The 60,948-nt window shown below is 41.5% G+C and overlaps 5 protein-coding genes and 1 pseudogene across 6 annotated transcripts; 4 read left to right on the top strand and 2 right to left on the bottom strand.

Moving 5' to 3' along the window:
• Window positions 1-314: 314 nt before the first annotated feature.
• On the top strand, window positions 315-1,409 carry LOC149084618 (speckle-type POZ protein B-like). Its single transcript, XM_089235352.1, has one exon. It carries the CDS (start codon window positions 315-317, stop codon window positions 1,407-1,409), a length of 1,095 nt encoding a protein of 364 aa, XP_089091478.1.
• An 8,230-nt stretch (window positions 1,410-9,639) lies between these two features.
• On the top strand, window positions 9,640-10,674 carry LOC149084619 (speckle-type POZ protein-like). Its single transcript, XM_089235353.1, has one exon. The coding sequence runs from the start codon at window positions 9,640-9,642 to the stop codon at window positions 10,672-10,674; it is 1,035 nt and encodes a 344-aa protein (XP_089091479.1).
• A 2,693-nt stretch (window positions 10,675-13,367) lies between these two features.
• LOC149084620 (ubiquitin-conjugating enzyme E2 Z pseudogene) lies at window positions 13,368-14,045 on the bottom strand (annotated as a pseudogene).
• A 5,580-nt stretch (window positions 14,046-19,625) lies between these two features.
• LOC149084621 (speckle-type POZ protein-like) lies at window positions 19,626-20,960 on the top strand. The gene has a single exon (XM_089235013.1). The coding sequence runs from the start codon at window positions 19,739-19,741 to the stop codon at window positions 20,741-20,743; it is 1,005 nt and encodes a 334-aa protein (XP_089091139.1). The 5' UTR covers window positions 19,626-19,738; the 3' UTR covers window positions 20,744-20,960.
• Window positions 20,961-26,080: 5,120 nt separating this feature from the next.
• LOC149084622 (uncharacterized) lies at window positions 26,081-60,687 on the top strand. The gene is made up of 7 exons (XM_089235015.1): window positions 26,081-26,963; window positions 52,885-53,740; window positions 54,758-55,335; window positions 56,233-56,374; window positions 57,328-57,516; window positions 58,259-58,388; window positions 60,333-60,687. Exons 1-7 carry the CDS (start codon window positions 26,181-26,183, stop codon window positions 60,616-60,618), a joined length of 2,964 nt encoding a protein of 987 aa, XP_089091141.1. The 5' UTR covers window positions 26,081-26,180; the 3' UTR covers window positions 60,619-60,687.
• On the bottom strand, window positions 33,624-46,845 carry LOC149084623 (uncharacterized). 2 transcript variants are annotated; one of them, XM_089235515.1, is made up of 6 exons: window positions 46,511-46,845; window positions 43,758-43,819; window positions 38,898-38,996; window positions 36,840-36,878; window positions 34,000-34,047; window positions 33,624-33,877 (listed from the first exon to the last, which is right to left on the bottom strand). In XM_089235515.1, exons 1-6 carry the CDS (start codon window positions 46,722-46,724, stop codon window positions 33,728-33,730), a joined length of 612 nt encoding a protein of 203 aa, XP_089091641.1. In that variant the 5' UTR covers window positions 46,725-46,845; the 3' UTR covers window positions 33,624-33,727. The 2 variants fall into 2 exon arrangements, with proteins under 2 accessions (XP_089091641.1, XP_089091642.1); XM_089235516.1 differs by lacking the exon at window positions 38,898-38,996.
• Window positions 60,688-60,948: the final 261 nt, after the last annotated feature.

Here is a 60,948-nt window from a genome sequence, read left to right on the forward strand (position 1 = left end):
TGACAAATCGTACCCCAATTTTTTTACACCCTTTTATAAAACTGCTTTTTTTTTTCTTGGACATAAACCAGCCGATGTATAGTAATTGTGCCGTGAAACTTCGTCATGATCCTCCCGTGCAAAAATAACAAACATTTGCGCATTCTAAACTGGAAGGAAATCAATGTGAGTAGGTATATAATATACTCCTGATTATATTCTAAAAAATCCTACCAGAGAGTGACCGTTCTGAAAAGGAAGGATAAAGATTCGACGACTACATGTTTGCCTGAGACGACGAAATCGATTTTTGGTACTTGCTGGCTGTTTGCTGAATGGCTGAATTACGTATTGAAAAATTACTAGTGTGCGGAAGCTCCCACGGCCGTTTCATATGCGAGTGGACCGTCAAAGGTTTCAGCTCCCTTGATACGCAGGTCGGAAAACATCACATCAGTCCGAAGTTTCAACTCTATAAGAAAGGCGTATTTTGGTATTTAGTGCTATGGCCCAAAGGTAAAACAGAAAACACCAACGGACGCGTTTCTTGTTGCCTCTTTGTAAAGAGTTCGAATACCATGCCAAATGAAATTAATCTAAAATACAGTGGATCATTTCGCAACACCGATGGTGCGACGTTGTTCGAATGGGATCGAGCCCCGACCGAATCTGGTCCTCCGAAAACGGCAGAAAGAGAAGAATTGATATCTAAATTGGTCGATGACACTTTGGTGGTCGCTGTGGATGCGACCTATTACGTATCCAGTTTCAAAAGCATCGCGGACAATCATCGCTACTCGGATGTTGCTCAGTCGTTGAAGCTTGGCGACGATCTGAGGGATCTGTGGACGAGCAAAGAATGTACCGACGGCGTCATATCGGTGGAAGGAGAAGACATCCCCATCCATTCAGCCGTTCTCGGTGCGCGTTCGAAAGTTTTCGCTGCCATGTTCAAACACGACACGGTGGAGAAAGAAACTCGCCGCGTGGAAGTCACCGACTTCGGGAAAGACGCCATGGACTCCTTCGTGGAATTCATCTACTCCGGGGTCGTGCGGAACATGGATTATGTCCTCGCCATGGAACTTCTACGAGCCAGTGACAAATATGAAGTGGGTGATCTGAAATCGTACTGCAGCAACTATCTGATGTCCCGTTTGAATGTCGAGAACGTTTGCCAAGTCCTCGTGAGCGCAGACATCCATAACGCCGAGAAACTTCGCAGCCAAGCCATTAATTACTTCTGCGGGAATCTCTCATCTGAGGAGGACTTCGAAGCTAAACGCTCGAACTTCGAGGACAGGCCGAACCTGCTCTGCGACATCGTCAGGGCATTCATAGGACGTAACAAAACTCAGAATCAGAACAACAGCGGAAGAGCGATCGCCGCAACGAGTACTCCCAGGTTGATTTTCCTCCCATCGCATTGATCCAAAGAAGTTACGTGGAAATATAATCCACATCCAAGTTTTACTGCATACGCCTTAATAAGGAATAAATTTTCATGTTTCGTTCATAATAATCTGCATTGGTCTACATTGTTGAATATCTTTCTCTCTCTCTCTCAGGGGTTCCTAAATACTTTTGGTCGTGGACCCCCGCCCCGGAAATCTTGGTGTGTGTCTTGACCCCCCTCCCCACAATTATAGAAGTATTAATTACTTACTACAGCCATGTATGAGCGAGAATGTTCTCGAAAAATGGAGGGCATTCAATGCAGTATGAGCAAATTTGGTGCGATAGCAACGTCATCTAAAAGGGGCCTGCGGAACTGAAACATTGGTGCTCAGCCTTCAGAAGAGTGAGTGTTGGCGCCGACTTCATTGATTTCAAAACGTGTCGAAGATCATTCCTGTCATCTGTAAATGTGCCGCGGGTAACATAAATGATGTGGGAGCTGCATGGCCCCCACATCCTGAAGCAGGGCCCCTAGGCTGGGATCTTTTACGGGCCCCCCGACCAGATTTTAAGGGCTCCTTTGTGATGAATTTATAGCGTGAAAAAACAAAAAAAAAAAAAGATTAAAATCACACCGGGCCCCAGGGCTGGAGCCTTGTCAGAACACCCCTTGTGGGAGCCATGGGGAGCTGCACCAAGGACGGCACAAACGCTCTGAAACTGTGCTGCGGGTCACTTAAGTACTCTATAACCGTGTTGCCCTTAAGAGTGACCCGTGAAACATTTAGATCACTTAAGTGGTCTGTAAACGTGCCGCGGAGTTCCTTTCATACCCAGAACAACTAACATCTTCTATAGCAGAAAGACTCCGCGAGAAGCTTTGATGTCACTGAAGTCGTCCATTTAGCCTATAAGCATTGGATATAGCAGGCCGACGTATGCGCAATCTTTACCTTTTTTGCAGTCTATTCAATGACTATAAGGGGTCATTCAAGTATTACGTCAGCATCGAGCGGGCGAGGGGGTTTTGGATTTGCTGACTTTTGATGGCAAGGGGGGATTTGAAGTTTGCTTACGTCTCTCTCATCAACCACCCCTTTTTCAAGATATGAAATATTCTAAGCTGCTGACGAAATTTTGCTGACAGGGGGAAGGGGGGGGGGGTCAGTGTTTTGCTGACTTTTGTTGACAAGTGGGGACGGGGTCAAAAATGGCTAAAAATCTGCTTACGAAATACTTGAATGGCCCCCTAAGTGAAATGGACGACTTCAGTGGAGCCATGAGAGAATCGCGTGGAGGCTTTTTGCTACAGTATAGTATAGAACCGAGCACGCCCAGGCTCTGTCGCGTTTGCGATATAAGCTCATTGATCGTGAGATCGTGGGCGTGCCGGAAAAAAACTCAAGCCGGCCGGGACCAACATCCACACCCCCACACCCAAACCCCCAATCCCAGGGCACATCACCGCTCGACAAGCCAGGACAGCACCGCGGGCGCAATCCCCCCAGCCCCGCCGACGCGGCTTACAACGCCCCAACACGCCCCGCGAAAGGAAACTCCCGACCATCCTGACGAACCTCCACCGCTGACACGAGAGAGAACCCTCCACAGGACGGGGACACCACCCCCATCAAGAAATACACGGACGCCTCGCAACAAGGGCCCCAACCAACGCGCCACTGCCGACCACGCACGAAGCCACCCGACCGCCGACACCCATTCCCGCCCTCCCTGCAACCCACCGCACCCCCGAACGGTCCGCCTCCCCACCCGAGGAGCCACATGCGAGCGCGACAGTCAAAGCCGCAGTTTGCCAAAAAAAAAACATGTGCCACATCATAAAAAAAAAAAAAATACTACAGATATATTAAATTGGTCCTCTGCAGCCATTGCCGAGAGAGGTATTCCGTGAAGTGCTGTGAACTTTGACTCTTACGGGTTCTCCGCATCATCATCTTCGTCGGTGAGATCTGGTTCTGCATATTCCACTCGTCTGTTGACCAGTCTGGCAGATCGCCTGAGTTGGCCCCTGTTTGCTGGTGTCGTCTCTTCATCTGGGCTGTTATCTTCATCCAGTTCGGCTTTTTCTGGGTGATTTTTCAGGAATCTGACCATTTCCACCAGCTTCCTTGTAGATTCAGGTCTGTCAAGGACTGCTTTGATCCAGGCGGTCTCGTATTGTTCATCTGGAGCCCGGAAGTGAAAAATCCTTGTGTGTTCACAGGTTGTAGCGTAATGCCATTTAGAGCCCGTCGACCCACAACTGCACTTGTCATTCGGGATCAGTTTGAACCTCCTCAAATATGCCGAAAATGGCCCGTGCCCTGTGATAAACATTGTCACTTCCCTTTTCCAATTGCTACTTTTCAGACCCACAGTTTTCAGCACCTCGTGAGTGGAGCGACCGTTGGCCTCCGGGTTGTCCCATCTAGTTTGCCACTTCCTGAGGAGGTCCGCCCTTAGCATCGCTTTGGCCGCTGAGTGTGGTAGCTTGACCGTGTTCCATTCAGTTCCGTTTATGGTGGCATCTTTTGCCATTTGGTCAGCTATCTCGTTGCCCCAGGTGCGATCGTGGGCTTTGACCTATGAAAGTTGGATCTCTGGATGTCTAATCAGTACGTTTCTGGCTCGCCTGACCATTTCGTGTTCTGATATAGGGCTCCTGAGGGCCAGTAGGCTGGAAAGGCTGTCCGTCCTAATGTGTGCAGGGACTCCTCTTATTCCTGCGTCCTTGACTGCTTCCAGTATGGCCAGAAGCTCCGCCTGAAAAACTGTGTTCCTGGACTTCAGCTTGGCCTTCCAGGTAGCGATGATCTCCTTGCCTGTCGTGATGACGTAGGCGGCCCCCGTCGCCTCCTTTAATCTAGACCCGTCCGTGTAGTAAATTCTGTTTTGAGTTGTGTGAGCGAGATGTTCCGCGGAGATCGGCTTTCTGCTATAGACGGTGTTGGCACAATTCCGGTATATTGCCACTGGAAATTTTCTACCGGTTGAGTTGTGCCGAAAGTGCGTGTGCACCTAACAACCTGAGTGCGTGTTGTTGTGTGTGCGTGATATAGTGTTGTGCGTGAATTTTTAGTGCTGCCATCTATATTTCAAATTTTGAATGAACTGCAATGATTGAATATTTATGTCATTGTAGGACTGTGACGCAGACTACTCAAGTGATCTGTAAGTATCTCATGGGTGACTCAATTGATGTGGAACGGGGGTCGTGGATCCCTCCAATAACCTGCAAATATGTCACTTGGTTCATTTTCACAAAACTAGGTGTGCGGGGTCGCGGGTCACATTCAGAGGATTCCGAGGGGCATATGGCCATGGGCATGGTCCCCACAAGGGGTGGGCTGACAAGGCTCCATCCCTGGGGCCCGGGACAATTTACACAATTTTTTTGTTTTTTTCACGCTATAAATTCATCATAAAGGGGCCCGTGGAAGTCTGGTCGGGGGGGGGGGGCTGCAAAAGATCCCAGCCTAGGAGCCCTGCTCCAGGATGTGGGGGCCATGGCCATGGATTGAGTATGCATGAACTGAAACAACGTTTCATATTCCCATCGATAGATGTTACCACATGTACAATTTTTTGGCAAATCGTAACAACACTACCACTACTGCAGTCTATCAACGTTGCAGCTGTGCTTTGGCGCGTTAATTCAAATAAAAAAGCAAAATTTATTTGCATTATGTTTTTTAGAACTTTGCATCAATTTTTTTTCGATAATTTTACAATTTGGCTGTGGACCCCCAACAAAAATCGGGGGTGCGTGGACCCCCAGCCGTCCACGACTTCTCCCCCCCCCCCCTATTGGGAATCTGTAATGCATTATGAGCGCTGATGCTAGAAACTGATAAGTAGGGTAAGGATTTGCGGGACTTTGCATATTTTTATACGATTTTGCATATTTCGGTACTTTTACGTGATACAGCATTTTTTTCCCTCATGATTTTAGTGATTGAAGAAGGTTTTCATTCCTCCCCCCCCCCCACCCCACCCCAGCACGTTTCTTGCATATTTCGGCATTTTAAATGTCAATGTGCACTTGCGGGGGGGTATCGTGCTCGACTCTCATCTTGAGGATCTAGGTTCGAACCAAGTTGCCTCACAGTAGTGATCGGCTGAAATTGGTTTTAATGCAGTTTTGTAACTTCGATACGTGGATGTGCGAGCTGGTCTTCTATTAAAAAAAAAAAGTACTACCGCAGAGAGCAAGCAGACCTACAGCACGTTAATAATATAACATGAAAAGTTTCCCACAATTACTTGAAAACATGGAAGACAGATGGCACCATGAACACGAAACAAACACAATTCTGACGACATGAATATGTCAGGGTCACAATACACCCAGAACCCACATTCACAGTCACTACTGTGCAGTTTGACTAACGTCAATATTATTGCTACAGTCAATAACTACCGTGTGCCGGCATGAAATTGTGGCCGTTAGAGGGAGGTTTTACTGTTTAGTTGACAGGTCGCGTGATTTTGTATGAAATGAAGGATTCGGGACGATTAGTTAATTTCTTAAAATAATAATTTATTTACAACACGGAACATGATGAAACAAAACAAAAATCTACGGGAGCGACACGTTACTCGCGTGATGGTCCGGTTGCCAATCTCGCGATTTCTCGCGTGACCAGTATCAAATCCAAACGCAACGTGCTGATTACTCGAGCTACATTGATGTTAAATGTACCGGAAAATATATTTTGGGTATTACTGATGGTTTTGTTTTTTTTTCAATCGAAATGGAAAACAAGTGCGAACGCTAATCGAAAAAGGAACTTTTGCAACGCGGACTCGATGTGATGCATTTCTACAAGGGAAAGATAAGGTGCTAAAATGCGTGTCCGGAAAATTCACCCCGACAACAGTTCAACACGAAGCTACCGAGTCTGTGAGCGAGCTACTGAGTCCCTGAGCGAACGGGTGAGTGATCGAGTGAGCTACTGAGTCCCTGAGCGAGCGGGTGAGTGATCGAGTGAGCTACTGAGTCTGTGAGCGTGTGAGCGAGCTACTAAGTCTGTGAGCGTGTGAGCGAGCTACTGAGTCCCTGAGCGAGCGGGTGAGTGATCGAGCGAGCTACTGAGTCTGTGAGCGTGTGAGCGAGCTACTGAGTCCCTGAGCGAGCGGGTGAGTGATCGAGCGAGCTACTGAGTCTGTGAGCGTGCTACTGAGTCCCTGAGCGAGCTACTGAGTCCCTGAGCGAGCGGGTGAGTGATCGAGCGAGCTACTGAGTCTGTGAGCGTGTGAGCGAGCTACTGAGTCCCTGAGCGAGCGGGTGAGTGATCGAGCGAGCTACTGAGTCTGTGAGCGTGTGAGCGAGCTACTGAGTCCCTGAGCGAGTGGGTGAGTAATCGAGCGAGCTACTGAGTCTGTGAGTGAGCGGCTCTCTCGCTCACGGACTCGATGGCTTCATGACGAACTGTTGTCGGTGAATTGTTGGTCGGTGAATTTTCCGTAAACCGCCAAGATGTCTGTATAATTCATGAGTTTTTTAAGAAGCGAAAAATTCAATTTTTTTTTAAATCATAATTTCACATTTTCTGAAATGATCAGTCAACATGTAATTTATTTTTTTTTGCAATCTCGCACCGCCAAAAATGCTCTCCCGCACCCCCGATTAAGAACCACTGGCATATACGTATAACGCCTACGAGCAGTTTATATTGAAAAACATGTTAAAAAAATATTTCTAGTACAGGGGTAGAACCAGAACTTTTCAACACAGTTAGACTAGCACCTCCTAGAGATAGAAGGCCTCCGCGCTCTGCTTGTGGCGTCAGTAAGTAGTCCATTTTCCCTCAGAATATTCAGGGGAAAAATTCCCCTGCTCGTGCCAGTATCATCGTCGTGCGGAAAAGAAATGATCGGGCTCAGAATTGGCGATTTCTATGCCCCACATCCAATCAGTATGCGGTATTTGTGTGCCAATCAGGAAGATTCCACGCCAAAATAAGAAGGAAACGAAATAGGATGCCGTGTTTGAAAATGTGGCAAACTTGCTAGGTAGTCTGAATGACGTTTCTGGCAAACAGTGCAGAGGCCTTCTATCTCTAGGAGGTGCTGGTTAGGCGCAGAAAATTTCATAGTACAGTAAAACCCGTCTTTAACGGAACCTGTACTAAGCGGAAACCTGTCTTCAGCGAAAAAAAAAAAATCTTGGTCCCGTGATTTTTATGCTAAAATGCAAATTAAGAAGCCTCCATTGAGCGGAACCTGTCTCACGCGGAAACGAAAAGAGAACAATGCTCTTAACGGAAAATTTCATACAAACATTGCGAATGTTTCCCAAACCAAAAGGCTGAGGGCGGTCGGTATTCACCGATATGATTTAAACCAGTGATTCCCAACGTGGACGTTAACGCCCCCCTGGGGGACGATGGAATGTTCCAGGGGGCGGTAGAAAAGTTACGGGTATAACATAGGATCCTATGGGTTCGATTGCGATGGGAGAAAAAATTTCTGAAGAAGGGGACGATGGGACAAAAAAGGTTACGAAACTATGGTTTATATAAAAACTATAGTCACAATTTTTTGATAAGAGATCCACGCGGATTGGTTAAATTCAGGTTTTTAACCAATCTATGTTGATGATCATCTCTTATCCGAAAATTGTGACTTCAGTTTAAACCATTTCGGTGAATACGCGCGGCCCTGAGGGAATCCCACGAAATGTTGGAAGTGCTCTACCGAATTTTTTTTATTCACAATGTCTACTTGCTAATGTGAGTTCAGCTATCTCATCCACCCCTATATTAGCAAAAACTGTTTCCGTGTTTGATGCTGTGATTTTAAGAATCCACGTGTAAGTAAGTCAGTAGTAAGACAGCAGCTTTCTGAAATTGTTACAAAATCTGTCGGAAAAGCAGGCTTTTTTACGGGTGAAATCAGTGCGAAGTTGGAATTTTTGAAATGATAATATGCACGCAAGCTGCTTTCCGTGATCGCAAAGATGAGGATTATATAAACATAGACGACAACGTACAAACTGAACTCCAAAAAAATTTGGAGAAAGTCAAAAAAAAAAAGAAGAGAATGAAGCGGAGATGAATGTCAACATTTTCAGAATAAAAAAATAGTGTAGGTTTTTGAAGATAAAGGATTTATACATGATACTGAGATCATGTAAAAACCTTCAAAGAACTGCAGAAATTTTGCATTAGACTAATAATGACTCGGGCATTTTTTTGTATGTTTTCTTAAATAAAACTCTATACTGAAATTCAGGCAGGAAAGAGTGTGAACTGCATACAGGAAACTCTGTTATTGACCACTGGATAAAAATATTTACAGTATTGTTTTTAGTTGTTTACTCACTATTCGGCGATGCGGATAGTTAATGTATATAATGGACTGTTTATAGTGTAATTGAAGTAAACACAATATGTATGTATTTTTAAGAAATAATGTATCATATCAAGTGGTAAATATTTAATAACTAATTATTACTTACTAATTAATAATTATTTTATATTTTTATCTTTAATATCTACTTTATTTTCAATTAATTTATTTTCACTTTACTTCAATTTTTTCGAGATCGTTGCGTAATTTTGCGCATTATGTCAATCGAACCTCTAAAGCGGAAACGTGTGTTCAACACAAAAAAGAATTTCGGTCCCTTGAGATTCCGTTGAAGACAGGTTTTACTGTATTCTCGAAAATTGAAAAACTTGTATTTTGGAATATTCGCGTGTGTGTGTGTGCACCAAACCGCCCCCGCTTAAACCGCATTTTCTGATGGTACTAACAACACAGATTTAGAAAAGATGCCACAACAGCAGCATAAATTTGATGGCAATGTGACCTCCGGACATAAGGATGATCCCTCTACAACGATATTTTTTTTGGCCAGCAGAATATCGTTATATTGAGATTTCACTGTATTATTAAATGGCTAGCATCAAGATAATTATTCGAACGTTATTTGATATTTCAGCCTCAGATAAACATTGAATGATTGGAGACAGCGATGAGATTAAGCCTCGACCTCAAACTGAATTTAAATGAAAAATCGCCATGGATACCGCTGTCCATCTTATTCTTTTGTCGAGCTGATGTTTAGCCGAAGTGAATTTTCATTTCATCAACCTTTACCGTATTATCATATCCAATTAGATCAAGACCTGGCAACATTAGGTGCTCCTGCAGAACTCAAGCCGTCAGCCGAACATTTGTAGTTAAAGCAGCGTGTGATTCAGCTGAGCCTAGAGTAGTTAATTTGCCTATTTAATTATGAATTGAGCTGAACCAATGGCTTCTAAGGCGGATAAATTTCAAGTGTACGGGGACATCCAAGGAAATTTCAGATGCATGTGGACCATCGAACGTTTCAGCTCTCTCAACTCACAGGTTGGAAAAGATCATCAGAGCGAAAATTTACAGCTACAGGAAAACGGTATTGAATGGTACTTGAAGATATACCCTGGAGGAGCATCAGAAATTGACGGAGGACACGTTTCCTGTTTCGTGTTTTGCCGAAACGCGACCGTGGGCGTCAAATTCAAATACCGTCTGTCTCTACGCAATACCGACGGTGCGGTTCTGTTCGACGGAGTATGCGATGAATGGATCACTCTCACGACTCAGGGATACGGTTACGCAAAAACTATGGAGGCGAAACACTTGAAACCTGAATTGGTTAACGACACCCTGGTGGTCGCTCTGGAAGCGACTTATTGCTCGACGTGCGTCGGAGGCTGTGCGGGAACCTACCGGCGTGCGGAGGTCGCTCCGACGGCGAAGATCATCGACGACCTGCGGTACCTGTGGCAGAGCAAAGAGAACGCAGATAGTGCCCTCTCCGTGGAAACGTGCGACATCCCTGTCCATTCGGCTGTGCTGGCCGCGCGTTCGGAAGTTTTCGCGACCATGTTCAAGCGCGACATGTTGACGAAAGGCAGTCGTTCAGTGAAAGTGACCGGTTTCAAGAAGGAAGTCGTCGACTCCATGGTGGAGTTCATTTACTGCGGGAGCGTGCGCAACCTGGATTGCGATCTCGCCCTGGAACTCCTACAGGCCAGTGAGAAGTATGAGCTGGAGGACTTGAAATCGTACTGCAGCAATTACCTGATATCCGTCCTGAACGTTAAGAACGTTTGCCACATCCTGCTGAGCGCGGACATCTGCAACGCCGAGGAACTTCTCGACCAGGCCATGAAGTACTTCCGCGAGAATCTGTCCGAAGACGATTTCGAAATTCAACGTCCACTTTTCAAGAAACGACCCGAGCTCGTTTATGACATCGTCAAGGGCTTCATGAGAAAAGAGTCTGATCTGACGTGGTAATGTGTTGAGGACGGGCATCGCCGATGGTAACTCGCGCAGTGTCTTTGCGTTCCAAGTTTCCATTGGTAAATGGAAACGTGTCATGCAAAAATGAAAAAGTCATGATCGTTGCCACATTATATGACTTACATGGGTGAATACAGTTTTATTTCACTAATATATGACTCCCCTTTCCTGTGTTTTAAGATCGAGATCTTTTTGGTGAGTGCGTATTATCTGGAAGTAGTTTGGCGATGTCTGGGCAACTTTGGTGAAATCAGTGTGGAAAAATTACCACATTTTTTCCTCAGGTTCTTACTAATACGTAAATACCAATCTTGGTAATTCGAGATGCCTTTTAAGTTTTCTCTCTGGTAATATTGTGACAAGTTATGGAAAGCATTATTCTTCTTTCGGGGACAAAAACATTCTTGATGGCGAAAAACAGGGACGTTTCTCGTGGTTTCGGGGGTTGTCAGTAAGGTGTCATGTCAGTATATTGTACTCTGCCACTGTCAAAGACGGTTGACGAAACTTGGTCCCCCGACATATGAATGACCAAATGTCCTGGTGACATTTCGTCCCGGACGAGGTCAAGTGAGTGGGTGAGTGTGAGAATGCGATTAAACGACCAAGTGAGAGTGCGCGATATAGTGACCAAGTTAGTGCTGTATAGCTGCGAGTATAGCGAGTTAGTGCTGTTTAAGTCAGCCACCTCGTTGGGCAATTTGCCTGTTGTGGCGTTGTATTTGTACTTGTATAGTGACCAAGGGAGTGGGTGAATGACCGAGTATGCGATTGACTGACCGAATTATGCGATCGAGTGAGTGATTGAGTTACTGACTGACAGAGGTCCCATGCCCTAAAAAAGTATGAAAAATTACAGTAAATTCAACTCACACCCAGAAACACATAAAAATAAAATTAGCGGTGTGGAGGGCAATTATTAAAGCCGCTAAACATTATTATTGTTAATGGCAACAGTTGCGTTACCTCTCGCGTTTCATGGCGATATCTTTCAAAAATCTCTTTACACTCCCAAGCTGCTCTGATTTTTCTTTTCCTGTGCTGTACCAACAGCTTCTGTAGCAGAAAGCCTTCGCGCGAAGCTCGTGACGTCACCGGAGTCGCCCATTTCACCTACAGCATCGGATATGCTGCAAAAAAAGGTTTCGCATACGTGTCGGACTGCTATATCCGGTGGCTACAGGTGATATGTACGACTTCAGTGGCGTCAAAGCTTCGCGCTGAGACTTTCTGCTATAGAAGGTGTTGGCTGTAACCCTGTACCTACCTGATCATGTGCTGTTTGAATGACGTCATTCTAGTGTCGCGGGATTTTTTAAATTCATTCCTGGCCTCTATTGATGTTCAAATTACTAATATTGAAAAAAAAATTTTTGAGTGACCCATAATAATAATTCCGTCAGATTTTTTAATATTTCTGTGCACATTTTAAATGAGTAGTATCAATGGTAATTTTTTTTCAAAACTCTTTAAAGACGTCACCTTGGGACCCTGTCTTTGCAAGTGAGTGAGGACATGTATGACTCACCTGCTCACTCACTCACTCAGTCGCATATACGTTCACTTACCCACTCATGCGGTCACTCATATAGTCGCTCACCCACTCATTTGCCCCCCCCCCCCTTCCAGTCTGGGGAGAAATATCGGACGTGAATTTTCCGGATCCCGTCAAAGATAGATGGAGCCACAAAGAGATACATCAATTGAATTGAAAAAAGTGGGGAAAATTCCTACTATTTACACAAATTGCCTCAATATGAATTGACATTCTGAAGAATGTCTTTGCTGTTTCAAAAAATATCAATCCTAGATGCATGTTATGTTATCCGCAGTCGTGTCTTAACAGTTTGAAAAATTAAGGCCCACAAGCTAAATGGGCTCCAAATTAATAAATGTTTTTATAAAAACACTACGATTTTTAATATACAGCTGGAAAGTCCTTTATCCTGTAATAACTCTCGAACCGTTGATCCTAGAAGCATATGGCTCTGTCTTCGATGCTGGGGAGGGTGGTAATGCCCTCCACGCCCCTGCGTATTTCCACCCATGGGTCATGGCCCGAACTTGATTCACAGGGGCTTGCTATATGAGTCTTACTAATCCACTTAATCCTGAAATTGATCTTGTTGCTGATTTTTTGGTCACGGCTGAAAAGGTCAAGAACCCCTGAGCAGTGCCATCTTTAGACCATCATGGGCCCCCGGGCCAAGTGATTTTTCTGAGGCCCTTCCTAACAAATTCTGAAATAATTCAACAACTTTTTATTTTTCGGAGGCCCCTCTTCTCTCGAGGCCCCCGGGCCGTGCCCGGGTGGGCCCATGCATTAAGACGACGCTGCCCCTGAGTGTTAGACACATGTATAGCATAAAAGATCATTTGGTTATTCAATATCACGACTATTTTTTTAGGAGAATCGGTTGGTCCTCGGTTCAACCACAACCAAATTTGTTAGTTTGTTAACTGGACACCAACTCAAATAGCAACACGAATTCACAAATTTTCTGAGAAAGAAAATAAATGATAAATTTAATGCAGATTGGAGCTGAGATTTTGAGCATTTTGAAAGGTTGCAAGTGCAATATATTGGCTGGGAATGGTATGGAATGACGACTATAGGACGGCAAATTGAAGACGTCGATTTGGATCGAGTTCGTCTGTTGAGGCAGTTAAGTATGGCGTCGGCAAAGTCACCCTCGAACCGGGACACCAGTGAGATCTCGCTTCGCTTCCAGATCAGATTTAATCTTCTCTAGTCTCATCTTCAGACCGGAACTCCTGAGAGAAATCTCGCCGTCACATGGATTACTCTGGCGCGTGTTGGCGCATGTATCCATGTAGTATCGGTAATTGCCCAGGAAGGAAATTTCCATGGCGTTCTTCAAGGGTTCGGGCATTCCTCGACAGTCGCTTTCACCCTCCAGCATCTTGCACACGGCAACTTTTATGGTCGACAACCTCAAAGCCCCGTGGTTGGCAATTCCGTGATCCTCTTTCATAAGCGTCTGGATTGAGATCAGGACGCTACCCAGAGTATGGTCGGGTGTCCACGGCATTGCGTTCCTCCGGCTGAGGATGCTCAAACATACGTAGCCGGTGCCATACGTGTGCGGGATGAGGGAGGTTCGGCCACCGTCAGTGGTCCGTAGCTTGACTTCTGGCGGATTGATGGGATAATCACTAGGAAAAGTCAAGACGAAATAGAAGAATCCGCCTTCGTACGGTGTCCCGGACGGTCCTTCCACCAGGGCGTGGATTTTCGTGGCGTCGTTCTCGTCCGGTTCGGCGAAGATGCCTGGGTGAGGATTAATTTTCAATGATTTGATGTCGCGGTTGATTCTTTTAAAGGCTTGATGATGGGAACCCATTTTATATCGAGATGAAGAAAGAAAGAAGATGAAGAAGATGCGTGAAATCCGATTGGTTAATGATTTTGCCGGACGTGTCTATGGCCCGCCTGATCCCAAATTTCCGTTCGATGCAATGACAATGCCGAAACAAAAATTTCACATCGAGACTATCTGGTTATCCCTTTTAAACAGCTGTTCTGTCTGAAAAGCGCTTAATTGTTTGGGAATCAACGTTTTAACAGTTATAATAATCTTCATATCAGTTACTAGCTGTTGCCCGCGTATAACACTTGACAACCCCCTTGGGTGTTGAATTTACAGAAATCCCATATGTTATCCTCTAAAATCCTCTGTTATAAAATATAACACTGACCAAATTTCATATTTATAACTTCAGTGGTTTGAGCTCAGTAATGATTGCCCCATATAGCCTTTGAACCCTCTTTAGGGATGGAATTTCGAAAACCCTTCTTAGGTAGCCTTTACATCATGAAATCATGCAATAAAACTGGTTACCCATATTTATATCTTCGGCGGTTTCGGCTCGGCATGATTCCTCTGCAAATCCCCCCCCCCTCCCCCGCTTAGTGAAAAGTTGACAAAACGAGGCTTTTTGCTCGGAGAGATGGTACAGTTCGGACAAGCTCTCCTTGGTCTCCGTGGGCCCTTCACCACCCCCCTCCCCTTCCCTTGAACTCTTATTGTATATCAAGGAACGGGGTCCCCTTTCCTTATACTCCTCCAATGAAAGATCCTCAGCACTTACGAGAGTGGAATCACTTCACCGATGCTATATCTGTCTTCCTCTGGCCTGCCACTTCCACGGGGCCACCTCATCGCGGCTGTAACTGTCTTCCTCTGGTATGCCGCTTCCACGGCGCCACCTCATCGCTGCAATCCTCTGATCGGCCACCTCATTCTCTGATACTAGGTGATCCTTAGCGGGGTCGTCTCTGGTAGCCGACATCAATTCCTGGTTACTAAGTGAACCCTGACGGATTCCGATCTATCGCCTTCGATCGTGCTCTTCTCCTTGACCCGTAAGTTAATTGACTATTTTCTGACTTTGCCTCGCGTAAATTAACTCTAATCCTCTATTAAAACCTATGTCTCACCAAAGCAATTCCATTTCCCTACCAACCCCAACAGCTACACTTTCTCTCATGTTCGATGTTAAGTAACTGAATGATGTGTTATAAATTTTTGTCTTTATAATTCTATCGGGGGGCCCTAAGATTTCAGCATTATTATTGTGCATTAAAGTTTAATGATTTGAATTTCACATATTACTTGGACTCTTGGTGTCATTCGTTGGTTGAGATTGTGCCATTAACGTGCTATGTCTCTTAGTTCCCATATTGAGTTTTATTGACGTAAACTGAAGAGCCAAAAAAACTGGCCCAGGCATGCGTATGCAAATAAAGAGATATAGAACCAGTCAGAGTACGGCGCTGCGGTCGGCAACGCCTATATAACACAACAAGTGTCTGGTGTAGTTGTTACATCGGTTACTGCTGCTACAATGGCAGGTTATCGAGATTTAAGTGAGTTTGAACGTGGTGTTATAGTCGGCGCACGAGAGATGGGATATAGCATCTCCGAGGTAGCGATGAAATTCAGATTTTCACGTACGACCATTTCACGAATGTACCGTGAAGATCGGGAATCCGGTAAAAAATTAAATCTACGACATCGCTGCGGCCGGAAAAAGATCATGCGAGAACGGGACCAACGACGACTGACGAGAATCATTAAACGTGACAGACGTGCAACCCTTCCGCAAATTGCTGCAGATTTCAATGCTGGGCCATCAACAAGTGTCAGCGTGCGAACCATTCAACGAAACATCATCGATATGGGCTTTCGGAGCTGAAGGCCCGCTCGTGTCTGCACGACACAAAGCTTTACGCCTCGCCTGGCCCCCTCCCCCACGATCAAAAATTTATTTTTTTAATACAAAAAAAAAATTTTTAATTGAAATTTCGGAAGAAAATACCTTTATATGTTATTATAATCAATTTCTGTTAATTTCAATGCCATTTGAAGGCTGTGAACTCGCAAAATTTTTATCTTTAATAAATTCATTGCGACCCACCCTCTAAGCCATATAATGATAATAAAGGCCCTTGGCCTGTGGACCAAATATGGTCCTCTGATGCGGCCTGCCCTCTTCAAACCCAATTTTGTAAAAATGAACTAAGCGGCACATTTACAGATCACTTAAGTGTCCCGTGGTACAATTCCAGGACATTTAAGTGGCCCGTGGCACATATTCAGATCACTTAAGTTCTCTCAGATCACTCAGTTCCAGAACACTTAAGCGATTCGTGATACATTTAGAGATCCCTTGAGTGACATGTGACGTAGTTTTAGAGCACTTAAGTGCCCCCCCCAGTGCGGCTCTACAACACTCAAGTTACCCGCGGCACATTCTCAGATTATTTAAGTGATGCGTGGCACAGTTCCAGAGCACTTAAGCGGCCCGGACACATTTTCAGATCACTTGGATCCGCGAAACATTCAGAGATCACTAAAGCGGCTCTGTAGGGCACTTATCAATAGGGGAGATGTTACTTCAAGTGCCCGCAAACTATCGAAAGGTTTTTCTCGTTTTTGGAGCACTGAGTAAGGGGCCGTTCAAGTATTACGTAAGCAAATTTTTAACCCTTTTTGACCCCCCCCCCCCCCTTGTCAGCAAAATTTCGTCATCATCTCTGCCCCTCTGAATCCTAACTCATATTTTCATAAAGGGTGGTTCATGACGTAAGCATTATCCAAACCCCCCCCCTCCCCTCCTGTCATCAAAAGTCAGCAAATCAGAAACCCTCTACCCCCATCGATGATGACGTGATACTTGAACGGCCCCTAACCACTGCCCCGTTCAACGTTTTTCGTTCTCAACGTTTCCCCTAACACTAGTGGTTGGCATCATCAGGAGAATTGATAAAACTGGATCAAGACGGTGTTCGAACCCGAACAAACAATTTTCATCAAATAATGGCCGCGAAAACCTTATCAACTATTTAGCGTATACTATGTTCGTATCTTGAGACCCGTGTTGGCGAACACTGGCGGGGGAACACGGCTGCATTTTTGGTGGGGAATCGAACAACTAATCTCTCTGGCATGATTAGCGCAGTGGCGTATTTACAAGGGGGGGGGCAGCTTAGCGGGCTATATAGCTCAGGGCGGAAAATTTGAGAAATGAGTAGTCAAATATATTATTATAATTGGAGAAGGACGGCAGAATTTGTATAGCACCCCCACCGGAATCACGGTTGTTGTCGGCTGAAGTTGGTTTTCTGTGGTTCCCAACTTCGAGGCGCGAATGCGAGCTGATCTACCCGTCATTTGAAGTGTCGCTACAGGCAGCAACACCCTTACAAACAGACAGTAATATTCAATCATTACACTTCACTTCTGAAATACAGATGGCATCACTGAAATATCACACAACACTAGATATGCACTCCGACTGTTAGGTACACACACTCACACTTCCGGCACAACTCAGTAGGTAGTAAATTGCCCGTGGCGATAGACCTGAGTTGTGATCGGTTTGAAATAAAGAAATATAGAATGTGTGTAGAGCCACCACACAGATCCGCCTCTGCCGAGAGAGCGTGGGACCACGTCTTTGAGTGGCAAGGGGTCCATTAACATGGGAATGAGATAGACAGCAAAGGGCCAGGTCAGTGATCGATCAATAGAGTGACCTGAAGATTGAGGGACCATCTCAAGGAGTGATCAAAAAAGTAGCCACAAAATGAGCATGGGAGTAACCTGGAAAGTAACGAATCAGGTCAGTGAGCGACCAAAAGAGTGACTTACAATACAATACAATACAGAGGGAGGGACGAGGTCAGAGATTTACCTGTGTGCATAGGTACCAAAATCTAAGGGCTGAGGTCATATGAGCCCCCCCCCCAACCCACAATAAATTTAGTAAGGGGGCTGAGCCCTCCCTCCAATAATTTCTAAAAAAACAAAGTAATGCACCTTATCTCTCCTATATACGTTCTTGAGTCTCGTATACACGGGAAGACCAGCAGCTTTCATTCCCCCCCCCCCTCTTTCAATGCTTTCATGTCAGCGCCTCTACCTGTGCGAGCATGAATGACCAAAATGATGTTCTAGAGCAGTGTTTCTCGACCTTTGGAAGCCCACGGCCCGGGGATTTCTTTCTTGCGAGTGGAAGCCCGGTCATACACACGAGTAATGGGAAATAAACGGGTAGAAAAATGAAACGGTAAACCACTCAAGGCTCGGTATGACTGACGTCAGCGCCCGGTGGTTGAGAAACACTGTTCTAGAGAGTATGTAAGCAGTGCCGTCTTATGGCATGGGCCCGAGGGCCTCAAGTGAAAAGGGCCCTCGCAAAAATGAGATCTGGTAGAGATTTTTGAGAATTTACCTGGTAGGGCCTCATAAAAATCGTTTGGCCCGGGGGCCCATGATGCTCTTAAGACGGCCTTGTATGTAAGCATGGGAGTGACCTATAGATCAAGCATATATGCTCATAAAATAGTTAAAAAGCTTGGCCAAAAGAGCGTGTCAGCATGTGAGTGACCAAAAGAGTGACTTAGAGACACGGGCGTAGTTACGGGGAGGGGGACAAGTGGGTCGTAGCGCAAGGAGGCGAATTCGAGGAATGAGTAGTCAAGAAAATGACTTTACAATGGGAGAAGGGCTACAAAATTCGTGTAGCCCGCAGGCGGGAAAACCAATAAATACGAGAGGTTCATTGTTTCGTTGACCATTTGATGCATTTGTATGCGAAATAAGACCACAGTGGCAGGTTTCGAGCACCACGATGCTCCCTGAAGCATCCAGAGTGCTCAATGCTTGTGTTCGATTTCGTGCTCGCGAGCACTTGATCAACGTTGCAATTGAACCCCCATCATGTACACAATTGCATTCTAGGATTGAAATCATCCTGATTTCATGCAGTCGTATGTCGAAGTTGCCAAAAAGGGTGCTCTTCTTTTGATGGTGGATACAGGCAGTGCTCGCGACTAGAAAAAGTTGAAGACCCGTAAAGTATAGGGGCTGGCTTAAAATTGGATGGGGGGGGGGGGCTATGAGAAAAAAATTCCTGAAGAAAGCAGTGCCGTCTTAACGCATAATAACTTAGGGCCGTGGCCGGGTGGGCCTCAAGTGAAGAGGGGGCCCCACAAAAACTTGATCTGGTTGAAATTTTCTAGAATTAACCAGGTGGAGTCTCAGAAATATCAGTTGACCCGAGTGCCCATTATACTCTTGAGATGTCCCTGGAAGAAAGGGGGCTGGGGGAAAAAAATAGTTTGAAAAACTCTGCTATAGAGCCAGAACCGGGGTCGCAACTAGATGCTTGGTCACTCGGGCCAAGCGCCCATTTTGACGCTCCCAAATTTTTACTTCCTGTGCCTGGCCCTTAAGGACAATCTGCGGGCTTATTTTGTAGTAAGAGAACACCAAAGGAAGGCCTTCTGGTGGAAGCAGGAAAGAGTCTTGGCGGGTTAAGACGTTCACATCCACGTGGCGAAAATAGCGCTCATTTTAGATTTTCTCCGCCAAAAAATTTGTTTTCTTTCCCAATTTCAAACACACAGCAGTAAATGTGTTTCCATCGTGGCTGGGGACATATTTGCCGGTTTGCTTTTACAGTTGCTGGTGAACTTTGATTTTCTGACACCGTTTTTTACCGATCGTGTCGCGTTCGTCTTCCCACGATGAACGACATAAATGATGGATTTTTGTTATCCGGAAGTTTTCAGGGCAATTTCAAGTGCACGTGGACGATCAAAAATTTCAGCTCCCTCGACGAGGAACTTTACGAAACTGCAATTTATCAGCACGACAACGACGAGGGCATAAATTGGAGTTTGTTGTTCTACCCCAGAGGGCGGACGAAAAATTGCGAATTCTGCGTCGTCGTGAAAGGCGCGATAGAAAAGGTGAACTGCAAATTTTACGTTTCACTTCGCAACACGGATGGCGAGATTCTATTCAAATCGGAATCCGATCAATACGACGTATTCGACAATGGGAAAGTCCACGAAGTTGCGAGAGCGGAGAGACAGGCCCTGGAATCGAGATTAACCAACGACGTCCTGGTAGTCAACCTGGAAGTTGCTTACTGCTTGACTCACGTCCAGGATAATTTCAACGTCGAGCGACATGCGAAAATCACGCCGATGGTGAAGGTGGTCGAAGACCTGCGTGGTTTGTGGACCAGCAGGAAGAACGCCGACTGCGTGATCTCCGTGGCAGGGTACGATATTCCAGTCCATTCGGTAATACTGTGCGCGCGTTCGAAAGTGTTCGCGGCGATGTTCAAACACGACACGATCGAGAGGGGCACCCGCCGGGTGGAAGTGACCGACTTCGAAAAAGACGCCATGGACGCCTTCGTGGAGTTCATCTACTCGGGAACTGTGCGCGAAATGGATTTCGATCTCGCCCTGGAACTTCTACGTGCAGGTGACAAATACGAGGTGAGTGGCTTGAAATCGTACTGCACCTACTTTCTGGTAACCAACCTAGACTGCGAGAACGTAAGCCAAGTCCTGGTGGCCGCGGATATCTACAACGCCGAGGAACTGCGTTGGCATTCGCTTGAATTCTTCTGTGATAACGTGTCGGAGGATTTCTTCGAAGTTCAGCGTTCGGCTTTCAAGACGCGACCTGATCTGCTTTGTGACATTATCAGAGAACTAATCGTCATTAGAAAATAATTTTAGAGTTCGGCAACTCAAATACATGTACAGAATAACTCCACGTGGAATTAATTCCTTAGATCAGTGTTTCTCAAAATTTTTGATGTCGCGGACCCCTCTCACATAATGTCAAAAGGGCAATTTAGACGCCACTCTCCCGAAAAATCCAAAAAGTATTGTTTTTTTATAAACTGCAATTTCAAAAAAAATTGGAATAAATTACAATTTAGCAGCACGAAATGCGTCCTTCAGGAAATGATAATAAATTGAATGATTCTGCGGATCCCAGGTTGGGAAACGCGCTGCCTCAGATCAAAGGTGCTCAACCTTTTGGATTGTGCCGGCCGCTGAAGTGATCTGCAGATGTGCCGCGGTCCATTGAGTGGTCTGGAAATGTGCCGCTGGCCATTCAAATAATCTGAAATTACAACGCGGGTCACTTAAGGGGTCTCGTACTTTCTAAGATGGTGAAAAGGTATGCTCTAATAGAAATATCATTAAAAATGCTATATTTAACCATCAATTTATTCCAAACTTTTTACACATGTTCTTGATTGTATTTGCTATTTTAGGCTGGTATAAAGTTTTACATCTCTTAGGCCGGTATTACACTATAAAATTTTTCTAGAAGTCCTTTTATAAAACTTGAAAAATTCAACCAATAAGATTATCGGTTGCATTTGCTCGAATGTAACCTATGAGCTTTATTGGATGAATTTTTTTAGTTTTATAAAAGGGATTTTATCAAACTTTTATAGTGTAATACCGGCCTTAGGGCGGTATTCACCGACATGGTTTAAACTAGTCACAATTTTTTAAGAGATCGACACGGATTGGTAATATTCAGGTTTTTAACCAATCTATGTTTATCTTTTATCCAAAAATTGTGACAACAGTTTAAACCATGTTCGTGAATACGGCCCTTATGTAATTAAAAAAAAATGCATTATCTAAGTATCTAAGATATGTAACCATGGATCGTTTATTTAGAGTCCCGGATTTAATAATATAATGTAAGATAATGCATTTTTTTTTTAGAAATTACATAAGTATCTTGCATTATATTAAATCCGGGACTCTAAACAAACGATCCACGTGGTCGCGGTCACATATCTTAGATACTTAATGCATTTTTTGAAAATTTACAAAAAATTAAAAACAGCTTTCGCGCATGATAAAATACCATGACGTCAATGTAATTTAGTTCCCCAACCCTTTTGTCCTCTCTATCGCCCCCTTCAGAAATATTTTTCCCTCATCGCCCCCCAACCCATAGGATCCTATCTCATACCCGTAGCTTCTACCCCCCCCCCCCCGGAATTTTCCATCGCCCTTGTTGGGAATCACTGATGCAATTGAATAAAAATTGATTAAAAAGAAAGTAAACTGTTCAATTCATGAAATGAAGCAAAAGATTGAGATTCAATAAGAGTCATTCGATTTCTAAATATGTTTATGTATTTAAAAATTGAAAATAGTGAGTTTTGTTGAAGTCATCAAAAGTATTGGTAGGGCTTAGTATAGGGAAGCAGAAAGATTAAAATTATCGTCGGGGGCATATATACCGGGTACTTGATAATACCATCGAGCTTATATTACTATAGGGAGGGACATAGATTGCTAGGAAATCACGTGACTCGGTGAACAACAGTTCGTGCCTAGCAATGAGGCTTTTTGAATCACGTGATATTTCCTTTTTTTTTTGAGGCACATGCAAGATAACCAATATGGCGGCGACTTGTGCGATTCATGAAAGAGACAAATCTAAATTAAAGAAACACAAATGAATCGTTTTTTTCTTTTTAACGGGAGCTAGAAATATCGATTTTTTTTTTTAACTTCAAGTTATCGATATCTGCCTGTTTTTCCTTCAAAAAAGGCTTGATTAAAGCTGTGGTTCTTCGATGTAATTTATATGGGCCCATAATTAATTTAAAAACATCCTAAATTATATGGATTAGTGCAATTGGATAATATAACACAATAAACGGAGATATTTTTCCGCTTGAAGATTTAAATAAATATTCCAAATCAATGTTATTGCATGGATAACCCCCTCAGAAGTGGGTTTGGCTCATTATTTTATATTTAATTTTCTAGGCTTTATATCTCTAAGCCAACTCAATATTTCGAAAGCCAAAGATCCAATTCAATTTTTAAAATTATTGATGTGGGGCGGAAAACCCCCACTAAATTTCCGTATTTCTACGCTAAAATCGGCAATTTTAACATTGATCTCTATGGGGATCATCCAGTGTATGTCCCTCAGGAGTGATGATTATGACGTCTATTCGAAAAGTCTCATTTCTCCCGTAGTTCAGTATCTCCCATAGTGTATAGTTCAGTCTCTGTTGCAACTGTTTTAAAGATGAACTCTTCTAAGGATTAAAAAAAGATTCAATTATTTCCTTCGTTAATTCAGGATTAATTTCATTATTACTGGGACAATTTCTTTCATTGATTCTGGAATTATCACTTTCATTAATTTCGGAATTATCTCATCGATGCTGCAATTATTTCTATTTTTCATTTTTTGTTTTTCCTATGGATGCCGTAAGAAAATAACGGAGATTGCGCTGATATTCAACGAGTCACGTGATCTTCCGACGAATAACGTTCGGAAGATCACGTTCACAGTAGATCCCCTATATACACGCATATGAAGGCGTCTTAGTTCACAGCACCATCAAGGCGGAGACCACTGACGTCATATTGTCTCTATTAATATAAGCTCGATGGAAAATACTCTTGTAGTTGAAAAATATTTTTGAATAAGGGAAGCGCAAGGATGTGTGCACCCTTCATGACCATGGGCGGAGATACGGAAGGTCGTGGGTGGGGGAGCATTTACCCCCCCCCCCCCAGCAGCAGCAGCATCAAAGGTGAAGTCGACTGATCTAATGCATATATGTAATCGACATCATCATCATCTTGCCCGCCCAGACTTCCAAGTCTATCTCCGCCTATGTTCATGACATTTTCATTTTGTGGCACAACCATGAAAATGTCATGAGTATTCAAATAATGTAACAAGTCGACTAAAATTATTCGTCCCACCAAAGGAACCCGAAAATATTCTCACGCTGGGCCCTGAGTGAGTGGTTGCCAATTCTGCACGACACGTATGATAGGCATTCCTTCCTCCTGTGGATCTGTTGATGACGCCCTCCATGGGATTCGAAGCTAAAAAAAACGTGGTTGGTTTGAAATCTCATTATAAAACAGTCTTGCTGAGTATATCAAAAAATTTGATTACGGCAATTAAAGCCAATTCATTAACTTTCACAGCGACAACCCCGAGATATCTCGTCAAACTCAATCTGCTTCATTTCGGTCATCTCACAATATCTCGGGTTCTTTAACACGCTTATTTCCAATGTGGCAGTTATAATGCGGATCAGGAAAATTTTAAAAATCACTTAAAAGGGTTTAAAAAAAAAATCAATGCCCCAGAAAACGGGACATATGGTCAAGGTTGTCTTAAGAGAGCATCATGGAGTGTCCGGGCCAAGTGATTTTTCTGAGGCCCCCATGCTGATGAAAGGACAAAATTTGTCTTTCAGCCGCATCTGGGAGAGGGCAGGACGCTGAGTTTTCTCTTTTTACGTTCAAAATTAATACTGGTCCGGACAACAGATTGTATATTCGTTTCTAGCTGCGGCCCTGGTTGGGTCTCGACAATTTAATCAATTCGGTTACTCTCCGGACCCGTAGTAGGCTGGATTCCGGAGAGCTTCCCCTCTCTTGGAGTTCCCGAACTAGGATGCTTCTTCATCCGGGGCAAGCACGCATTTTTGGTGCCCCAGTGCACCTGTTTAATGTAGGAGCAGCAGTTAAAGAGGGGTGAATTCCACAACCCCTCCAGTCCAACTTACAGGACAACCAGAACCACACACCTGCCCTCCCCCCAGTTGCGGCCCACTTGGGCCTATATACTACATAGCGCCAAATCTCTCGCCCGATGCCTTTTTTTACCCTCATGTTTCGCCTAAAAGGTTCCAATTTTTTTCCCCCGGCCGTCCTCTATGCCTCCCTTCTGCGTGATTTTCATCCGTGGCCCCTCCCCCTAGAATATCCCTGGACCATAAGGATCTCTCCATGTTTAAGAACCACTAATTTTTACCTCGATTTTTAACTGATTTATCGAATGATTTCAACTGATTTTTTATTTATGTACGCCTGCTGCATACATCCTCAACCTATGGCCTGAGCACTAAGCAGTCAGCTGATGTGGCCCGCCACCTCAAACCTAGTTTTTTAAAAATGAACTATTAAGGGCGGTATTCACCGACATGTTTTAAACCTGTAGTTACAATTTTTGGATAAGAGATCAACATAGATTGGTTAAAAACCTGAATTTAACCAATCCGTGCCGATCTCTTGTCAAAAAATTGTGACTATAGCTCAAACCATGTCGGTGAATACCGCCCTTAAGTGGTCCGCAGCACAATTTAACATCCCTTAAGTGACCCACGGTATATTTACAGACCGAGTGAGGAAGGAGCGCGCACGGATCATTCAAGTGGCGCTATTTAAGATCGATTGAGTGGCCCGCGACACGTTTTCAAATCAGCAATGAATTCGCCAGGGACGGATCTAGAGCTCGCTGTTAGGAGGGCTAATTTTACGTCCCGCATTTCGTCCCATATTTTCAAGGACAATTTTTTTTCTTCTCCGTTTCGATTTTTCACGTTTTTTGATCTTTTCTTGAATTTGTTATTTAATCAAAAACGTGTTGTGATACTAGTAATTTATCAACAGATTAATTGAATGCATTGGCGAACGCAGGCGGGGGGGGTTGGTATTCTCACCGTCCGTCCCCCCTTGAGCCAAGATTATAGTGTTATTTTGCACAGAAAAAGTTAACCCCACAGAAGAAAAAAATCTGAAACCCCCCTCGAGAGAAAATTCTGCGTACGCCTATGATTGGATGTAATATTATCATATAGAAGTTACGAAAATTTCACGAATTATCGCATTGGGGACAAAATTGCATATTCTGCTTGGTATTGATTTATGAGTTCACTCCCTCCCCTCGATCCGCGCCTGGAAGCATGGGCGGAGATACGTGCCCCCTCCCCAGCGTCAAAGATGGAGTCGACTGATCTAATGTATAGTATATGAATTGGCATCATCATCATCGTGCCCCCAGACTTCCAAGTCTATCGCCGCCTATGCCTGCAAGTCACCCGCACTCTCCCAAAGGTTGAGTACGCTTGGCCTGTATATATATATATATTTTTTTTTTTTGGACATGGATGGCGAATTTTTCTAAGAATTTGGCTGACTTTTCTTTTTTCCTTCTTATTCCACTTGGCAACCTATTATGACGTTATGTAAATCTAACAAGTTCACTTTGCTGTATGATAGCATTTCATGTTCGCGCTCAGTTTCGTCAAGAACGGTCTACAGACTCCTTTTTCCTTGAGTTTTATTTTTCTCTTCCTTATTCACAATGGTACCCAATTTATCGGTTTCTCGTGTATGCGGAGGCTTCCAGGGCGATTTCCACGGCACTTGGTCCTTCGATGACTTCCAATCCCATTCTTTGCTGGCCGGAAAACATTACGACAGCCCTACATTCAATCTCCAGGAGGAAGGAATAAAATGGTTCTTGAGACTTTATCCAGGAGGCAAACCGAGTCTCTCCGCTGACTTTGTTTCTTGTACTGTCTTCGTGAATAGCGAAAAGAAAGCAATGAAAATCAGGTGCAACATTTCCTTTCGTGACACGGAAGACAAAGTGTTGTTCGCATCGGATAAGGATGATTGGGTCATTCTCACTGCCTCAGGACTTAGTTACGATAACGTTATCCTGGGGGAAGATTTGGCAACCGAATTGTTTCTGGATATTCTGGTGATAGGCGTGCAAGCGACTTATTGTTTCACTTCTATCGTCACCGACGAGCGTGTGAACATTCGCCGTCCTGAAATCACCCCAATGGTGGATTTCATCAATGACCTGCGTGATCTGTGGATAAGCCAAGAAAATACGGACTGCGTCATATCCGTGGGGGGTCAAGATATCGCTGTCCATTCGGTTATACTCGGTGCTCGATCGCGTGTTTTCGAGGCCATGTTCGAAAATGACAAGAAGGAAGAGAATCACCGGTTGGAAGTCACCGACTTCCGTAAAGACACTATGGACTCCTTCATGGAATTCATCTACTCGGGGATGGTGCGAAAGATGGACGTAGATATCGCCGTGGAGCTTCTGCGAGCCGGTGAGAAATACGAGGTGAGTGACTTGAAATCGTATTGCAGTAATTACCTCGTGTCCATTTTCGATCAGTGGAATATTTGCAGGATTCTCGTGGGCGCGGACGTTAGCAACACCGCGGAGCTACGCAACAGCGCCCTCGTGTACTTTTGTGATGAAATGACGAGTGAATTTTTCGAATATGCGATGTTCGAGGAGCGGCCACGACTGCTTCGCGACATCGTGGTCTCATTGCTCGATGCGAAAGAAAAAAATGATGAGGATTAAATGGTATTTCTATTCGAACTATTTTTTCTTCCAACTTTTAGAATCTCAACTCAATAGTATTTATGTCTCGTTTATATGTTAAATATTTTGTTATTTAAATTAAAATTGTGTTTTACTATGAATAAAAATTGTTGATAAAACTTTCTCGCCATGTTTTCATATTTATATATGTACTGGGGGCTCTGCCCCCCCCCACCACCTTTGGCGGCCAACATCCCCCCCTCCCCTTCACAACATAACTTGTTTATGACATAAATGTCGCTTGATGTCAAGTGTCGTGAACTTGTTTATTTCGTCCCACTTCGTCAGCGTGCTATGGAAAGGGACACGTGAAAACATCAACTTACTGAAGACGCTAATTTCGCTATAATAAAATAAGACATGTGATTCATCAAGTTCCCCCAGAAAACTTGCCCATGCGGGTCCCCAGACTCCGATTCGCTGAATTTTAGTGTGGCCCAGACTGGATTTATCTCGGGCTACCGATGTGTTGCAAATTTTACAATGTTAAACAACAAAAATCAATGAGATTCATCAAGGGACAGCCAAAATGAAACCTGCAAACATTTCCATGGGGCTACGACTTGGAGGCTTGTCGGTCATCTCCCCGGTTAGGGGCCACGAAAATTTTAAATTTTTATCAATTTTACAACGAATGAAATCCAGGGCCCCGATTCAGTAGCGCGGACCCAATACTCAGATTGTTAGTGAGGGAGCCAGGCTGGGTTTAGGGGCTCGCCATCTATTCCAGCCTAAGGACCCTGCTGTAGGATGTGGGAGCCTCTCGGTATATGCAAATAACTTGGTCCCGATGAGTCAAATGGGTCCCGCGCAATATATGCTAGAGTTAAATGAAAACTGGACCCAAAATCCGTAACCGATTTCCGTCACTCAAAAAACGTCACCCACTTCCGTCACTAATTTCGTTTTCATAGAAACAGGCCCTTTTCGAGTTTGTGATTTTATATTATAGAGTAGATATGCATATTATTCAGATATATACAGTCCATCCCAAATTCAACGTTTTCCCTCTTAGTACGACTCGTTTTCGTGGTCCCAACTTTAATTCTTGAGATTTCCCGTTTACAACGTTTTTCTCATGACGATTTTTTAAAAAACGTTATAAGCGGGATCCACTGTATGTTTCCGATTCCTTCCCAGTTTATATTGGTTGCGGCAGAGAAATTATGACTAATCGTTTGCCAGGGCTTGATAAGTACCAGGTGGCTATTATGGCAACTAAGAAATTGGTGCAAGTGCTTAAAATTTTCTTTGCTCAATTGATTTAAAACAATTTTGCAGCAAAAGGCAAAAAAGTTATTTAGGATTGTTTTTCTTTTTTTGGGGGGGGGGGAGAAAAAAACATGCTTTGCTCCTAAATTTTTTTCTATTTGTTAAGCCCTGCTATTACAATAATCAGAACTTATGATAACAAGTCGGCATTCCTAACTTGTAGGCCAACTTTGTTCTGAGTTGGATATGGTTGGTTCTAGAAAAAAAAATGAAAAATATAAAGTTAATTTCCAATGTATCAAGGAAGTTTAGGTTTACCAATTGAAATTTTATTGCGAAAAAATGCCAAAGACGCCTAATAAAAATGCAGAAGCATTCGATACTAATGAATTAAAAAAAAAACGAAAATTTAATTGTCTTGGAATATTAATGTCGGAAATGTTTCCGAAACTACTGATATACCAGAACTAATGACGGAAATTTTGTCTAAGATATTGATATTCCAGAATTAGCACTTTATTTGGCAATGTTCCTCTCAAGCAACATGTATGGTTTTCTCTCATAATTTTCAAGAAAACGCATTTTATATTTTCAGCTAGTTCATGAAGTTTCTATAATAACTAGGGCTAGGATTTTTATGCCCTAAAAAGATTTTTCATTATCTCAGATTTACCAAACACACACACACACAAAAGTTTATGAAAAAAAACCCGATTTTTTTCTAGTCATTGAAGACCTCGTTTATTTTTTCTCGGTGTTGATGTGTGCACTGCAACACAGTGGATTTTCTTTCTGCAGCAACTTCATTGTCGCACATTAGCAAAACAATATTATTTCGTCTGTACAGAACACTTTCTCACCATATACAGAAGCGAATTGCTTCAGTTTGAAAATATTGAGGATCTATGGCTTTTATATATATATATACTAGGGGGCTTTGGCGGCCAACCCCCTTCCCACTTTTCTCTTTACATTATATTTGTTTATTTCGTCCCACTTCATCAGCGTGCTATGGAAAGGGACCTGTGAAAGCACCAGCTTACTGAAGAAGCGAATTTTACAGTAATAAAGCAACAAAAAACAAATGAGATTCATCAAGTACCCCCAGAAAATTTCCCCATGGGGTCCCCAAATTTAATTTGCTGAATTTTAGAGGGGCCCCAGACTGGATATATCTCGGGCTACCGATGTGTTGCAAATTTTACAATGTTAAACAATAAAAATCAGAGATACATAAAGGGGCCCCCGAATTGGAACCTGTCAACATTTCAAGGGGAACCTGACCTGGAAGCTTGTCGGACACCCCCTGTGAGGGAACACGAAAATTTTTCATTTTTAACAATATTACAACGAATAAAATCCAGGGCCTCACATCCAGTAGCGGGGACACAATACGCAGATTTTTAGTGGGGAATCCAGACTGGATTTATCTCGGTCTTCCGCTGTTGCAAATTCTACAACAGAAAAGAATGAGATTCATCCAGGGCCCCCAAAATGAAACCTGTAAACATGGGGCCCCCGACTTGGAAGATTGTCGTTCATCCCCCGCTGCGACTGTCATGCAAAATTTTCATTTGTATTCGTTTTACCAACGAATAAAATCCAGGGCCCCAACCAATTACCCGGGACACCAAATCCCATACCTTTAGTGGGGCCCCAGACTGGCTTTATCTCGGGCTTCCGCTGTTGCAAATTCTACAACAGAAAAGAATGAGATTCATCCAGGGCCCCCAAAATGAAACCTGTAAACGTGGGGCCCCCGACTTGGAAGCTTGTCGATCATCCCCGGTGCGAATGCCATGAAAAATTTTCATTTGTATTCGTTTTACCAACGAATAAAGTCCAGGCCCACCCACGCGACCGAATTGGAAAATTTTATGGAGGCCCCCAGACTGGATGGGGACTGGAAGCCCCCTTGGGCTTCCGCTATCGCAAATTTTTCAACGTTAAAGCAGCAAGAAAACAATGAGATCCATATCAAGGGGGCCCCTGGAAATTAAAATTTTTAACTTCCCCATGAAGGTATACGTGCAATCCCCCTCGGTACCCGGACTCTGTGTGTTGGGAGCACTCTCTCGGCATGACCCCCCCCCCCCCCAAGAGCAGGGCTGGCAGGGGCCGGAACGATTCTCATCACTTTTCGATTTTTCAGACGATAAATTAACCACAGAGGGGGGGGCCCCTGAAAGCTGGTTTGGGGCTTGCCATCCAAATTCCGGCCTAGGGGCCCTGCTGTAGGATGTGGGAGCCTCTCGGTACATGCACATAACATGGTCCCGATGGGTCAAATGGGTGCCGATATGTGCTACAGTTAAATTAATATTTGACCCAAAATCTCATAACCGACTTCCGTAACACAAAAACGTCACCCATTTCCGTAACATAAAATCGTCACTAATTCCGTTTGCTTAGAAACAGGCCCTTTTCGAGTTTGTGATTTTATATTATAGGAGTAGATATATCACAGAGTCTGCTCGAACTTGATCAGATGCAGTAACAATAATCACTTAATCGATGGGCTGACCATATTTGCTTAAGAAAATACGCGAAACTGAGTTTCGAAATACGGGAAAATGCGGGACATTGCCAAAAATAATTCCAAACGTAAGCAAAGTCGCAAATCCAGGAAAATGAAGCACCACTTCAAATTGCAGTGAATTTTAAAAAAAAAACAAAATATTTTTATATTTGTGGTTGTGTAATTAATTATCGAAATGTATTTTCTGAGTTGGGAATAGAATTTTAATCGTTGTTTCGAAGAATAAGTCAAGTTAGCTTCGTTGAAAATACGAGAAAACCGGGACATTTTTGCAAAAAAAGTCGGGACAGCCGACTTTTTATGCAATTTTTTCTGTTTTCCAATTTTTGAAAAACATAGAACCGCTACTATCTCGGCAAATACGGGACGTATGGTCGCCTTACTCATTGAGCCAAAATTTTCCTTTGGAGTAAGTTCATCTCCAACTTCTCCCACAATAATTCTATTCAGAATTAATGTGCTGCCATCTCTAGACAGAAATGTATAGCTGAGTATTTGGCTTTAGAAAAGCATTGCACTAAATTAAAAAAATAATTATTTATATTAAATAGCAAAATTTTAATAATAATTATTATTTAATAGCAAAATTTTAGCACAAATGCTAAAAAATAGTCCCTATTTACCAATATTTGGCAATTTTTTCCACGAGTTACCATGAAGAAAGAGCTGTCGTCAGAGGCGAAGAACCAGTCTGAAGCAAAATTGGAATACAAACGTTTTTAACAGCTGGCTGATGCGAAAGTATATTTTGGAAAAAGTGAAAATATTCAACTGCCCCTGCGGGGAAGCGAAACCACGTCCTTTCACTTTCGAAACTCAGTTGCACGTATTTTCTTGAGCAAATATGGTCAACCCATCGATTAAGTGATTACCATTAGTGCATCTGATCAAGTTCGAGCAGATCCTGATAAAAGCCATAGTTCCTCCTTTTTTTGAAAAAATTGACCTTTTATAAAGAATTATGAAATACGTAAAATATGCTTTAAAATTTTGAAAATATGCTCTATCACGTAAAAATAGCATAATTTATTTTTTGCATATTTCGCTAAGACATAGAAATCCAAGCCCCCAACAATAACCATCAGAATGGCTCAAAGATTCCCCGTACCTCCTATTTCTCGACAAGCCAAGCAAGTATGATTTTTGACCATTGCATTTTGGAGGAAAATACTGTACCATGTATGTACTGTACCGCACTGGGGGGGGGGGGGCCGCTTAAGTGCTCTAAAATTGTTCCACATGTCACTCAAGGGATCTCTAAATGTGCCACGGATCATTTATGTGTTCTGGAACTGTGTCGCGGGTTACTTGAGTGATCTCTGAATGTACCACGTGACACTTTAATGCTCTGGAATTGTGGCACAGTTCATTTAAGCGATCTGTAAATGTGCCGCTTAGTTCATTTTTACAAAGTTCTGTTTGAGGGGGAAAGCCACATATCAGATAACCTTCAGGGCCACATTTGGCCTCGGGTTCACCATATATGGCTGAAAGGGTAGGTCGCAATGAATTTTTTAAAGAGAAATTTTGAGTTCTTACCCTTCAAATAGCACTGATTTAACAGAAATCGATTATAATAACATATAAAGGTATTTCTTTCGAAATTTTAATTTTTTTTTGTTTTAGTTTGGTGGGGGGAGGTTCGCGAGCCCTTATATCCCCCCCCCCTCTCGCTTGCGTTTCTGATCTCACCAATATGTGTTAGGAGGTAGGGGGCAGTGCTGACGAAATTTCGCTGACGAGGGGGTCAAAAATGGCTAAAAATTTGCTGACGTAATACTTGAACAGCCCCTTATAACTTTTTGGAGAATGAATAAAAAAATTTCAAATCAATTTTACTATACAAATACAAATACAATTCATTCAAAGCAATCATGCATTCAAAGGTGATTTTGCACTCGTTTGCAAAATAGTAGTCTGTTTGCAATTATGTGAAATTACGAAAATTAAGTGCCCTCTCTAATGATAAAAAAAATCCAATCTTTTCAGATGAAGGAAAGACCCCCCAATTTCCTTCCCCCCCCCCGCCCGCGCAACGGCCTTGACCAATACTGCTTTGTCCACCAATGTCAACATCACAATTAAAACTTCATGTTGATAACTATAAAATTCAAAAATCAGCTGTTAATCGTACACCCTACATTTTATAGGACTCTGATTTTAATATTTCCACTGATGTGTGGTTCCGTGTAGCGCCCTCTATCAACAGAAATTTGAACTATTTTTTTCTTCAGGGGTCTTTCAAGTATTACGTCAGCATCGGGGGGGGGGGGGAAGGGGGTTTCGGATTTGCTGACTTTTGATCACAAGGTGGGGAGGGGGGTTTGAAGGTTGCTTACCACCCTTTTTGAAGATATGAAATATTCTAAACAGCTGACGAAATTTTGATGACGGAGGAGGAGGGGTCAGTGTTTTGCTGACTTTTGCTGACAAGGGGGAGAGGGGGTCAAAAATGGCTGAAAATCTGCTTACGTAATACTTGAATGTCCCCTTATAAAAACAATTCCCCTTCCTGAACATAACTTTTATATAAGTCGCATTCTCGCAAATAATCCGCTTCCTTCAATTTTTATGAATTTTTAAACTATTTATGAATGTTTATGGGACACCCAGTACTTTGAAAATGAATACACATTAGATAATAGAAACAAAAATTTATTTGATTTGTGTTCATTGTGCTGAAAGGATGATTTTTGTATGTACAGGGAGTGACAAAAGGGTAGGCTTTTCTTCCAAGCGGCGTCTAGGTCCAATCGAAGAGACTGGGCAGAATGTCGTCGTCGTAATTGTCTTTAGCATCATCAAAGGATTCTGCATTATGAGATTCCAAGTGGTACGTCAAAGGTTTCACTTCCAAGTGGTCCGCCCCTGATATTGCCACCTCCGAGCACGTCTAGGAAAATGAATGTAAATTTTTTTTTTCAGCTAATTTAATACATAATTTTTGAATCTACATTGTGCCTTATGGCATTAAAAAGAAATGAAAAACTAAGAATAATGATATAAATTTCTTACCCTAAAAGCCCATCCTGGACTGAGATCAAGGGAGCCTTTAGCCTCGTCCTGGAACCAAACATATTGTATTAGGCCGGGATTACATTATAGCAGTTAAGGGGCCGTTCAAGTATTACGTAAGCAAATTTTTAGCCATTTTTGACCCCCCCCCCCCCCCGTCAGTAAAATTTCGTCATCAGTTCTGCCCCTCTGAATCCTAACGCATATTGGTGGGATCAGAAACGAGGACATAGGGGAGCCCGAGCGCCCCCCCCCCCACCCCCCGATGATCAAACATTTATTTTTTTAATGCAACAAAAAAAAATTTTTTGTTGTTATAACTTTATATGTTGTTATAATAAATTTCTGTTAAAATTTTCAATGGTATTTGAATGCTATGAACTCAAAATTTATCTTTAATAAATTCATTGCAACCCACACATTCCAGAGCATTTAAGCGCCTCGTGGGCACATTTCTAGGTCACTTAAATGATTCGGACACAGTTCCAGACCACTTAAGCGATCCGTGACACATTTAGAGATCCCTTGAGTGACATGCGACGTAGTTTTAGAGCACTTTAGCGGACCCCAGTGTGGTTCTACATCACTCAAGTTACCCGCGGCGCATTCTCAGATTATTTAAGTGATCAGCGGCACGTAATTACGGATCGCTTGAGTGATGCGTGGCACAGTTCCAGGGAACTTATGCAGCCCGGACACATTTCCAGATCACTTCGATCCGCGAAACATTTAGAGATCACTAAAGTGGTTCTGTAGGGCACTTATCAATGGGGGGATGTCACTTCAAGTGCCCACAAACTATCGAAAGGTTTTTCTCGTTTTTGGCGCACCGAGTAAGATGCCATTAAGAATATTTCATATTTTCATAAAGGGTGGTTGATGGCATAAGCATTATCCTCTTGTCATCAAAAGTCAGCAAATCGGAACCTTCCCCCTCCCCACTCCCATCGATGCTGACGTAATACTTGAATGGCTCCCATAGATCTTTTACAAAACTTGGGGAAAAAACCACCAGTAAGCCAATTGGATAAATTTGCTCGAATGTAACCAAGACACTTATTGGTTGTATTTTTCAAGTTTTATAAAAGAACGATAATAAAAGTATTATAGTGTAATCCTGGTGAAGCCGATTTGTAGCATATTTTTCATGGTGTTAAGACATATATACATGAATAGCTCACGCGTCACTTTTCGCCTGGATAATTTTTGCATAGTGAGCTAAATAAATTCAGTGGCCAATGCACATTGACACGCACTAACTGAATCAGTTTACAACCGGGATTAAACTATAAACGTTTTTTAGAAAAGTTATTTTATAAAACATGAGAGAAAAATTCAGCCAATAAGCGTATCGGTTACATTCGAGTAAATGAAACAGATAAGCCCGAGATTTCGGACATTGGCCAAATCAATTTCGGGCTTTGGCAGTAACATGTAATATAGGATGCATAGCAAACGGGAGTATGACATTTTACTGGCGAACCGTTCACCCTAGCGGTGTACCTCCAATTAGAAAAAGTTTCCAAATAACGAGTAGTACTCAGATACGTCATTCGTATTGCAAGGGGTTGTATAGTTATTAAAATAAAATAAAAAACCAATTCTTATACAGTCCCCGTGTACTCAAAACCCCAATTAGAAAGTTGTTGCCCTGTCTCTCCTAGTGCCCACTACAAAAAACTTCCATGTTTTTAAGTGAAATATTCACGGAGATGTTCGAAAAACGGGAAATTTGGGGGGAAACAGCGCTAAATGCAAATCAAACGTTTTTCCCGCATTTAGAGCTGTTTTTTTTTCCTGAATTTCCTGTTTTTGGAATTCGAATATCTCGATGAATATTGCACTTATAAACTTAGAAACATGGAAGTTTTTTTAGTTGGCATCAGGAGAGAGAGAGAGAGGGCTTCTTTCTAAGTAGGTTTTTGGTCACACGGGGAATGTATAAAAAGTTAATGTTTTTATTTCAACAACTATATACAATCCCTTGCAACATGAATGACGTTATCTGAGTACCACACGTTATTTGGTAACTTTTTCTAACACACTGGAAGTGTATTTCTAGGATCAACCGTTCACCAGCAAATGCCATACTACCTGTTTGCTATGCACCCTGTATATAGATATAGATGGCAGCATCAACTGACGTGCGTAATCTTGCTCAGGAAACTCGATAAAGTTCACTTGTTCGTGTCAGAACCATCTGTTCAACAGATGGTTTAAGTCAGTGTTTCCCAAAGTGGGCAACATCGCCTCCTAGTGGGCGATGAAAAGATCCAGGGGGGCGATAGAAACCACGGGTATAACAGGATACCATGGGTACGCTTGAGTGGTGGGGGGGGGGGTGACGATGAGAGAATAAATTTCTCTGAAGAAGGGAACGATGGGAAAAAAAGTTTGGGAAACACTATGTACTAAATGAACAAGAGTATTTATTCTACTCTGATGTATTACAATTTTTCTGGAATAAAATGGATGTCGCTATATACGGAATAACGGGTAATGAACTTATACAAGCTGTAATAAATAATTCGAATTTTTCTCCATGAAAATTAAGGATCAGCAAAAAAAAAATTAACTGTCGATATATTTTTTGAAACACGGGACGTTTGGCCATGGCCCCCACACCCAGGAGTAGGGCCCCTAGGCTGGGATCTTTCGCGGGCATCCTCGGTCAGACTTCTCACGGGCGCTGCTTCTATAGTTCATGTATAGCGTGAAAAAGCAAAAAGTGATGAGAATTTTCCCGAGCCCTGTTAGCCCCGGCTTTGTGGGGGGGGGGGCATGCGTTTGGCAACTGTAATTATGTTTCTCCAAAATACAGAACAAAAAGTTGGTTTTACCTGCATGTTGACCAGTTTTTCGTGGAAACAGCTCATCATCTGTTAAAAGAGAAGTCATTACAGTGTTAGTTGTTATCAAGTGTATAAGCTAAAAAATCGACACGATTGCGAAAAAAAAAAATTGGAATGCAAAAAAAAGATACACAACCGACTGCAGCTCCCTCTAACAATTTATACATTGACTGTGTTTCAGAAATATAACAGTCGAATCCCGTTATAACGAACTCCTAGGGACCGGTGAAATCACTTCGTTATAACGAAATTTCGTTACTAAGGAATTCCAGGTTTTTTGCATTGTTCCTATGTAAAATTAAGTTGGGGGGGGGGGGGGAATTATAAAAGTGTTCGTTAAAACGAGATTTTTTTCGTTATAGCGGTATATTCGTTAAAACGGGATTCGACTGTATTCAATTATGCGTTACGGATGGTTATCCTTTGATGACACTTTATAAAAAAAAAGTCGAAAACTGAAATGTACAGTCAACCCTCGGTTTACGAACACCACACAAGCCGGCGAAAAGCAAACCTTGCAAAATGGACTCAATCCCGATTGGATGTCTGTGGCCGCGAATGCCGATTTTTGTTATAACGGAAGAGCTGATAAAATTTATTGAATTTAATCGGAATAAAGCTCCCATCCCCAAATACGGCTCCTGTTCTCCATCTCATGGATCATCTTTCATGAATTTGGCTTACAGAGATTTTGAGGTCTTCGTTATTGTAAGATGACAACGATCACTGTCATAATTTTCATTTCATCATGGATGGTTATTTTTTCAGTATTACTTTTATAATGATTTTCATTAGTTTTATCGTCATGCGTGGGATATGTTGTAAAAATTTCAAACTAGAAATTTTCAAATTCCCATAAACGGATTAATTCATTTCACATTGATTCGTACCGAAAAAAATGTTTCGGTTTGCGAACAATTCGGTTCACGAACGCACTTCAGGAACGAATTAAGTTCGTAAACCGAGGGTTGACTGTATCTAAAGAGCAGTGAACTGGGTCACCGTTCAGTTAGAATGATGTATCTACAGAGCTCCCACTTGTTGTACTTTTCCTACTTTTTAGTAAAATGTCCTACTTTTTCTAGGTTTTTTCCCTACTTTTCCGCCTTGTCAACAAAGTTGGTGCAACTTTCTCAAATGAAGAGGGAGATCATCGAAATATTGCCAAGCAATACAAATTTTGTAGATTGCAATCAATGGCTCTTCCTATGCAGAAATTGTATAGTATTTTCAAGTTATTTGAGGGTGCATGTAGACCATTTGGTTTATTAATTTTTCTTTTGCTTAGTTTAAGGGTTCAAAAACTCATTTTGTGTGGTCATTAAAAACTTCTGTCTGGATGGGAGAAATAATTTTGTATTTACTACTTCATGGTCTTGGACTATTCATTGTACAGTAAGTAACATTTATCATTCAAAATTATGGTGCACACTTTGTGTATAGGTGAAACAACAGTTTGCATAACACAAAGCAGTTGGATATATAGGCCTACTCTAGGTTTTTACGATTCTGATGCTTCACAATAACTATTCAATTGTATTTTGTATTTTTGGGCATGCAGGGGCAAAAACAATATTTAAAACGCTCAGCAAAGAGCTAAAAAAAAAAATGATTGCATACTTGCTCTAAAAGCACCGTTGAACTACATGACGAGCCAGTGGCGTCGGAGCCGGGGGTGCTGTGGGTGCTCGAGCACCCACGGAAGTTTGTAAAACGGGTCCGAGCACCCACAGAATTGATTCAGAAATCGAAATTTACTACATTGGACTCAAGACGAGCACCCACAAGTTCGAAACACTTCCGACGCCCCTGTGACGAGCTCAATGCCAGATTTACATGAACGCAAAAATGAAACGACCAGACCTGATGAAAGGAGTTCCTACAGAAACTTTTTCCCGGCACCCTCAGACAAAGGGGTCCTCAAATCGACCAATTCTCGAGTGAAGGAGACATTCCAGTGGATGGATTGGGAGGTTATTTTTATTTCCGATCGCCTGCTTATCTCGCCATCTAATTTGTCACGATACCGAAACTTATCTCGCTTACCTTAGCCCAGACGTTGGAGTCTTCACAAAAACGCAGTCTCGTTAATTCGGATTCTTTGTTGCCATCGATTGGGAAACAAGATTCAATGGAGCGCCGGACCTTCAAGAATAAGATGTTCCAAGTATTATTCATTACCTAAAACACTCTAGAATAAACAATCCATGATACATTGTTCAATACTCTGAATGCACTTCATCTGTAAAGGCAGGTACAGTAAAACCTGTTCAAGTTGGACTCCTACGGTTTCATTAAAATGCATTTGTCCAAGTTAGAGAGGTGTCCAAGCCAAGATACTTATACAGGGCGATTCAGAAAAGATGGGAAAATCTTTAAGAGGTGGTAGTACACACTAATACAAACAATTGCCATCAAAAAATGCATGGTTTAACATGAAACGCAAACGCGCCAGTGCGTTTCGAAACGGTAGCTCCGCAAACGTTAAAACGCCATTACTGTTTAAATTTATCGGGAGGAAAAGAACACTCCGTGCATGAAAATGTAACCTGGGAAAGAAGAAGAAACCGTATGCAAATCTGCGTCACAGTGAATAAAAGGCGCGAACGCCAGCCCTGTGAAGTTATTCCATCGTGCAAAACCGTTCTAAGGGTGTGAACATAGTGCGTCCGTATTTCAAATACTGGAAACCCGCGTCGTCTTCGATTGGTTAAAACCCCGAATTTCAAGTTTAAAAAAAGTTGAAATTTGAGTTTCTAACCAATCGGAGAAGACGCGGATTTCCAGAATCTAAAATACGGATGCACTATGTTCACACCCTAACAGTTATAACGTACGGGATAATGGCGCACTTTAGTAATACTGGAAAAAGTAGACATGCATTTCATTTACGAAGCTGCAAACTAAAGTATTCATCATTCACCCATTATTTGCATGCATGGTGTGTATTCTTTTTCTCCCGATAAATTTCAACAGGAATGCTGTTTGAACGTTTGCGGAGAGTCCATTTCCAAACGTGCATTTGCTTTTCTTAGACCCGTGCATTCTGGGATGACAATTGTTTGTATTGGTGTGTACTATCACCTCTAAAAGTTTTTTTCATCTTGCTTTTGAATCACCCTGTATAGAGATTGTGCTTAATTAATTTATTTATTTTGTAAATATTCCGTGTTAAAGGGGATCATGAAAAGTTCCATTGAAAACCTTCCTGTGCAGGGAAGTGTCTAGGATACATAGGTGTCCAAGTTGATGGGTTTTTACTGTACATATGACTAACATAACCCGGCCACTTCATCCATTGGCTAGACATTGGTAACAACACTAAATTTTTGAAATACACAATAAATGCAGAATACAAAAAAGTAATTGATTGATTTTTGAAAAGAACTCCTATGTAAAATGAATATATTTTTTTTTCCCAATAACCCGATTTACGGAAAATTCATCGACAACAATTCACCGCCACGCAATTCATCGATAGGAAAATTCACAGACAGTTCGTTACCAGTGAGTGAATGATTTGGTGAATGAGCCAGTAAATGGGTGAGTTACCAAGTGAGCGAGTGATCATATCAGTGACTCACAGGCCCATTTCCTCATCTTCTCACTGTAATTTCCTGATTCAATCACTCTCTTTCTTATCTACTCACTTGCTCATGTCACTGTGCCGATGAATTTTCCTAGCGGTGAATTGCCATGTCGGTGGGTATTCCCTTCACCGAGTGAATCTTCCCATCGGCGAATTTTCTTTTTGGTGAATTACGTGGCGGTAAATTGTCGGCGATGAATTTTCCGCACTATATATAGCAACAAAATCTCTTAACAATTTTAGCGACACGGTAGAAATCACCAAACCCCCTCTTCAAAATGCAATATTTTTTTTATTTATTTATTTTATTTTAAACATTTGACATCCTCCTGGAGTAAACAATTTTTTTTTAATGTATTAAAATGAAATATCCACATAAACATTCATTACAATCTGCTAGGAATCTCAATATTGTTCCGGATATTGTCTTTCCTCACAGGTTCTCTTGACTCATCTTCTACACACCTCCCTTCTCTCAAGAGTAGAGGATGGAAACAAAATGCAGGACGTCGCAGATTTATTTACAACAGCTATTTAAACGTATTCACGAGCAGGTATATGACGAAAGCGGCTTCTCTAACATACAAAAGATTTCGTATTTTACTACTCAACCCCCCAAGTTCCGCGTTGGTGGTGCTTTTATACAGAGAGCAAGATTCGAGAAAGTTTCCCCCATTGTGCTGTGGTGGTCGAGTGGTTATAGTGCCGGACTCGTGATGCGAGGATCCGGGTTCGAACCCCACAGTGGTGGTCGGCTGAAGTTGGTTTTCTGTGGTTCCCAACTTCAAGGCGCAAATGCGAGCCGATCTCCCCGTTAAAAAGTCTCGCCACAGAGAGCAACAGTCCTACAACGGTAAATCATTCAACCATAACACTTCACTCATAGTTTGTAAAACTGGGGGCAGATGACAGCACTACACATAACAAGCATTACACAGAAACAAACTTTACGTCAGGTGCACTACACGTACACGCACATTCCCGCATGTACCGATTCGTTGGGGGGTTCCGCAGGGGGGGGGGGTGCATGTGTGGTGTGACAGTAGTAGGTAGGGGCTCGGGGATCCATGATGTTCTTAAGCAGCCACCTCGTTGGGCAATTTGCCTGTTGTGGCGTTGTATTTGTTGTTGTTGTTGTTGTTCTCGTGAGATCCCATAACTTCTCTGGCGCTATGACGTCACCAAATCATCAGAGCTGTCGCTAAACTTCGCCAAGTTTGTTGCCGATTCGGCGAGATTTAAAGATATCAATACGTTAGTTTCATTTTTACCATTTTTACATGAGATAATGACTAGGGCTAGGATTTCTGTCTTTTCGGGTTTTTTTTTTTGCATATTTCACTATTTTTATGTGATGGAGTGTGTTTTTATAATGCCAAGTCACCATTTTGCACATTTTTGCATTTTCAATGGAAAATATTTTTTCCCTTGACCTTCCATTTTCTCCTGAAGACTAGACAAGGTAGAGTGAGCTTTGGTCTGAGTTAGGTCCGACCGGCCATGTACGGTCCCGTTCAGTACACCCGAGCTCCAAGGAAAGATTGAGATATCCGTTGCCTCTGTAGTCTAGTGGTCTAGGACGTTGGTTCGATTCCCCGCAGGGGCAGTTGAATTTTCTCTCTTTTCAAAAATATATCTTCGCATGAGCCAGCTGTTAAAAACCTTTTGTAGACAAGGTAGACAAAAAATGGAGGGAATTAGTATTTAGACCATCTGTGCATTCATCCTAGTGATAATAATACTAATTCCTTCTCCCCCTTTCTTCATGCTAGAGACAGAATTTTACAAAGTAGACCTGTTGCACGATAGTCATGTCCTCAAGGATTTCCTGGTGATCTCTCAAGTTCTTCTCCCACTATCCTCTGCGCCTCCCCCCCCCCCCCCCCGCAAGAATAGCATTGCAGTGAAAATTGATTTATAAGTTTTTGTGTTGATTTTTCATTTATGTTGCTATGTGTTCAGAAAGTGCTGCCACCTGTCCTAGAATCCGCAAGCAACAATTATTGGGTACAAGACAGAAAAAAACAAAACGAATCTTCGTTACGAAGTCGAAAAAAACAAAAAAATACATTTCGTATCAACCAACAAAACAGTCAATTGCTGATGCCCAGCATGAAAAATATTTTAATGCTTATTAAGTAAAAATAATTATATTCTGAAAAATTAGAAAATCAAATTATAATCCCATTTCAGCATTAAATGAATAGATAAATTTGTATTATAAAGTCGTCGTCCCCTCGGAATATGCTTTTAGACAGTAAACTTTCGGTTTGGTACAGAAACTAAAATAATTTTTACCGAAAGCTGTGTTATTGATTCTATGAGAAACCTCTACATTTTTGGTAGTTGATAAATTGAAGGATTTCTTTTCAAGCTACAACTGATGATTTAATATAGGTTTAATTGCATTAATATTCTTCATTGGTATATCATTTCAATAAAATTTACTTTACCTGAAAAAGAAAAATTTTAGGGCAGTTTTCTTGTATTATATATAGAGCATGTATTTAGATTTTTTAGTATATAAATGCATTTTCAAGCACTTTTTAGGTCATAAAAATCCTAGCCCTAATAATAACTATTTACAGGCTATAAATGACATAATAAATGATAAATATTTACATAATTTTCGTAATAATATCATGAAAAAAAGTTACTGGATAGGCTTTGCTTTGAATTGGCCCACAAAGAGCTGAAAGTTAACTTTTGGCCCTTTATGGTTCGATTCCATAAAAAAACGTATTAAAATCTTTTCACAAACCACGTATGGTAAATGGCTGCTGTGATATTTTGGTCTTTAATGGAAACAAATCAACACAGAAATTTAATTAATTGGAGTGGATTTTTTTAATTAGTTACAATTGGCGAATTAAAAGTAAAATATACAGTTTTTCCTTTATTATATTACTTATTTACTTTATTCATCTATATAGGCAGATAAAAATCTTGCTTAGGCCGGGACTGCACTATAAAAGTTTGATAAAAAAGTCTTTCGCAAAACTTTAAGCCTATCAGTTGCATTCTCTCGAATGTAACCGATACGCTTATCGGTTGCATTTATACATATAGAAGAAAAATCTATTTCGACTTCGCATCCTGAACAGCGAGTAACCTCCGTTATATGAGGTCATTTTCCCATTTTGTCTTTTGTCAACTACCAGAGAAGGAACTTCATACAGTTCCGAAACGCGTCTAACTGTTATTTTTATTACGTTTGTTCTTATGTATAAGAAATGAGATTTTTTCATCTGTGCATATATAACATATTTTTCTCCATCGATAGAAAATTTGAGAAAAATGTATTAACGCTGAATTACCAGTTTATGAGCAACATCCTTGCATCTGAGCATCTTCTTCCAAAAGATTTTTCCGTTCGTTCCTAAAAATTGAAAGAAACAGTAAAATAATTTGAAGCATCACCACAGATAAAATGTTATTAGCATGATAAACATGATCCATTTTTAAACCGTGTATTTGCCCAGAGTGGCTCTTTAGTGGGGGGGGGGGGGGGATATGCCAAGGGAAAAACAGCAATGTCTTTTGCCGATTAAGACGCTTATAAAACGCTACATGATACACGACGAAATTAGCCTAAACTATTCATTCCCACGAGCTTGGGGCGTATAGACGATTTCTGTGTCTAGAGGCCAAACCATTTTTTTGGAGGGCCACTGAACCAGATTTTATGCACAGTATTTTAACGTGTGTAAGTACATATCTGTATAATAATACTATAATAGATGGTATTATACATACATATCTTTTCAACTTTTAAACCAAAAACTCATGGGGGTTGAACTATGTAGAAAGTGGATTGACGGTAAAATACGGTAATTGATGGGGGGGGGGGGGGGAGAGGAAAGTCACACATCGTAAAAATATATATACAACTATATGAACTCACAATTGGATGTAATTCTCGCAAAAAAAGTGAGTTTAACACAAAAACTAACTGAAATTGGAAACTAATGACAGAATTCCAGAACTAACGAAAATTAAAACGGCAACATCAAGGAAACAGATATTTTTTGGATTTTATGACGAGGTGAACTCGGAAAGAAAAGGCTTCCGCTGGGACACGAACTCGGGATCTCTTGCATTCCGGGCAAGCATCTACACACACTGGGAACGCCGACCCTGCCTTCTTTCGACCAGACTTTTCTTTCCGAGTTCACCTCGGCATATAATCCAGAAAATATGTTTCCTTGATAAATGGTTTTTTTTCCCAGCCTAATATATATCTATAACGACAGAATTCCAGAACAAATGAGAATTGGAAAGCAATTTATATTCACAATTCATTCTAATATATACGAAAAAAAATTTAGATAAATCAGAAATTTCTTTGGAATTCAGCTGAAATATTATCTTTTTCAGAAAAAAAATTTAGAGTCAAATTACTTTGATGTTTGGATCATGTTTCTTATCCGTTTCCTTAGCATTTTTTTTTAAATCATTCGACGAAAAACATGAATCATGAGGGGAAGAAAGAAATGGGATATTTAATTTTTATAGATGATCTCAGCTTAATTTCAATCATGTTTACATGTCTGACCCTCTATGGTCGCTTGTATATTTCAATATACATGGTAAATACATGATCAAAAAAACCATTATAGCAATTTCTTTTCTCAATTTTTTTTGTTATTTTAGAAAATGTAAGTACATCTTTTATAGTCATTTCAGTAAAACACGGCTATATAAGCGCAATACTTTTTTGCCTAGGAAGAGTTGATTCCTTGTCAGTGAAATTTTTTGAGAGCTGCTGAAACTTTACGTGTTCAGAGATTGATAAAATCTTCTAATCACCAAATTGAGGGGATTAGAAATGATATTCAAGGTTAACACTATTCGACTTTACAAGCAAGATTTTATCAGTTTATAGATAATATATTGAAATCAATGCAAACTATATATTTTACCGTTAATTGGCCGTTGTGACGAATTAACAAAATCCACTCCAATTAAATTTTCTGTGTTGATTTGATCGTTTAAGTTAAAAACATGTTGCTAGCAAGCATCAATTTTCATCCGTTTTTTGCAAAAACAATTCTTTTTAGTACTTTTAAATGGGGGTTAATGTTATCCATTACCAAATTCTTTGAGTACTCTTCGGCACTGGCATTCAATATATCTAAGCAATTCAATGCAGTATGCAGTAAAACCCCTCTTAACCGGTCACCCCTCTTTTACGGCCAAATAATTTCCCCTTGTATAAAAAGTATGCATTTTCAAACTCCTGATTAACGATTTCTCTCTTTTACGGACGAATTTTTTTTTTGTCCCACCGGTGTCCTCAAAAGAGAGGTTTCACTGTACTAAAATTTAGTTGTCAGCAACAGTAAATCATTTTGAGCAATAAAAGTCTGCGCATTTTCGACAAATTCTCAGTACTTGATATTTAATGAAGTCATCAATATCATACGTATTGTTAGGTGTTGATTTCAATCAAAATTTGAAGTTACCAAATAAAACACAAGACTAAAAAAAAACCTAGCACTTTACAACATTATACCGTAAAACCTCCTGTTTGCGTTCACCCGCGGGACAAAAAAAATCGTCCGTAAAAGAGGGGTGACTTTTAATTAGGGGTTTGAAATGCATACTCTTATTATATAAGGAGAAATTGTTATTTTTCAACAAAAGAGAGGTGATCGTAATCTGAGGGGTTTTTTTCTGTAATCTAGTGGGGGGGGGTGTCCGTATATAGGGGTTTTACTGTAATTGGGTGATTTCAATCTCTCGACCATGTCTTTTTGACCAAAAATAATCACTATAGTATCAAGTGCACCAATGAGATTTTTTTTCTATGGTGATTAATACCCAAAACGGTAACCTATTAGTACCCTATGGTGATTAAGTACCCAAAATACTTACCGAATTTTTTTTTCGGTTTCCTTATTTTCATTTCAATCAAAATATGATTCCAAAAATTGCTAAGGAATACGCTTAAAATGAAACCAATTTAAATTTCAAAAGCTTCAATCATGACTTAAGGTTTAAAGATGGTTTTAAATTTGAAATTCATTGCTTCTGGTATCACACTTTAATTTTTTATGATAAAACTCACCACACGAATGCTTGTAAATGGGATCGATGGTGTCGGCATCAGTAACCACAGTAAAGCAAACCACCAGCAGGAGCACGGAGGTGAATAATCCCGACATCATGGAAGCCATAATCCAAACAACACGACTGACACTTTTTAGCGCTGATTGAATGAATAGAGTCTGAGGACGGATCACGCACAGTATTAAGGATTGCGTATGGGATGCGGCTCGCATTGGTTGCGCGTGTTAATGCTCGATTGCGTCAGACTCTACGTTACAGATAATAGTCAAAATTTATATTTACAGTCTATAAACACTCTTTTTCCTCCGAAATCAGTGGAGGTGGACATGTGCATACAATGATATGCGCTCATAGAAATGACACTAGTATATAAGCGTGTTGTCATTTACTCAAGTGTCAGGTGTTCCACCCACGAATTGACGTTTTTAGCACATCATTTTCCTAACTTATATCTTATGACGTATATCATACGCACTACGGTTGCCATGTTATGGTTTTGTAATCGCATGGAGCAATGTTTATGCTCTTTATTATGGACTAGAAAACTTACTTGTTATTATAAATACATACTGGCCATTCGAGGAAACCCTATTTCGGGTGGTTTCACCGAGTCACATGTTAATTCAAATTATGATTATGTTCTCCTAGAAATATTCAATTTACGGAATTGACCGATACCATTTTGATGGTTTCAAAGGAATATTAACATTTCGAAGGAATTCTGGGAATGATTTTCCTTCAAACTATATAATTTGATATTTTATCTATCATGTTTATATGCACCTGAGAAAGTGAAAACGGGGATGCGAATATAGGTAAAACCCCTCTTACCGGATAGCCCTCAGATACGGTCACCCCTCTTTTACGGCCAAATAATAATTTCCCTATGTATAATAAGAGTATGCTTTTTAAACCCCTGATTAACGGTCACCCCTTTTTTAGGGACGAATTTTTTCGTCCCACCGTTGTCCGCAAAAGAGCTTTTACTTTATCAACTGTTTTTTTTATAAATGCGATAAAAGCGTTTGATAGGGTATATCATTTTTTGGCATGACCTGCACCAGAGTCAGGACACGGAGTTATGCAGGAGCGAATGCAGGGTCCTCGAACGTGGAAGAAATTACTGACGGTATGCATAGTGAAAGGGGGGAAAGGGCCCGAATGTCCACCTCTGGACTCAGCCAAGTATAAAAATATTTCACAGTATGGGGGGAGAACCCATGTGTCCCGTGGTATGGCGCTGCTTACGAGACTATCCAACGTCATAGAAATTTCACGTTCTTAAATTTTTTGACGTGGATACTTTTGAACTTAAGGGCCGTTTACACGGCTTTAGTTGACAAGTGCGCAAGTGCAGAAGTGATTTAGTTGGTAAGTCAGATAAGAACGGTTCTATTTTTTCCGGTTAAGTAGACGTATGCGCATGCGCTAGTGGGCGTGACCTGCCGCGCTGGAGGGGTCATTTTGATCTCAAGCGTGAACCTGTTCATACTCCGTCGTCTCCTGAAGTTTCGCTAGAATTCCGCGGAAATATTGTATGGTGAGGTGGCCAGAGGACACAACCTTCAAGTTTGTTGAAAAATATCTTCGCCATGAATGTTTGTTGAACTATAGAAATGAAAATTACCTTAACAAACAAGCTAAAAATTATTCGATGTTGGAAAAAGCTATAGAATATTCTGTCGACGTGATGTCAGGAGTGGAAAAAAATTGAAGATTATATTTCAAAAATATATATCGGGTGGGGAGGATTTATACATTAAAAACTGGAGGGGGGGGGGGGGGGGGTTCGAATATTTCTCTCGTCCAGAACGAATTTGCTGCCATCTGTTGTAAAAATACATGATCAAATATTTAATATAAAGATGTCATCTATAGATTAAATTAAAAAAATAATAATGATTTCGAAAATTTGGAATTAATTTTTGTTTAATGAATTTTTATTATTTAATTTTTAACCCTTAGAATTTCCTACGAATGCCAAGAATCTTCTCCCGTATTTTCGGCTTACATAATTCATAATTTATCTCCTCTTCAACTTCGATTAAAATATCATATAATCGATATTTACAACTTGGACGAGAAATAGAGAAATCTTTTATTTCTTCTCGATGACTTACATAAGTTTATAATATGTTGTGTATTCTTTTTTCCCCTGTAGCGTCATCTCTCGCCCCCCTTACGTGGGTGCAGAGGCGAAAAAAGGGGACAAGCGAACTGTTTCCCTTGCGTGACCTACTTGTTGCTCAGTGTGTTGCTCTCGCGCAAGTGATATAGTTTCTCCTTTTTTATTGAATAAATTTATTTAAGTGAATAAATTTATATTCTTTAAAAAAAATATCATATAATGTGGCTGTGATCACAGTATTCTTAAGTTCTACCTGATCATCTTCATCCATCGTTACGAAAGCTATGAGCTTTAAAAAAAGGCACCTCTCTGAATGCCAGATAAATAAAAAATTATTACTATTATACTCCCGCACGTTGCGTCTCTCTCTCTCCGTGGATTTGAGTAGACTGAAGCGCGCATGCGCTAACTGCGCTCGCCTCCGTAAAAATTATCCAATGAGCATCTACTTGCCACTTATACGTGTGGACACTTTCAAGAAGAATCGGTAAGTTAAAATTAAGTTGCCCACTAAAGCGCTTGCCTCGTGTAAACGGGCCTTCAGTCATCTTGGTAAGTTCGATAAATTTATCACTTTTACCGGCGAATACGCATAATACCCACGTGTCCTTGGTAAAATTTGATAATTACTTGAAATTTTTCGCCTTTATCAGTGATTATGCATAATACACTAGTCTAATTGGCGAATTTGATAAATATGAAAAATAAAATTCTAAATGAGACTAGTATATGTGATGAATTTAGTCGGACCACGATATAATTTCACGATCGTACCCCCAAAAAATAATACATGTATGAATTATCATGTATATCATGTCATATAGGGCGATTTATCATGTTTACCAACGACGTGACACTTGGGTATTATGCATAATCGACCGTAAAAGTGATGAATTTAGGAGAAATTTATCAAACACTTACCGAAAGGCTCTGCCGATTATGCATAATAACCGGATTTGTCGCACTTACTGGGAGCATAGATATCGTAACAGCATGTGTTAAGGCACGACTGTGGAAAGATGCTCAAATCATTTCGTTGTCAGACAGCTCCAACCAGAGTCGCTCGAATGTTAACTCTTAATGCAGCTTTGGTTCCAACTCATCGCCATGGGCTTACACCATGGTTATCAAACAAGATTACCATTGACACTGACGTGGCAAGTATCATAGCATACTCAATTCACAAATATGACTTTTATTACTTTTTATAACAAGCAATCTTTTTTATAAAGCATCAATTTGTGTTTTGCATACAATGTTAAATTTTTTTTTTTACATAAATACAAGTTTAGTCGCGTCAAATGACTCGATTTAATAGAATTGACATATTAAAATGTTTCAACAATAGATGACGCTACTAAATATGAATCTATTGTGAACATATTCGGGGAGGGGTAATAAATTAGGCTTTTTCGACCATTTATTGCACAATTTTTAAAAAAAATCTATATTTAATTTTTTATAATCCATCACGAATACCGATGACGTTCAATTTTGAGGTCTAAATTATATATTCACTGTTATTCGTGCAATTCTACTTCTTTTTTTTTTTTAGATAAACTTGTTATCTTGGCAATTTCCCGCATAAAATGTGTACTGCTGTATAATGCTTGCAAAAATATACACGGTAATAAACAGGGAATAAAAGAGAAGTAATTCGTCTTATCTCTCACATCGAATAAGATCCGATATTGAACGTATATTGGCTGCTGGATTATCTTCGGAATCATAATAAAAATTTTCTGTTTTGACAGCAGCTGCAAGAGCCGTGTAATTATTATCAGAAACCAATAAAACAATTTTGTTTGGTCGATAATATACGCATGCATATTTTCACCAACGTTATGCCTACATTAAAATAAGACAGACACCCTCACCTGCGCGGAATCAGTGGTAGATCATGCTCTTACGTACAATTCAAGTAATTTTAATTTCATGCATATGTTTAAAGTGTTTTCCGGTTGTGTGCTCGCCGCATTGCCCTGGCGTACCTTCTTGTGAGTGCAAGAAAACGCGCGCTAAGAAAACCGACGTGACGTGTCGGAATGTGCACGACTTGCACGTCGTGAGTCGTGTCATCGAAAACATGAAGGATGAACGTATCCACGATCTCAGACTGGAGAAATGCTCCGTTAGGCTCTTGACGAGGGATCTGCTCGGCAACAGCAGTGTCTCCAGCTTCATATCCGACTGTCCGCTCGAAGACGTCGAGGAAGACATCTTCGCCTACGTCAGGGACCTATTGGAAGTCATTATAAAGAACTCCCGATTCGTTGAGATACCGATCGGGCTACGATACGCGCCGACTTTGAGAGACATGTACATCGGAAATGGGGCCTTGGAGACACTTGGTGAACAGCTTAGTGGCCACGGCCAAATAGAGTTCATTGTACTGAGAAAGCACGCAATTACTACCATAAGCGTAGATGCATTCCGGTCCAACACTCGGACCTTATATTTGGATCTCGGTTATAACCGTCTCTTGTATGTTCCAGAAGGCACATTCGATCCCATGGCCGGAATACGAGAAATCCACTTGACCAACAACCAACTTGTGTCACTAGATGGAGCTTTTCGGAAACTGAATCTTCAAGTAAGTTTTAATAGTCAAACGATATACGAATCGTTTAGTATTAGATCACACAGTGGAACAACAGTTCTAGATAATAATACATAAGATAATGTGATTCAAAATACACTCTATATTCTAATTCATTAATTCAAAATAAATCCTAATTTTGATTATGTGTAAAAAGTCTGTGAAACCCTAAAAAGTCTCGCCACAGAGAGCAATAGGCCTACAACAGTACAATTATTAAATCATTACACTTCACTCGTAGTTATAAAAATTGATGGCAGATGGAAGTACTACACATAACAAGCATTACACAGTTTCAAACTTCACGTCAGGTTTCACTAAACGTACATGCACATTCTAACACGTACCAATTCGTTACAAGTTCCGCAGAGGAATAAGGGCTACGAGTGCATGTGTGGGTTTAGTAGCATTTCCTGTATGTCTGTAATAACGTATGAATATTTGAATGCCGATACTTTTCAAAATATATAAAATCGGAGCTATAGAAAGCCCCGAAATAATCAAGACACCAAACAAGCGGGTTCTATCTGTACTCATTCTTCCGTAACAAAATAAGTTCTGGAACTTTTTGAACGCAGTGGTACATTTATAAAGCCTATATGAGCATAAATTGTCAGTTTTAAGAAAGGAACAAAGACCAAAAATGGAAAAATTACTTGCTAAAGTAGGGCCGGACAAATCACAAAACCAATTTTTGGGTACCAATAAATTTTTACCCAAAGAAAAAAGGCCAAAATAATGCTTATTTTGACTTTTTCAGGGCATAATTACCCCCTTTCGTGTTGGGAGATATGCTGCTATAAATTCCAAAACATATTATGCTACTCTGAGCCTGCAACTTAGCAACTATGCAAAGAAAGGTTTAGGCGTCAATGCCAATTTTCCAGTCGCCATGACGACCTGGCACCAGAGATTTGTCCCACCCTTCTCTAAAGTATTTCCAAGCTTTGCTCTACATCTACATGTGAGTGGTAAGAAGGAAAAAAAACAGCCCCTAGAAGCCGATACGAGATTTTGAAAAAGCGTAAGGTTTAAGAAATTAATGTACCACTCATTTACGTAGTTTTTTTTCGATTTTTCCAAAACGGGATTTTTGGACATATATTTCCTTCTTAATCTCTTCGCTTACAAGCGAATTGGCAAGAAATTCGGATGTTCTCTATTTGACGAATCTGCAGTAAATATAGTATATATATAACCTTGCCCTAACCACACATTAAAGAAAGGGAAGAAAAAAAAACAGGTAAAACAGTAAAAAGATAAGGTCATAAGAATGTAGGTACAAAGTTAGATTTCTTTTCACCCTCACCCTACCTGTTCTCTTTCATTCTTATAAGAAAGATACATCATATGTGAGGGGAAAAATCACTATCAGGGTATGCAAAAAACCAAAAAGAAGAAAAGAAATTGTAATTTTTTCAACAAAGCTTTGGGATGATCAGGAGAGAGGAAAGAAAACAGAGCGAACTCTTGTTTGAATTTATTCCACTGGCGTTTGGACGCAATATTACGTCCTTCGATCGTAAAGTGGTTAAAACTGACGGTTCAATTAATCATTTTTATTTTCTTGTATATTGCATTTGAAATAATATAAACGAAAAAAGTTGAGAGGGATGAAAACTTGTGTGAATTTTCTCTTCCGAAGGTGGTTGGCCTCTCTGACAACAACCTTACAGCCCTGAACGACGCATTCCAGCAGAGCACGACCGAGCACCTATCTATGAGTAACAATCCTCTGGATTATTCAAAGATGCCGTACCTGGGAAGGAAGCTTCCGTCTCTGAGCAGTCTGGATGTTTCGGGTTGCCATCTAGAGTCCTTCGACGAGAACTTTATCCTGCAGTTCACGCACCTCAGAGAACTGCGGGCGAGCAGAAACCTCCTGACACGAATCCCCAAGACACTGATGGGCCTGATGAAGAGACTGCGTTACATCGATCTGAACCGCAACAAGATACTTTCCGTGGAGAAGTTATTCACCCTGAACATAAGACTGGAGACCGTGCTCCTTCGTTACAACGCCATCACCACCATAAGCAACGCCTTTCGCAACCTCAAATGGTTGGAGAATGTCGATTTGTTTCGGAACCACATTACGACGTTGGAAAGCGGAACTTTTGCTAAGCCGAAAGATCTAAATCTGGCGAGTAACAACATATCTCGTCTAGATGCGGACTGTTTCGGTGACATCAGCCAACTGGAATCCTTGAAACTCCAGGAAAATCCACTGAGTACGTTGAACAGTAGTCTGAGTAACATGAAAAACTTGAAAGAGCTCTCCCTTTGGGAATGCCAGCTGGAGACACTTAGCGAGATGGATCTTTTCGGTCTTTACAGTCTTCCAAAGTTGATCCTGAGGGATAATAAGCTTTCGCAAGTCAACGGCGCTTTCAGAACTCTTCAGAGCTTGAAACATCTCGACTTGTCTAAGAACCGTTTGAGAACATTGTCCAGAGACAGTTTTCCCGAAGACATGGTCGTCACACACCTTTCTTTGGCCGGTATGTGTCTTTGTCTATAGCTAGAGCCGCACTCGTTTCCAGCCTAGTCCAATAGTCATTCGCAAATATTTGCGCCGAATGTTTGCCTCCCACCTACTGCAATGAAGCATCAGTGGCATAGGCTGACTACACTCTGGCCCAGCCTGGCCCAATATTCTTTGGCGAATATTTGCTTTCGGAACACTCTCAATGTTGTGACTGTAGGCGTTCTTTGACCAATGAAGTGGTTAGACAGATTGGAAGATCGGGAAGGAAGGTGGTTAATTCGACTTGGACTGGAAGGTCTTGGTCATTTTCTTCGAGTAGCCTTCCAATATCTTCCACATTCCAACATTTGACGGCCACACTACTCGCCCCTGACCAACTTTAGAACGTGTTGAGCTAAGCTGGACACGTGTGTGGCCTCGGCTTTATGAATGTCTTCTAATTACTCAATTTCAGAAATCTTTATCAAGTTTAAAATTTTAGTGGGCTTCAAACTTTTACAGATCAGTCCTTGACTCATTGTGCACAAATAATAACTTTCCATTACAGTTATGGTAGTATTGCTGGAAGGCTACTCGGGTCTCTATCAAGTAGGGGTGGAGAGGGGGGGGGCATTGTTTTTCAAAAATCCCATGACGCTTGTTGAGATGGCCCTGTCTAATTCAATGTTATTTACAGGGAATCTATCCCTAAAATGAAAGAGACGATAGTGTACGTAAAGGTAAACGATTTTTGCAGAGGAACCGAACGTCGCAACACATTTAATCCGGATGGGGGGGGCGGGTTGCGGGGTATATGCATTTGCTCACTTCAGAAGTCGCCAAAATATGGCTACCTTGCTGCCTCATAATGGGGAGGGGCAGGGAGATTTCTTCCTGTGTTCACTAAAAAAGTTGAAACTTGAAAGCGAAAATTGTTTCTCTTGAAGTGGTATATCACCCCTTTCATTTTAGCGGTAGAATCCTGGGACACCCTGTATGTATTCGTATGTATACGTATTTACCTTTTCGACGTTTATCTATTTTTATTCAGGTAATGAATGGGAGTGCGATTGCAGACTACTCTGGTTTCTAGAATGGTATCGCAGTACCGGTGGTGTCTACCTCAAGGATGAACCTTATTGCTATCACCCGAAACCGAGATTGTACTTAAAGAGATTCCAGGACCTGACTGTGGGCGATCTGGTCAACCAGCCGGAGATGTGTTCGGAAAATTGCAGTTGCAGGTGCCGTCCGAGAGATCGCGAGTTCTACGTGGAGGTGGATTGTTCCAACGGTGACCTCGAGGAACTGCCCGACGTTTTCCCCGATCACATGGAAGCGCTGTTCATCAATAATAACTCGTTCTCGAAGATCCACATCGAGAATTCTACCGCCTTCCACAATCTTCGGTCGTTGAATCTTTCGAATAATCGCCTGGAATATCTAGGTGGATCCCTGTCGTGGAATTTGCGGGAGCTTCGTTTAGATGGGAACAGATTCAAGAGGTTTCCGAGTGTCTTGAATGAGTTTGGTGACCAACTCGACGAGCTGGCGCTTTCCAGGAACCCGTGGATGTGTGACTGCGACACGAGAGACTTCAGGTCGTGGCTTTTGTCTCATAGCAACCAGGTAACTCATTAAATACTGTTATCAAATATGGAGTTATCGCCTTCATCTATCAAGATTAAAAACCATTGTCGCCTCTAATTCTTCTTAAAAGCTGTTGTTGAGAGTTTCCTTCTCGTATAGATTCGGACCACTGACCTCAATGTTGTTCCTATTACTATTGGGAAAGATAATGCAGTGACATTCCAGACCCAGTGTCTCTCAAACTGGGTTCCGCGGTGCCTTAAGATTCACTGATGCATTGCTAGGGGGTTCCGCGAGATTTATTTATTAGTGATGAATAAAAATGTAGGAACAGCATAATGGTCACTGTAATATAGTAATTTATATGATCTCGACCTCGTGTTGGACACCCCTGGTCTACAATATCAATGTGCTTATCCGAAGACATAATACAGTAATAGGAACAAAACAATCGGGTGCCGTGGTGGTAAGATGCTCGTCTACCACCGGAAAGGTTACGGTCAGGTCCCAGGTTCGAACTGGAGGACGAATATACATAAGTTATTTTCCCTAACGAGCTTGATGCGACCACCGATAGATGGCGCTTTCATTTCCAACCCAACTCGTTAACGGCAGTAAACTGCCGTAAAGCGATATGGCCGAAGTTGGTATGTGGTGAAATAGCACTAGGAACAACCAGTGGCTTGAGACTTTCCCAGTTAAAAACGCCCACATTAAAACTACAAAATACTGAGGTGTCTGTTCAATTACCGTTAGGTAGTTTGACCTGTTAAATTATATTAATTAATTAGAAAATCATTACCAACTGTTAAGGTAGCTAAACGATACCTACGTTTTCGTGTTTATTTCCGTGTTCCAGACCAGTGGGTATCTGTTGTGGAACCGGATTAGAATTCCATAATATCTAATGTTTCTGTTCTGGTCCCGCAATAACAGATCATTGATGTGAATGAGACTCGTTGCGGTGAAGACGACAGAAGAGGAGTCCTCGTCGGGCAGGTGATAACATTCATTAGTGACAACGACCTCTGCCCTTCTGAAGTGAAGCTGATCGTAGCCGTCGCTCTGGGAACAGCAGGTAAGTACTGTAACGCTTCAATATCTCACTGAGATGGGAAGCGGGGTGTGTTTGGTCTTCAAAGGTAAGTACAGCGGACAGTGGGTAGTACTGTGCAGCTCAAGTTCCAATAGTACTGATCTGAAAACCCCTGATCCGTCTAACCCGCAAAAGTGCACAACCTTTTCAGTCCGAGGGCCAGACTCGTCATATTGCTACCACTTGCGGGCAAAACACTGGTAAATATACAGGATGACCATATAATTCGCATTTCACGGGGCATAATTATTTCCTCTAATATCAACGAAACTTACTTGAATTTTTATTGTTTACTGAAATTAGGATCGAAATTATTTTCATAACTTACAAATTACTTTGTGACAATTATGACTGTAATTATCATGATTAACTCCGGGGCAACCACTTGATAACGTACACCCATGGAACCGAAATTTTTGTCCGCTAACGGGGAGTGTCTGTCACTATTTGAAGATCTGTTCCACTGTCTTCAAAAGTGTCCGTTAATGGGAGGTGTCTGCTAAGGGGGGCGGGGGTAGTGGCAGCTGTTGGAGTTTCCACTGTATAATAATATGTATAAATACAGGAAATTCATCTCACATGTTTGTGAAACAACTTTTTTTGTGAATTACGTTTTAATACGTTTTCGATTTGCAGTTGCGCTTAGTTTCTCGCCATTGGCAATTTTTTCAGAAATAAATGACAACGTTACTTGCCTTTGACAACTTTTTTTGGCGATGTCTGTCATAGACTTCGCTTTCCCGTATTTTTATCGAGGAAATATGGTCAGCCTATATATATATATATATATATATCATGTTGGGTGTATTGGTACATTTCTACCGGATAACTCTGCGCGAGTCGGATATAACCTCTTAGTGGACCGCATTCGGGCCCCGGGCTGAAGGTTGTGCAACCTGGTCTAATGGATGCCATACTATGTCTTGTCTTTTCAGTCGTTCTGCTCGCAGCTGCATCGGTCTGGTTGGCGTACTTCCGTTACAAGCTCCACGTGAAAGTCTGGTTGTATTCTCGTGGCTTCACTTTCGTCAAGGAGGACGAAAATGATGTCGACAAGCTCTTTGACGCTCTCTTGTCATACAACGATGCTGATCAGGATTTCGCAATGGATACAGTCGCAATTGGTACTCAAAGCCTTTTATCATATCCATGAATATAAAACGTAGTATTTACCATCAAGCATTAATCTTTTGGTTAAAATACAGTTCACGGTCCACTTTTGATGCCAATATTAAATTTTATCGCCAAGCTTGTTGATATGAAGTCGTCGGTAAAAATGATTGTCTTGATAAGTCAGTTGTAGATCAATACTACGTTCAGACTGTCATCGTTGTTGCCACCTGGAAGTCTGGATGACTTGGGCCACCGAAATACTTTCATATGATAACAATGGCCAACAATGGTTGTTAGTATCGCATTGCGCTTTTTCCTGTAGCCAACTATTACCATCACCGTATAATGCATTTTAACCAATTTCTTTTGAGAAAAATACCTTTACATAGAGCTTTTGTTTTGCTTTACGGCTGTTAATTTTTTATGCGTGTGTAATTACGTTCAACACATTTTCGCAACCCATAGCCTGTCTCACAAACTTGTAGTATTGAGCCAATGAACTTGTAAAGTTAACAGCCAGTCAACTTGCAAAATTAAATCATATTATCGGCGTTGACGCCGAAAAAAATCTAAAAATTTTTGCAGTAGGCTATGCCTATGATTCTTACATAGATTTCCTGGTTGCCACGGTCAATACTGCCAAACTGAGTGCGATTCGAATACCTAAATGCAAAAATTTTGGCTTATGTTTCTAATTTTTCTTCTTTTTTTTCGGTCAAATTTCCTCTAATCTGTGATTGTGTGTGTCTAAAGGACTGGAGAACGAAGAGCAACGCTTCAGATTGTGCGTACCGACTCGAGACATTTTACCTGGAGGTAACGAGATTGTGGACCTGTTGATTGCCTTGACCAAATGCAAGAGACTCATAGTCATTTTGTCCAAGTAGGTCAACTTGATTCTATATGTTCATGAGTAAATTTTATTTTCCGAAACTTCACCGGCAACAGTTTTATCTCTCTCTCTCACCACGAGTTCTTTTTAAATGGGTGAGCACGTGACTGAGTATGCTAGTGAGTGAACGGTGATTGAGTAAGCGACTAAATGAGCATGTAAGACAGCATTGGAGTACGTAAAGGGATAACCCTCCCAATTGAGCTGAGGTTATGGTTTATTTTTTCAATAAAAAACGTAAACTCGTCCCCCTTGGAAATAAAAAAATTTTGAACCCTCCCTTTTCTTGAGAAAATCCTGTGTAAACTAATGCAAGCGACTGAGTGAGCGGCGTAATGAGTTCCTGAATGATTGAGTAATTGAATATGGTAATATGCGAACTAGCGAGTGAATAAATGAGAGACTGACAATGAGAGACCGAGTGAGTGGATGAACTGGTGAGTGAAAGAGTGATTGAGTGACTGAATGAATATTTAACTGAGTCAGTCAGAAAGTGAGTGAGTGACTGAGTAGGCGAGCAAGTGAGTGAGTGACTGAGTAGGTGAGCAAGTGAATGAGAGTTTGAACAATCAAGTGACCGTGGGAGCTAGTGTGTGAACACTGATTGAGTGAGTGACTGAATGAAAAAGCGTGTGATTATATGATGAAGTGAGTCAGTGAAAGAGTGAGCTGGTAAATGGGCGAATGATTAGCCGACCGAATGAGTGAATATTTGAACGAATACGTGACCGAATAAGTGAGCTAGTGAGTGAACGGTAATTGAGTAAGCGACTGAACCAGTGAGTGACTAAATGAAAGGGACAATGACCGAGTCAGTTAGCGAGTGAGGTGGTGAGTGAACGCAGGACCGTAACTAAGATTTTTGCCATCCGGAGCAAACATTATTTTGCCGTCCCCACAACTTTAATAATAATAATAATAACGTGATCCTCCCGTACTCCCCAGGGATCAGCATGATCCGTCCAGGGAATTTGTTAGTGTTAGTAAACATCCATGCCCGAACCGGGATTCGAACCCAGACCTGCACAGTGAGAAACTAGTTCCCTAACCACTCGACTGCCAGGCAGCAAAAATTTAAAATTCGATAATTTTGTAACGGTGTTCTTTATTCCCATTGGTGCCCCCTAAATTTTTCCGCCCACCCACTGCCCCCTCTAGTTCCGGCCTTGAGTGTACGAGTGATTTAGCGACCGAATGAACATGCGAATCTGTGAGAAAGTGGGTGGGCCTTAGAATGAGCGAGTAGCCGAAAAAGTGAGTGACTGAATCAGTGAGCAAGTGTGAGTGGCCGTATGAGCAAACGAGTGACTGAGTCAGTGAACGGGTGTGTGAACGAGTAATTGACTGCCCAAATGAGGGAGTGTTTGAACGAACAAGTGACCGAGTGAGGGGACTAGTGAGCGAACGGTGATCAAGAGAGTGACAGAATGAGCATGCGTCCAAATCACTGAGAAAATGAGTAAGCGATTTACAGAGGCAGCCGGTTAGCTAGTGAGTGAACGACCGCATGAGAGACCGAGTCAATGATCAAAGAAATAAACGAGTGACTGAGTCGACTCAGCTGACGAGTGACTAAGTTGGTGAGCGATCGACCGAATGAGTCAGTGAACAAGTGAGGCAGTGACTGGGTGAACTCTCGCGCTCTCTCGATCACTCAAGAATACACGTGGTGATGGACAGTTGAAGGTAAATTTTACTTTCGATGAATTTCCCACAGATGATTCAACTGTTTGTATCGTTAGAGGTTCCGCAGAGGGAATATGAACGAGGTACATGTATGGTTTGGTAGTAGTAGTAGTTGTTTGTATCGGTGAGGTATTCCTGTCAGTGAACATGTTTGTCAAGTGGTAATCATAAATTCTTTTCTCTGTTTCTGTAAAGATATTATTGACATTTACAAAAATGAAACGAACTTCAATCTGATAAATTTATTAGGAACTACATCAACGACGAATTCCAAATGGAGATCTTCAGGAGCGCTTTTGCTATCTTCCTCGAAGAAAAAATCCGGAGGATCATCGTCATTCAATTGGGAGACTTGCCACCAAAGAACGAAATGGATCCGGGTCTCAAAGCCATACTCGAATCGAGCGAGACCATCCGATGGCAAGAAAAGATGTTCTGGCAGAAGCTGCGTTACGCGATGCCCAAGAAGTCTCGTCGAGAGCAATGTCGTAGCACTCCGCGACTACGACTCTCTGAAATCCACGAACTTCGTTAAAGCAATTTTTCCGTGAATGCGTATTTTTTTTTCCTTCCATGATTTCTGTAGAAGAATATGAATAAAATTATTCGAAAATTAAATACGAAGATGACTTTCACTTTATAATGAAGACTTTCAATATTCTTAATGCTTAAAACCTAGTGATGCCTGAATATTTTTAAGATAGAGACACAGACAATGACGGCGACTCTCGGAGCTTTCGATCTTAGATTCTTACCTCACAAAGGCATCGCGAAGCCGTTGGTGATCGGAATATCTATGGATGATCTATCTATTCTGTGACACAAGGCCGTAGTGTGCCTTTTCAGGGCCCCGGGGCAGACTTTT

Source organism: Pholcus phalangioides, unplaced genomic scaffold (assembly GCF_987345545.1).
Source record: "Pholcus phalangioides strain wild (caught in Gottingen) unplaced genomic scaffold, Ppha-v1.0 ptg000008l_1, whole genome shotgun sequence".
Classification (NCBI taxonomy): Eukaryota; Metazoa; Arthropoda; class Arachnida; order Araneae; family Pholcidae; genus Pholcus; species Pholcus phalangioides.

Excerpts from the sequence above, each read along its gene's own strand:
- LOC149084622 (XM_089235015.1), top strand. The coding sequence starts at position 26,181 with ATGGTACCCAATTTATCGGTTTCTCGTGTATGCGGAGGCTTCCAGGGC. Across the intron at positions 56,375-57,327 it reads CGTCGCTCTGGGAACAGCAG|TCGTTCTGCTCGCAGCTGCA; the intron begins GTAAGTACTGTA and ends TTGTCTTTTCAG. Across the intron at positions 57,517-58,258 it reads AATGGATACAGTCGCAATTG|GACTGGAGAACGAAGAGCAA; the intron begins GTACTCAAAGCC and ends GTGTGTCTAAAG.
- LOC149084621 (XM_089235013.1), top strand. The coding sequence starts at position 19,739 with ATGAACGACATAAATGATGGATTTTTGTTATCCGGAAGTTTTCAGGGC.
- LOC149084619 (XM_089235353.1), top strand. The coding sequence starts at position 9,640 with ATGGCTTCTAAGGCGGATAAATTTCAAGTGTACGGGGACATCCAAGGA.
- LOC149084618 (XM_089235352.1), top strand. The coding sequence starts at position 315 with ATGGCTGAATTACGTATTGAAAAATTACTAGTGTGCGGAAGCTCCCAC.
- LOC149084623 (XM_089235515.1), bottom strand. The coding sequence starts at position 46,724 with ATGCGAGCCGCATCCCATACGCAATCCTTAATACTGTGCGTGATCCGT. Across the intron at positions 36,879-38,897 it reads ACTCCAACGTCTGGGCTAAG|ATGATGAGCTGTTTCCACGA; the intron begins GTAAGCGAGATA and ends CTCTTTTAACAG. Across the intron at positions 33,878-33,999 it reads GTCCAGGATGGGCTTTTAGG|ACGTGCTCGGAGGTGGCAAT; the intron begins GTAAGAAATTTA and ends TCATTTTCCTAG.